Below are 71,729 nucleotides of genomic sequence, written 5' to 3'. Positions count from 1 at the left end.
ATTGTTTATTTTCTCATTTTTATTTTCTCCTTTTTTGAGGAAGTATTTGAGAATCTTATCAATATTGGTCTCCCCCCCACTGTTCTTCATTTAGGAAAATCTAAAATGACCCAAAGAGAAAGGTTGAGAAGCAAGGCCCAACTTTGTGGTTCACAGAACAGGCAGGGGACAGAATAAGATAGGGAAGTGACAGTTTGAACCCCTGTCCCTCGCCTACCTTTTAAATAAGGGAGTGAAAGCATGAGATGTTTATAATTTAGTATCTTGCTTTACATCAGCCAAAGTGACCCTGGTCTCGGCCAGGGGTGTCAGACATCTCAGTTGACATATGTGTTGCTGGACTTAAGAGCCCCTGGAAAGATAAAAATGAACCACATTTAAAGGACACATAATCACTAGACCCCCTCCTTCACACACACTCATCTTGAGGTACCCTTCCTCTCACAGCGGCCCAAACCATCCATATGTCGAGACTTCAAGCCCTTCTAGAAATAGAGAAAGTTAGGCTACTATTATGGTCACTGCAGCCTTCCTTGGCAAATAGTTTAGGAGAATAAACAAAAACAAAAAAAAAACAACTGCTAAATCCATCCTTCCCATCGCCCCCCCCCCCATCTCCCCGGTAAACACTGTAGGTCTGACTGTCTCCCAAAACATAACTGGAGGTTGTTTCTAGAGAGGGAGAGCTGGAACATGAAGACTCTGGACTCAAGACAGACATCTCAAAGGAGACCCATTTCAACCCAACCCCAGAGAAGTCTACAGCATGCTCTCCTCCAAGATCAAGTGGCTAGAGATGCCACCAGCTTAAATCCAATCTCCCAAAACAAAAGAGATGAGCCTCAAAACCTAACCATGAGTTGGAGACTTCAAAAGAGACACCAGCTCTTTGAGAAAGGGGTATGTATGGGTCCCCATCGACCTCATGCAACACACCCCAACCCAGGATTCAGTTGGCAGGTGGAACCTGAAACCTCAGGGCTCATTGACCCTAGCATCAAGTATTTGGTCTCTTTCTAAAGCAGCTTCAAGTCGATTTTACAAGTAGTAATAGGAGGGGATCCCCACAGCTGAGTGTGGAAGAAAGAGATCAAAGGGGGAGATGAAAGAGCAAGAAAGCCTTGTTCCACATTTAATGTAGAACAGTTCAGGGGGGGGGAGTGGGGAGGGATTCCAACTCTGCTCTAGGGATATAGTTTGGCACACCCCAAATTCAGCATGAGAATAGCCCGCAGCTTGTCTATTTCTGGCTTCCCTCTTCCTGGAAAAGGGCACTGTATAAAATCCCCGTCGATACAGGCAACATTCTCCTTGGCCATCATGCGCTCCTTGGGCAGCAGGCTGAAGGTCAAAATGAAGGATGGTGGGTCATTTTCACCTTGGTGTGTTACGCTTGTCACATCTCCAGGGCTTTGGCAAGGAAGGCCGAGGCAAAACATGAAGGCACTTGCTGAGTAAAAGGAGGCCTTGGGAAGTACTTTGGCTGTGATGAGAGGCATGGGGCAAGCTGCAAATAAACCACACGTCATAGAAGCTCAAGAGAAAAAGGCCCTCTGTATCTTTGGCCTGAGACGCCAACAGTGGGAGAGAATGGTGCATAGAAAAGGAGGCGGAGTGAGAAGAAGCTCTCTTTAAGATTCTGGTGTCATTCCAGACATGCCCCTGTGAGAGCAGAAAAAGCACATACCCCAGTCCTCCATCAAGCGGCAACCAGGGAAGGCAAGCATGGCAGGATTTCTTGTTGCATATTTTCTAGTGAGGTGACTTCTTGCTGAAGAGTCTGGGAGCCTGTTAGGTCAAAAGGAATTATGTAGGACCAACTAGCCAGGGGGCAGGGCCTTTGAAAGGGGTCTGCTCTGGAAACTGCTGACGTCATGAGATGACCCTGACACACAGCATCCAGATTTCATAGACTCCAGGGAACATTATGGGAAAAGTTGTCAAAGGAAGCCAGGAGATGCCATCAACAACAAAGGGGACAAGTTCCACAGAAGATGGGACCAGGACCTGAAATTTGGTAGCGATATGTTTTTATTAAATTTTGCTAATGAGCTCTGTTTGCATTCTTTAATTCTCTGACTAGACACTAATGCTGGAGAGGTGGAGGCGGCACCTGGACATGTATGAAGACATGGCTTCTGGCCCAACAATCCCAAAACCTCCAGCTTATACTTGTGGTCAAGTCACAGATTTCCCAAGGGTCTGAATATTTAGCCACTACTATCTACCTCTCTAGACTCTTAAAATAGCCCCTAGAAAAGTCTCAGCCAACAGCCAGCTGCCGACCCACATGTGGGGTGACTGACATCAATCATTCTGTGATATGGGTGTAGACAGATGTCAACACAACTGCAGGTGCATTGTTGGGATCCCCACCACATGGACGACACCCTCAGAGTTACAATTCTGCAAAATTATTTTTTTTATTTATTTTTTCATTGAGAAAAGACAGAAAATAAAAACAAGTTTCCACCTCCTCCCAGCCTCCCATTTCCCTCCCCCTCCTCCCACCCTACTCCCCCTCCTCCCACTCTTCTCCCCCTCCTCCCACTCTTCTCCCCCTCCTCCCATTCCTCTCCCCCTCCTTTTCCAGTCCAAAGAGCAGTCAGGGTTTTCTGCCCTGTGGTAAGTCCTAGGTCCTCCCCCCTCTGTCCATATCTAGGAAGGTGAACACCCAAATTGGCTAGGCTCCCACAAAGCCAGCACATTTCGTAGGATCAAAATCCCGTGCCATTGTCCTTGGCTTCTCATCAGCCCTCACTGTTCGCCATGTTCAGAGAGTCCAGTTTTAACCCATGCTTTTTCAGTCACAGTCCAGCTGGCCTTGGTGAGCTCCCAGTAGATCAGCTCCACTGTCTCAGTGGGTGGGTGCACCCCTCATGGTCCCGACTTCTTTGCTCATGTTCTCCCTCCTTCTGCTCCTCATTGGGACCTTGGGAGCTCAGTCCAGTGCTCCAGTGTGGGTCTCTGTCTCTATCTCCATCCATCACCAGATGAAGGTTCTATGATGATATCTGCAAAATTCTTAAGCCGGAGACTTCAGAGCAGGGAGCGAGGCTCATTCCCTCCTTTGTTTTTGGCCTCGCTCACTGCAGAGTCGGGCCCTTAATGTTTGCTGATTGAGCATTAAAACAGAAGGGTGTTGAGGGCAGGGCCAAGGAGTAGAAGGAGAAATAGAGGCAAGACCAGTTCCTCTGTTGAAGGGCATTTCCTGACCCTGCTGTTACCATCTCTTTATTCTTGCTTTTGCCCTTCTTTCAGCCACCACTTTGCTCTTTGTTCTCAGTATCACTTCATCTCATCCTGAAGTCTTGTTTTTCCCATTTGTTTCTTGCCCCATTTGCTGGCTACACATTCGTAACAGTCTCTTCCTTTTTCTTTGCATATCTCATCTATTTCTCCCATGTTTTCTGGTTTGTCAGTTTTTCTGTATCTTATTTTTGAGGGGGTTGTTTTCTTAATAAGAGAGGCAGGACCTCTGGGAAGCTAGGGGATGAAAACAAAGCACCTCCTTAGTGTTCCCACGGAGCAGGACCCATTCACTCCCTTTCCCCGTGCACTGTCCCAGAGGTGACCCTATGCAGGTGTGGGGAGAGGATGACTCAGCTGGCCAAGTGCCTGTGGTGCCAGCAAGAGGGACTTGAGTGCCCACCCTCAGCACCCACATAAAAAACTGGATGCAGCGGTGTGTGTCTATAGTACCAGCATTGTGAAGCCAAGGAAGAAAGATCCTCAGATTTGCTGGTCAGTCATTGTGGCCAGTGGGTACACTCTGGATTCAATTTCAAAAGAGAAAGGGGAGGCCATGCGGTGGTGGGGCACACCTTTAATCCCAGCACTTTGGAGGCAGAGGCAGACGGATCTCTGTGAGTTCAAGGCCAACCTGGTCTACAAGAGCTAGTCCCAGGACAGGCTCCAAAGCTGCAGAGAAACCCTGTCTCGAAAAACCAAAAAACAAACAAAAAACCATTAAAAACCCAGGCAAAGCAACAATTGAGGGAGACAGCCAATATTAACTTCTGATCTCCGTATGCACACCACCCTGCCACCTCCGCCCCCTCAACAACTGATATTCTTCCCCAGATCCCTCTAGGATCTTTCTTATTGCTCTTCAAATCTACCAGATACTGGAAGAAAATCTAACCTTGTTTGTCCACCCAACTTCCTGTCCCCTTCAGCCCCACACATTTAAGAGAAGCATCCCCAGGCCCCATTTTTGAGCAACAGAAAGGACTCTTTCCTCCAGAGCCCAGAGATTCCCTTTTACAGGCTCTTCCCTAGAAGCTGGTAGCTGAGAACACCAAAAACCCCGAGCTAGCCTTCATTGGGAGGCTACTGAGCAACTCCCTAAAGTCCAGCCTCAGCCTGATAGCAGTTACATTACATCCAAAGAGGCTCACCTGGCAGGGGCCACGTCTCCCACTTCTTTGATCCCAGCCTCAGGAAGTACGTGGCCACCGTAGGTTCTAATTGTTGAAAGGACACAATCCTTCCCCTAAAGACATTCTAGTAGGAGGCCATTTTCTAAAGCACTGCGAAGTGTTAGGCAAGGGCCATTTGCTTTTGGTACAGGACAAGGGGTAGGGGCAAGGGCAGGGGCAGGGGCAGGGGCAGGGGCAGGTAGACACCTGGTCTTAGATGGTGAGGGTCTGTGGTGTGCCTGAGGCTCAGAGCATGTGAGAAGGGAGGGCGGGGGTCTGAGAAGAGCACAAAAAAAGGCCTTTCCTCTCTTTAGAACCCTAAAGTTAACTGGGAAGAGGCTCTAAGCCGTTGACGAGAGTGTCACCGGAAATCATTTGGCTGGTGGTTTCTGCCATTCCGGTTTAGCCCCTTGCAGGGAACTGAGGCAGTGGATTACTGACAGATTCGCCAAACTCAGATGAAGCTTTTAGGGGTTTGGTTCCTCGAAGAAATTCTTGTCATGGTTTGAATGAGAAATGCTTCCCATGGACTCCGTTATTTGTATACTTGGTTCCCAGTTGGTGACTGGGAAGGTTTAGGAGGTGCAGCCTTGCTTGGAAGAAATTAGGTCACTTGGAGCCGGCCTTGAGAATTCACAGGCTCACGCCCCTTCCAGTTTACCCTCTCTCTCCCTGCCTCATGCTCGCTAGTGAAGCTTTCCACGCCCGCCACCTTGCCTGCCACCTGCTGCCTTGCCTCCCTGCCATGATCGACTCTTATCCCTATGGAACTGGAAACTCAAATAAGTCCCCCACCCCCACCCCGCCATAAGTGGCCTTGTTTGCGGTACTTTTATCACAGCAACGGAACTAATACATGTTGTTTGCATTGTTATTTGCATTTTGGTTTGATGAACTGATTCCTGCGTTCTCTCTGAAGAGGAACTGCTTTGGTGTGTTCTATGGTTCCCCATGGATGTAGAAAGAAATTCAGTAACTTTCTCCACAGCCTCAACTCTCTGGCCCTTGTGGTCCAGCCCTCATCGTTACTATGGGCATTGAGGTAGCATTTGCATCTCCACCATTCCATGTGTGCTTCAAAAGACACTGATAATCTTGGTGTGGCCCCGCTCCCCAGGCTGGAGAGAAGCTGAATCTGGACGTACTGGAACTGTTGGCAGTCACTGCTTTTTTTCTCTGTGAAGTTTAAAACCCTTTCAGACCTGTTTGTAGACTTGGGCGACTCAGAGCCTATTTGGTTTGGGGACGGAATGGGATGAGAAAGTGCCTCAACAACTATCAGGAGGATCAACCAAATGAAGGGTGGCGCTTCGGGTCAATTACGTCATTGCTCCTGACATTTTATTCTCAGGAATCTACTCTCCCAGGAGTAAGTATTTAGCCTTGAGTTGAAAACAAACAAAAGAATCTAATTTCAGGAGGGAGTGGGTTTGAAGTTGGGGTTTGCGGTAGAAAACAAAAACAAAAACAAAAAGAGCAAGAGACATTCCATTTTCCTTGCTGTGCTAACACAGGCAGAAGGCTCAGCCAATCCTGCCCTTACGCTCTTCGTCTTAGCCTTCCATCTGAAACTCTTGCCCAGGGTGCACCTCTCCTCCTCCTCTTTCTTCCCTGACGCTTCCTTCTCTGCTTCTCTTGCTTAGTCTTTCTCTCTGCCTCTGAAATTGTGATGAACTCAGAGATGATCTAAGAACCAAAGTGGGGAGAAAAACAAATGTCGTTGGAAATTTCCCTTTTGAGCTGGGCATGATACTCAGGAGACACTCTGTCGTTTCAAACTGGCCTCAAGATCCATTGCTTTATGCCTAATCCAAATCTCACCACATCTGATTAGAGTCAAGAAGGACCTTGAATTACCACAAGACTTCTGAAGGGCTGGCTTCTCCTGCTTACAGTAATTCTACTTCCTCTCGGTTCCCACATGACCTTCTTTAGTTCTGGTTTTAGGGCCTCTCTCCCACCACACACACACACACACACACATCCCGTCAACAGGTTGGCATCTCTGCTCACACCAAATCTATAGCAAAATAATTCCAAGCGCCAACATGAAGGGCATGTCAGACATAATGAGATAATCCTCAGAGATTCATGTAGATCTTAAAACCATTGAAATCCAAAGTCACAATCCCTTATTTTATTTGAAAGCAAAATCATTTGTACCATTGGGCAAGGAACTGAGGTAAGAAGCCACCATCAGTCGTGCTAGCCCTGACTGAGCCACACGGAAAGACCTGTGGTAGTGGCATTGTTTTCTCTAAAGCACAGAATGCTTCAGCTGGACAGTGGGAGGACAGAAAGGAATTGAGACCGAAGACACCCATGGCGCTTGTTTGGGCAGTGGGAGGACCGGAGCGAGGGAACAGAAGACCTCCCAGACTGGTTTTCCTAGGCAGCTGTCTTCTGCTAGCCCCTGCCTGCATTGGGAAACAGTCAATCTGTATCCTGAAGACTGGGAGCGCCCCAAAGACACAAGAAGTATCTTCCTGGGAAGCGTTACTCAGCGTGAAATAAACTAGAAGTCTCATCCACTTCCCGTGGTCTTTGCCTCTCTGAATTCTGATTCCCTCGCATGGCCTACCCACTCCACAGTCAGCAAGTCTTTTCAGCCACATCACCTACAGGACAACGTGGGCCCATTTCAAATTCTCAGCTAGCAAGGTTCCTGAGCTGCCAATCTTTTCGCCACTATTTTCTAAAGGGTCTCCTTTCAGGTAGGAGGCCCTTTGAGAACTTAATTTTCTGAGCTGGCCCCTTTGAACCAACTGTAATTAATACAATAGATACTTCTAGAAAAGACTACTATTGAGTCTGGGTCTGAGAGATTGTCGGAGGTAAGGACTTATAACCTACTTAACATGCTTTCAGACACTGCTGGTGAAAGCCACAAAATTCCCTCGGGGTCTCAGGGCTTCTGGACAGTGATGCTGGGTATGGCCACCCACGCATCAAGGACAGGCTGACGACAGCTCATTCTTTCGTTTTTGAAGCTGGTTCCTATCAAAGTACCCCCACTTGCTTCTTTTTCTTATGGAGCCCAACCCTCATGGACAGGAGGAGACTGAAGAGCCTCAAGGGTTTTCAACCAAGTGCAGGACTTGCTGCCCTCCAAAATCGTGCCATGAACTATGGCCTTTTGTGTCTATCTTCTGTAACGCTTGCGAGTTTCAACCGTATTGTCGCTGTTCGTCAACGTGCAAATACCATTCTGTGTGGCGAGGGTCCAGAGAGCTTGGGTTTTGTTTACCTGCTGATTGACTAATGAACAGCAAACCTGCTTATGCCGGTTGACTAGCGCAGACACTGCCGCAGCGCTAAACATTTGCACGTGCATTTCTCTTTGAATGCCTGCCTGCTTCAGCTTTGAAGTGCAGAGATCATCACATAGGTGTCATGCTATGCTCAGTGTATCGACACACGTCCCAGCCTTTTGTTACAGTTCCTAGACTTTTGCCTTTATCCTGTCCTGGGCAAGAAGCCCGGTTTCTCCACATCCTCGCCAGCAGCAGTCCTTCGCTGTTTTGGCTGTAGCTGCCTTAGCAGGTGTGAAGTGACAATCCCCACGTTCTTCCTTTGAATTTTCACAAAGACTAAAGACTGGGAACACATTTCCATGTGGTTTTAGCCCCTTGTGAGTCATCTTTTGAGAAGTGCTTGAGGTTTCTTCTCTTGAGTTATAGTTCTTTAGGCCTTCAGGAACCAAACTTCTCCGCCCTATGACGAGAAGGCAGATTTCACGGGATGCCTGGAGACATAGAAAGTTCAAACTTCAATTCTACTCTATGTTTTCCATTCTTCAGTGTCATGTCTAAGAAACCACTGCTAAATCCAAGCTTGTAAAGATTTCCTGGAAACTTCCGGTTTGAGTTCTCGTATCCACAGCATTAATGTCCGCTAATACTCCATTTCACCTTGATACATATGACTGCCCAGCTGAGTTGTTCCAACACCACTGGTGAAAAAGACAATTAATTTTTTATCAAGAGGTCCTGTCAGCTGTATTGGATATCAACTGCTTTTATGTGAATTTTCTTTCTAGATTTCTCTAACTTGATCTACAGGTCCATCTGGTGAGAGTAACACACAATTAGATAAGTTTCACAGAGCATTTTTGAAATAGTAAGAGCTAGTCTTTCAAGGTTATTTCTCAAAATTCTTGATTATTCACTATTTGACAGCAGTTTGGAGAAATAACTCCATGTTGCTCAGCGCTAATCCTACCAATAACCATGGAATTCAAAGAAGCCCTGGGAAAAGGAGCAAGCACTAGAAATAAAAAAGAGTAGCAACAGAAATGCAGTGCTGTACCTTTGGATCAACAGGATAGCTGTGATGACATTGCCTGCGGAGAGGCCTAGGACACAGGAAATCCTAATTCTTCCCTGAAACACAGTAACTGTGAGGGGCCACTGAGCATCATCATGTCAGGACACCATTTTCTGCTTTCACTTGGCATCAGCATCTGAAATCACAGGAGCCCTTTGCTGATTCTAGGAAACTGGGCTACTGACAGCCTGGACTAGGGGAGACTTCAGTCAGAAACACCATGAAGGCTTGACTCTGCCCAACCCCATTGGACAGATAAATGAAGGCCTGGGCCTCCAGGTCAGAGAGAGACAGAGACAGAGAGAGGGAGGGAATGAAGAAATTGCAGGAAGCCGAGGTGTACCTAACATGGTCTGAGAGGAATCGAAGTGGAGGGGGCAGTTCTGGCTTTTCCAGACCTCACCATGGGGGAGTCAGTCATGAGAGAGGAGCCTCTGAAACAAAATCCACACAGCTAGTTCCACCTCAGCATGAGCCTAGATCCTCTCAGAGGATCGACAGTGGAGACGTGGAGGGAGCAATAGCTCTGAAAACTCAACAAGCTTAGGAAGAGTAGGGGACTCAGATGTCTCCTTTCAGACTGGCCTCCTGTCAGGCTGGCAGGTAGGCCTGAGCCAACCTTAGCAGGAATGTCTTGAGCTGCTTCAAAGGGAGGGGAATTCCCAGAGACAGCAAGTTTCCAAAGTCATGGCAAGGCTGGGGTATGTTAGCGAGGAGGGGTGTCAGTTTCCAAACAGATACCAGGACTTTTCTCCATATTAGTCCTCAGTGGGAAGCTTTCGGAACCTTTCCTAAGGCAGAACTACTTATCAGCAGCCCAAGCTTTCCAGTCCTGGGACTGGGCTGAGGGCTAGGGTGCCAGGGCAGCACATTAGCTGGACTGGAAGAAGGCTGGTGGGGACCACAGAAGGCAGCACTCCCTGGAACATCTGGTTCAGAAAAGAGGTCATCCACAAGCCCTAGAGTGTTCAGTTTCAAAACTCAGCCTGGCTGAGGTTGGCCCTTCTAGGACAGTGGGAGGCCAACTCAGACCACCGAGGTTCCACCTATGTGTGTGCCCACAATGGGATTGCTGTCAGTGTTTTCCCTGTACGTCTGAGAACTTATCGCCAAGGAGGTGCGGTTCATCTGTGGGACCAGCTTCCAGTGGAATCTCCGGGCGCAGGATCTGCAGTGAACTCCCTCTGTTGAGAATCCTCTCACAGATATTACTGTTCCTGGATGGCAGAGGACTTTGTGTACCCTGGAGACTCCCTTGGGAAGGAGACTGGCCATTGTGCCTGAGCCCTGACCTTTGATTTAGCTCTGAATTCTGGAGAGAACCCACAGTTGTGACTGCAACCCCATGCTGAGTCCTGAGAGTCCTGCTAGACATTTTTCAAGGTATGGTGGCCTCTGGAAGCCCCCAACTCCTCATCCAGGTCTTTCTTCCCCTCCCTCTCTTTGTATATCTGAAAGCACCATTAGGGAGGTGGTCTGGCAAAGAATAGGAAAAACCAATATCCTATTCTTTAGAGCTGACTCCTCTGTTCATTCCCATTTCCACTCCATTCAGACAGTAAACTTCTCTCTCTTATGCCTAGTTCCTCCCTCTTCTTCTTCAGAGGGTCTTTGCCAAGACTCTTGCTGATCCTGCCTGTACTGTCTGGGTGTGTGGTTTGTTCTGTGGACCATAATATAGTGGCCAACAGCTCGCATGCTGGTTGCTATGTGGACAGTGTCAGTCTTGGCTCCCCAGGCCTTGCTGGGTTCAGTCTCTTCACCATACCTTTGGCAAGTGTGTTTCTTTCTTTCCTCCCTCCTCTGTTGGGTGAACACACACACTGCCCTGTTTGCTTTGAGGTTGGTGCTGAATGTGTTTCTGAGTCTACCCTTAGCATACATCAGTACTGTTGATTTCCTCTTTCAACCAAATTCTCTCCAAGAAGTTTGTACCAGGCTGGCCTAGGGAAAGAATCCATTGATCATGGGGATAGGACTACAGCTTCCTCTTTTGCCCTGCTGGTCAGCATCTAGCCTGTCCTCATGCATGTCAAACGCATGCCCCAGCCTGCTTCCCAAATCTTTCTAAGACTCTGTCGTTGTTGGCATGACATCAGTCTCAGAGTTGTGTCTTTCAGCTATCACACACAGAGGTGCAGTCAGCCCCACGTGTGACCCCAGATGCAGGTCATTGTCACAGAGCTGGCATCGTGATCACAGACTGAAAAACTCAAAGGAGCATCAGGTTTGCCTAACACCAGGCCAGAGGTCGAGGTAGTAACCCAAAGTCATAGCTACATCCCTCCCCATCTGTCCTTCTTAAATGACTATTGCCAGCCCCCATGGTCCCAGGTGTCAGTGTGTAGCCTCTGTTCGTCGTCTATCCTGTCCTCCAGATTGGCCTCCCATCATCCCTCTGGGATGGTTATCAGGGATTTCACTTGAGTTCTTTGAAATTACTTCTCAGGGTTTGGAGGATTTAACTCCAATGTTTCAAGGTTTCCCACAGGGACCTGTGTACCTCCTCAGCATTTCCAAAGCTGCCACTCAGAAGGCACTCCTCCTTCTTCTGCAACCTTAAAGGTCTGGAGGTAATTTGCTCCCAGTGACTACTGAGGGGCTTTAGCAAGTTTCTCTAACCTAGAGTGTGGGACATTGAATATGCCCTTTTCCAAGTGCTTTTATTCTCTTCCTATTTTCATTCATTCAATCATTCCTTCATTGGTCCACAACAAAATATCTCTTGTGCTGTGGCCATCAAGCAGAGTGAGCCATGCGGACCTTGGCAGGCAACTCATAGTCCAGAACACACAGAGGTAAAGGCTCCTTGGAGCTTCTATATCAAAAATTGGTCACTATCTAAACAATTTCCAGACCTCAGTCCTCAAGCTGGTTTTGCTGGACGCTTATTAGGCCTTTGACTAACTCTGTTCTTCATGAACGGTCTCCTCATAGATTTATACAGCCATTGACCACATAGAAAAAAACCTGGAGTTGAAATAAGAGCAAAAAGAGTAAAACAATGCAATCTGCAGAGTGGGAAAGTTCCTAGGTTCAATAGCCAGTGAGGAATGTTCCTTCAAATCACCACATCCAAGGGGTCTGCAGAAGACCTGGGCCTCGGAAATCACCCACTGATGCCCATCCAAAGCTAGAGGACTAAAGCATTGGAATTAGACAGGCTCAACAGAGACTCGGTTCTTTACAATCAGCAGTGACGGACTTGGGAACAACTGACAAGGATTGCTGAGATGGGCTTACCTAGCAAAGATCAGCAGGACACATGGGGTTTGGGTTGAGAGAGGTCAGTGACTTATTTGTTGGTCTGACAGTTACCCTGGCAGGTGAGGGTGCCAACCCAATCTTCTACAACAACCTTAGTGGAGACTTAGAAATAGAACTTGGTAATGAGAATTTCTTTCTACACATAGCTGAAATAGAATAGGAAAAAAAACCCCTTCTCTCCAAACACCAAAAATGTTGACTTTCTTGTTCACTACAGAAATGGAGACCTGTCCAGCCATACCGAGCAGGCCTGTCTCTCTCAGCAGCACAGTTCATGGCTATTGGTCAAGAGCATTGGGAGTCATGGAGGTTGTGTGGTTCCGAGTGCCCCGAGAGGCTCAGTGTGAGAATCTCTAAGCCTGCTGTTGATACAGGCTTTCAGAGGTACACATGGGATGCCCATCCATTGTGCCTGGCTAGTTTAAAAAGTGAGGGTTGAGAGTGTTTTGCCTGCAGAAGTAGGCTCATTGAAGCAAGTTCTTGGTCAACGAGTCCCTGAAGTCTGTGTCTTATCTTGCCTCATCACCAGGTTTGGATGCTGTGGTTTTAGGCGGTTTTGAAATCAGGAAGCATAAATCCCTCTTTATAATTTCTTCCCAATAGTTTTTTATTTATGGCATGCTCCAGATCCGCATGAAGTACGACATTTGTGCAAAAAGGTCCTGCGCGGATTTGACTGGGGATCTTGCTCAATTTATACTTCTCTCTGGGTATAATTGTTATGATTGTAACGTGTTGTGCTCTCAAAGGAGCCTTTGATATGTCTCCATGTCTAGATGCCTTTCTCATTTCTTCTGGCAGCATTTTGTAGCTTTCTGTATACAAGTACTCTCTACACCTTGCTAAATGTCCTTTTGGGGTTGCTTATTGCTAGGAGACAGAAATACCACTGATTTCTATTTTATACCCAGAAACTCTGAGGACTTTTCAGATTTCTGTGATATCAAGTAGAGATGAACTCCTCCAGGAATACAAAGTTACCTGATTTTCAACTTTACATGAACTCTGTGAGTATGTGTGCATGTATGTTTACACACTTATGATATGTCTGGCTAAAACTTCCATTACAATATTCAATAGCATTGCTGAAAGTAGAAGTAGGAAACTATGTGTTTCCATCTTAGAATAAAGATTTCAGTACTTGAGTTTTTTCACAAATGCCTTCATCAGGCTGGGGACAATTTCTTATCATCACTTTGCATCTTTTAGTAATTCCTTCATTTATAGTGAACGTGTATTCACTTTGCAGAAGTCAGTTGAGATAACCACGGTTTCTCCTTTTTCATTCTCTACACAGCATGTAATACACTGATTTTTTTTTTTTTTGGGTGAGGGCTTCGTGCCACTGTTAAATTCTTGGAATCCATCTCAGTGCTCTTTTATTTTTCTTTAGGGTTCCATCTTTTATGTGTATTTTCCTCCCAAAATATTTAGTTAACCCATGTAGAGAACCCCTTCGTGGGTCTTTCCTGCATTTAGTCCTCTCTGCGATTTTCTGACTCTAATGGAGTGTTTTCTCATCTTTTTGCTAGTGACACCAATAAGCGCCTCATATTTTGGCACAGGAAACAACAAAACATTATCAATGAAGGGCAGCTAGGACTGAGGAGGTGGGTACCTGATAGCCAGCTACACAAGCAGAGCTGGCAACCCAAGGGTAAGATGAGAACACTGTGTTCCCATTCTCACTTCTCATTCAGTGCCAAAGCCCTAGGAAGCTTCCAAGACTGTGGCCTAGAAGAACAGACTAAACCCATCTGGAGCGACTTCATAGAACTCATGAACTGAGTGGTCCTCGACCAATAGATAAAAGGTCTATGTGACAGCACTGCAGGACTTTGAAGAGTGAAGCCAAGGTCTCTGTTGAAGAGCTAAACTAACTCTTTCTATGAGTGCATCTGAACATGCCACCAGAGCTCCACTTCCTGAGGCTCAAGAATTGACCTAAGAAGCATCCAGCTAACTGGGCAAGTTACCAATTTTTTTGTGAAAATACCCAAGAGAGTACTGAGAAGGGCAGAGAAAACAGGATGATCAGATGGGAGGAGGAGTTCATAGGGAAGAGAGGCAATGTTCACAAACCAGGATCTTGCAAGACACCATGAACAAGGCAAGCTCTACCATCGTACTGATGGCCAAAGTCAATTGCGAGACAAGAAGTAAAGCACTGGGGTAGACTCTGGCAGAAAACTGAGGGTTCCCCGACCCCAGGAAAAAGCTGAGCAGTGAAATCCACCTCAGAGAACTCATACAACGATGATTTATTATAGCAGAGACAACAGGTAAAAGAAACTCTCACCAGAAAGGTGAAATTCTCAGTTTCTGGAAATGGCTATTCTAAAGCCATCCCTCTGTGTATCATTATGGTGGGAAGGATAATGGAGTTGTTAGGGATGTGCTGTCTGCATGGGATACCGCCATCTCTACCCCTAGCAACAAGACTTATTCAGGAGCCTCAGTGAGCCACAAAGGCCTGTGCCCAAGGCTACACTACTTTGGGCAGACATGGTTCCCCATTTAATTTTTGTTTGTTTGTTTCCCCTAAAACATGACTCTGTACTCATAAACTCTTCCCCCTTTCTGAGAGGCCCGTTACAGAAGAAATCTTAATTATGCCCTCTAACACAGTAACTGTGAGGCGCCACTGAGAATCATCAGGTCAAGACGCCATTTTCCTGCTTTCACTTGGCATCAGCATCTGAATCACAAGAGCCCTTTGCTGATTTTAGGAAACTGGGCTACTGACAGTCTGGCCTAGGGAAACTTCAGTCAGAAACACCATGAAGGCTTGACTCTGCCCAACCCATTGCCAACAGATGAATGAAGGCTTGGGCCTCCACCTCCAGAGAAAGAGAGAGGGGGTGGGGGCAGGTGGGTAATGCAGGGAACTGAGGTCTACCTGAGATGGTCTGGGAGGAATCGAAGTGGAGGGGGCAGTTCTGGCTTCTCCAGACCTCACCATGAACGAGTCAGTCTTGAGAGAGGAGCCTCTGAAACAGAATCCACACTGCTGGTTCCAACTCAGCATGAGCCTAGACTCTCTCAGAAGATCAACAGTGGGGACATGGAAGGAGCAATAGCTCTGTAAACTCAGCAAGCTTAGGAAGAGTAGAGGACTTGGATGTCGGGCTAGCAGGAAAGCCTGAGCCAGCCTTGGCAGTAATGTCTTGAGCTACTTCGAAGGAAGGGGAATTCCCAGAGGCAACCAAGTTTCCAAGGTCATGGCAAGGATGGGATAGAGCACCAAGGAGGGGTTTCAGTTTCCAAACAGACACCAGCATTTTTCTCCAAAAGAGTCTTCAGTTGGAAGACTCCAGAACCTTTACTAAGACAGAACTACTTATCAGCAGCCTGAGCTTTCCAGTCCTGGGAGTGGGCTGAGGGCTAAGGTGCTAGAGCAGCTCATTAGCTGGACTGGAAGAAGGCTGGTGGGGACCACAGAAGGCAGCACTCCCTGGAACATCTGGTTCAGAAAAGAGGTCATCCACAAGCCCTAGAGTGTTCAGTTTCAAAACTCAGCCTGGCTGAGGTTGGCCCTTCTAGGACAGTGGGAGGCCAACTCAGACCACCGAGGTTCCACCTATGTGTGTGCCCACAATGGGATTGCTGTCAGTGTTTTCCCTGTATGTCTGAGAACTTATCGCCAAGAAGGTGCGGTTCATCTGTGGGACCAGCTTCCAGTGGAATCTCCGGGCGCAGGATCTGCAGTGAACTCCCTCTGTTGAGAATCCTCTCACAGATATTACTGTTCCTGGATGGCAGAGGACTTTGTGTACCCTGGAGACTCCCTTGGGAAGGAGACTGGCCATTGTGCCTGAGCCCTGACCTTTGATTTAGCTCTGAATTCTGGAGAGAACCCACAGTTGTGACTGCAACCCCATGCTGAGTCCTGAGAGTCCTGCTAGACATTTTTCAAGGTATGGTGGCCTCTGGAAGCCCCCAACTCCTCATCCAGGTCTTTCTTCCCCTCCCTCTCTTTGTATATCTGAAAGCACCATTAGGGAGGTGGTCTGGCAAAGGAATAGGAAAAACCAATATCCTATTATTTAGAGCTGACTCCTCTATTCATTCCCATTTCCACTCCATTCAGACAGTAAACTTCTCTCTCTTATGCCTAGTTCCTCCCTCTTCTTCTTCAGAGGGTCTTTGCCAAGACTCTTGCCGATCCTGCCTGTACTGTCTGGGTGTGTGGTTTGTTCTGTGGACCATAATATAGTGGCCAACAGCTCGCATGCTGGTTGCTATGTGGACAGTGTCAGTCTTGGCTCCCCAGGCCTTGCTGGGTTCAGTCTCTTCACCATACATTTGGCAAGTGTGTTTCTTTCTTTCGTCCCCCCTCTGCTGGGCGAACACACACACTGCCCTGTTTGCTTTGAGGTTGGTGCTGAATGTGTTTCTGAGTCTACCCTTAGCATACATCAGTACTGTTTATTTCCTCTTTTAACCAAATTCTCTCCAAGAAGTTTGTACCAGGCTGGCCTAGGGAAAGAATCCATTGATCATGGGGATAGGACTACAGCTCCCTCTTTTGCCCTGCTGGTCAGCATCTAGCCTGTCCTCATGCATGTCAAACGCATGCCCCAGCCTGCTTCCCAAATCTTTCTAAGACTCTGTCGTTGTTGGCATGACATCAGTCTCAGAGTTGTGTCTTTCAGCTATCACACACAGAGGTGCAGTCAGCCCCACGTGTGACCCCAGATGCAGGTCATTGTCACAGAGCTGGCATCGTGATCACAGACTGAAAAACTCAAAGGAGCATCAGGTTTGCCTGGTACCACCGGGTCTTGGTATTCGCGCGTGTGCACGAGTCTGTGCTTACACGCTTTTGTCTGGCTTGAACTTCTATTATAATGTTCAATAGCATTTTTGAAAGTGAGAAACCTTGTGTTTACAACTTAGGAAAAAGATTTCAGTCTTTTACCACTGAGCGTCACGTTGTCCTTGAGTTCCTTCATAAATGCCTTTATCATTCTAGGGACAATTTCTTGTCACAGTTTTGCATCTTTCAGAGTTTCAATCGTTGAAAGACTTCGTGTATTCACTTGCAGAAGTCAGTTGGAATAAGCATGTTTTTTTCTTCTTCATTATATACTTAGCGTGTAATATACTGATAATTTTTTCTTTGGTCGGGGCTCTAGGCCACTGTTACGTTCCCGGACTCCATCTCTGTGCTCTTTTATTTTTCTTTAGAGTTCCATCTTTTATGTGTATTTCCCTTCCAATATATTTAATCAACCCATGTAGAGAACCCCTTTGTGGGTCTTCCCTGTATTTGGTCCTCTCTGTGATTTTCTTACTCTCATGAAATGTTTTCTTATCTTTCTGCTAGTGACACCAATAAGCGCCTCATATTTTGGCACTGGAAACAACAAAACATTATCAATGAAGGGCAGCTAGGACTGAGGAGGTGGGTACCTGATAGCCAGCTACACAAGCAGAGCTGGCAACCCAAGGGTAAGATGAGAACACTGTGTTCCCATTCTCACTTCTCATTCACTGCCAAAGCCCTAGGAAGCTTCCAAGTCTGTGGCCTAGAAGAACATACTAAACCCATCTGGAGCGACTTTTTAGAACTTATGAACTGAGTGGTCCTTGACCAATAGATAAAAGGTCTATGTGACAGCACTGCAGGACTTTGAAGAATGAAGCCAAGGACTCTGTTGAAGAGCTAAATTAACTCTTCTTATGGGTGCTTCTGAACATGCCACCAGAGCTCCTCTTCCTGAGACTCAAGCCTTGGACCTAAGAAGCAGCCAGCTACTTGGGCAAGTTACCTGTTCTTTTGTAAACATACCCAAGTGAGTACTGAGAAGGGCAGAGAAAACAGGATGATCAGATGGGAGGAGGAGTTCATAGGGAAGAGAGGCAATGTTCACAAACCAGGATCTTGCAAGACACCATGAACAAGACAAGCTCCCCATTGTACTGATGGCCAAAGTCAATTGCGAGACAAGAATTAAAGCACCAGGGTTAGACTCTGGCAGAAGACTGGGGGTTCCCCCAAACCTCAGGAAAAAGCTGAGCAGTGAAATCCACCTCAGAGAACTCATACAATGATGTTTTATCATAGCAGAGACAACAGGTAGAAAAGACTCTCATCAGAAAGGTGAAATTCTCAGTTTCTGGAAATGGCTATTCTAAAGCCATCCCTCTGTGTATCATTATGGTGGGAAAGGAGTTGTTAGGGATGTGCTGTCTGCATGGGGTACCGCCATCTCTACCCCTAGCAACAAGACTCATCCAGGAGCCTCCATGAGCCACAAAGGCCTGGGCCTAAGGCTACACTTCTTTGGGCAGACATGGTCCCCTGTTTCATTTTTTGTTTGTTTGTTTCCTCTAAACACGACTCTGGACTCAAACTCTTCCCCCTTCCTGAGAGGCCCGTGCTGGAGAAAATCTTAATTCTGCCCTGAAACACAGTAACTGTGAGGCTCCGTGAGCATCATCATATCAGGACACCATTTTCTGCTTTCATTTGGCATCAGCATTTGAATCACAGGAGCCCTTTGCTGATTCTAGGAAACTGGGCTACTGACAGCCTGGACTAGGGGAGACTTCAGTCAGAAACACCATGAAGGCTTGACTCTACCCAACCCCATTGGACAGATGAATGAAGGCTTGGGCCTCCAGGTCAGAGAGAGACAGAGACAGAGAGAGGGAGGGAATGAAGAAATTGCAGGAAGCCGAGGTCTACCTAACATGGTCTGAGAAGAATCAAAGTGGAGGGGGCAGTTCTGGCTTCTCCAGACCTCACCATGGGGGAGTCAGTCATGAGAGAGGAGCCTCTGAAACAAAATCCACACAGCTAGTTCCACCTCAGCATGAGCCTAGATCCTCTCAGAGGATCGACAGTGGAGACGTGGAGGGAGCAATAGCTCTGAAAACTCAACAAGCTTAGGAAGAGTAGGGGACTTGTATGTCTCCTTTCAGACTGGCCTCCTGTCAGGCAGGCAGGGAGGCCTGAGCCAACCTTAGCAGGAATGTCTTGAGCTGCTTCAAAGGGAGGGGAATTCCCAGAGACAGCAAGTTTCCAAAGTCATGGCAATGCTGGGGTATGTTAGCGAGGAGGGGTGTCAGTTTCCAAACAGATACCAGCATTTTTCTCCATATTAGTCCTCAGTGGGAAGACTCCAGAACCTTTCTTAAGACAGAACTACTTATCAGCAGCCTGAGCTTTCCAGTCCTGGGAGTGGGCTGAGGGCTAGGATGTCAGGGCAGCACATTAGCTGGACTGGAAGAAGGCTGGTGGGGACCACAGAAGGCAGCACTCCCTGGAACATCTGGTTCAGAAAAGAGGTCATCTACAAGCCCTAGAGTGTTCAGTTTCAAAACTCAGCCTGGCTGAGGTTGGCCCTTCTAGGACAGTGGGAGGCCAACTCAGACCACCGAGGTTCCACCTATGTGTGTGCCCACAATGGGATTGCTGTCAGTGTTTTCCCTGTACGTCTGAGAACTTATCGCCAAGGAGGTGCGGTTCATCTGTGGGACCAGCTTCCAGTGGAATCTCCGGGCGCAGGATCTGCAGTGAACTCCCTCTGTTGAGAATCCTCTCACAGATATTACTGTTCCTGGATGGCAGAGGACTTTGTGTACCCTGGAGACTCCCTTGGGAAGGAGACTGGCCATTGTGCCTGAGCCCTGACCTTTGATTTAGCTCTGAATTCTGGAGAGAACCCACAGTTGTGACTGCAACCCCATGCTGAGTCCTGAGAGTCCTGCTAGACATTTTTCAAGGTATGGTGGCCTCTGGAAGCCCCCAACTCCTCATCCAGGTCTTTCTTCCCCTCCCTCTCTTTGTATATCTGAAAGCACCATTAGGGAGGTGGTCTGGCAAAGGAATAGGAAAAACCAATATCCTATTCTTTAGAGCTGACTCCTCTGTTCATTCCCATTTCCACTCCATTCAGACAGTAAACTTCTCTCTCTTATGCCTCGTTCCTCCCTCTTCTTCTTCAGAGGGTCTTTGCCAAGACTCTTGCCGATCCTGCCTGTACTGTCTGGGTGTGTGGTTTGTTCTGTGGACCATAATATAGTGGCCAACAGCTCGCATGCTGGTTGCTATGTGGACAGTGTCAGTCTTGGCTCCCCAGGCCTTGCTGGGTTCAGTCTCTTCACCATACCCTCTGCAAGTGTCTTTCTTTCCTCCTTCTCTACTGGGTGAACACACACACTGCCCTGTTTGCTTTGATGTTGGCACTGTGTGTTTCTGCATCTACCCTTGGCATACATCAGTACTGTTTGGTTCCTCTCTCAACCAAATTCTCTCCAACAAGTTTGTACCAGGCTGTCCTAGGGAAAGGACCCATCTATGACAGGGGTAGGGCTACAACTTCCTTCTTTTGTCCCACTGGCCAGCATCTAGCCTGTCCTCATCCATGTCAAATCCATGCCCCAGCCTGCTTCCCAAATCTTCCTAAGACTCTGTCGTTATTGACATGACATCAGTCTCAGAGCTGCGTCTTTCAGCTATCACACACAGAAGTGCAATCATCCCCACGTGTGACCCCAGATCATGTTTGACTTGTAACGCTGGGTATTATGACCAACCATCAGCCAGATGTCGAAGTAGTAACCCAAAGTCATAGCTGCCTCCCTTCCCTTCTGTCCTCCTTGATTGACCTTTGCCAGTTGCCATGGTCACAGGAGTCAGTGTGTAGTCTGATTGGCCTCCCTTCATCCTGCTGGCATGGTCATCTGTGATTTTCTTCGGTTCTTTGAAATTTCTTTTCAGAGTTTGCCTAATATTTTACAAAAACTTTCTTCGTCTTCTTTTACTAACCATAAATAAAAAATATTTAATCTTAATGAAAAACATAAAGCAAGAATTAGCAAATAGATTTGCAATAAAAGTTGGTGGTCATTATTTTCACTTTTATTTTCCGTTTTATTAAAGCACCGCTCTGCCAGGCTTGGAAACCTGACACTGATTGGTCGGCCTGTTTTCCCATCAGTCTCTCTGGCTCAGCTTTGATAATAGCTGGCGTGTATTCTCCCGTAAGTTTATGGTCATTACATTTGCAGCTCTTCCGCTTAGGAAGACTTCACCTTCTGCTTGGCCAGTGTTTTTTGGTAGTAATTATCCCAAGAGACTAGTCCGTTGATGCTTCCAGGGGAGGTTAGAATTTCCCCTCTAGTATTTCAAGCAGGAATGGCAACAATGAGAGGGCATTGGCAGGTAATAATGGGTGTGAACATGAACTGGGAGGGAAATGGAAAGCGCAGGCATATGGGGTGAGGAGACCATGTAGGAATCAGCACGATCCCCTGCTTTTTGGTAGCATCAGCAATAGTCCCTGTGATCCAGGCAGAGCAGGGCTGTCAACAGATTGGCTGCCTCAAACCTCCCTCCTCCCTCACAGCAGAAGCATCTAAAGGACCCAGACATTCAGCTTTGAAGGAGAGTACTGTGCAAACACAGGTTGCTTTCTCCACAGTACCAGGAGTAAAATTGATGACTGTATGCTCAACACATATGAGGAGACACTAGGGGTTGAAAGCAGTAGATAACCCTGGAGTGTGGTAGGCCTGTGGATCTCCAAACCTTCTCAAGGTTTCCGAATCTGCCAAGTTGGGAAGGCTGAATGCTGGCTTAATCTGGGGGCTTTCGAAGTTTCTTGTTGGGGGTAGCAGGTGGGTGCCTGTGGAGAGTTCATTCCATTGCCCTTTCTGGGCTCCATAGAGGAGCCCTTTATTATTAAATGAGGGACATTGCATTGGGCAGGTTTTGAGAAACTTCGTTAGCCACCCTCTTTCATCCATCCATCCATCTATCCATCCATCCACCCATTCATTCATTCATTCATTCAGTCAGTCAGTCAGTCAGTCAGTCAGTCAGTCAGTCAACACTTAAAAGAATATGTTGTCCAGGCATTGAGCTACATGAGACTCAGGACACTTGGCACCAACCTCAAAGAGCTCCTAGGTCTCCATTTTTGTAATTACAACTGCCTAGCCTACATGCTCCTCACTTGACCTCTTGCATGACACAGCTTTAGGGATTTCTCCCTTACTGCTCTTCCTTACGTGGAGCAGTTTCTCATGTAGACACTTAAGTCTCCTCTGAAATGCCTGTATTGGATCCAATCTGTGTCACCCACCAAGGACACATCCCAGGCCCTCTCCCAGTTCTTCACACATATTCTTGAGGGCTACATAGGTTTTCTCAAGAATAAGAACTGACAGAAACCTGTGAACTCAAGTACATTCTACCCAGGCCCTTCTCTTTGGCCCAGTAGCCAGACTCTCTAGTTTCGTCCTTGGAAAAGACAGCACGAGCAACTGACAAACTGTATTGTGTCTCATTGCATTTGCCTGAAGTGATCTTGCGACCAGTCCTTTTCATCTTCAAAAGTCTTCCCCAGCAAGTGAAACTTGTCATTCAGGGCTCTCTTTAAGGAGAAGGCAAAAGGATCCCTACTAGTGAAAATGCCAGGACATCTTCAAGCTCAGATAATTTCCTATCCTTCACACAAGCCATCTGAGCCCTGCAGAGAAAGCAGGAGTGCATGATTTTTGCATTCAGAAGGCAGAGGAGGGCCCAAGTTTTAGTCATCACCCGTAAGCTAGGAAGGGGCGCCGGGTGGGGGGAGCTAGCTAATTGACAATGAAAGACCCCAAATAGACTTCCCTATTGCATAGCTGGCCTTTAGGACAGCCTTTTAATGGAGGTCCAAGTTAGTCCTAAAGGTGGCACCAACCACTCCGGTACACTATAACTCAGAGAAGCTATAGGGTAGAGCTGGCAAGGTGAGCTTCCACAGCAGCAGGGGGCTCTCCATCTGAGTACTGACCACAAACACCTCCAAGCCCCACTGACACTTGTCCTTAGGCCCTTTCCTCACAGCCACCTTCCCTCCAAGAAGTAAGAAAAGCTGCAGTGGGGTCTTTGAAAGTATATGACATCACAATGGGTACCAGGATTGTGGTTGGGAAAGGCAGTGCCTGATCTGAGGAAGGAACAGTGATGTTATGAACATTGAGAACCAGGGATCAGTTAACTCTTGCAGTCTTCATCTATGGATCTTATTTTACCTGTCCAACATCCCTAGGGACTTGGCATTGCTACTTCATCTTCATTTTACAGTTGAGGAAAATGGGACACAGGTTTTTTAAGTATCTCACTCAATGTCATCTAGCTGCTCCGGAAGCAAAATGTCCTCTGTCGCTTTTCCACCCCTGGCTCTTTAGTCAGACTCTTGGAACATGGCCTTAACCCTGCCTTCACTTCCCAGGTTTGTCTTGGTTGGAGAAGCTCCAGGGTCAGTGAAGTCTGAGCCTGCCCAGATCCGGCATGCTGGCAGCCTGCTAAGACATTACGTCTGCCTTCTCTCCCTCCCCACACTCTGTAGTGTGCCTCCTTTATTCCTTCTACCTGGTAGGCACACATCTCCAGAAGCCCCGTCCCATTTTATTGCTTTGAGATTCTGCTTTCAGCCTCCCACCTGCTTTCCCTGCACCAACTCCTCACCTATCTTTCGGGCAATCTCATTTCCATACCTCCATGCTGTTGTGCTTGTTTGTCCCAACTTCCTCTGTTTTGACTCTATGGTAACCTTCGGGATATATATTCTCAGCTTATGAGCCTTTCTGTGTATCCTGATGAATATGTGTGTTCTCCCCTCCTCTGCCCTTCCAATGCTCGATAGCAAACTCAGTGCCTTTGCTTATACTGTCATTAAGCTACAATGTTTATCTTCCCTCTTCCTTTCTGGGGTTCAAGAGATAAGGTTATTCAAATGATAAGGCTATTATTTTTTATATTTTATGTATATGAGTGCTTTGTTTTTCTCCATACCAGAAAAGGTAATCAGATCCTATTACAGATGGTTGTGAGTTGAGCTACCACATGGTTGCTGGGAATTGAACTCAGGACCTCTAGGAGACTAGCCAGTGCTCCTAACTGCTTTGTCATTTCTCTAGCCCCCTATTTCCCCCCCTTTTCTATTTTTTTTAAAAGAATGAGCTAAAAGATTTTACATATGCCTCCAACTTAAGTCAACAAACTCAATGCTACCTCCATAAGAAATCTGCATTTCACTGAAAGTGCCCTTCCCTATCCTCCCTAGGTACCATTCCCAGGGACAGGAAGACGTGACCACCCCAAAGCCACTTTGACTTTCGCTCATTAAGCCTCACACAGACTCCTTATGGAAGACACTCTGAACTTTCTCTCACTTGATTCCACCCCATAATTCTGCAGTTAGAACCACAATCTTGTGTACTGTGTTGCCTCAATGTCTTCTTCACACATCCTGCCTTTCCAGGGAATATAGCCCAAGACTTGATTCCTGACTAATGGTTTCTATCCTTCACCGTCATCTCTGAGATATGGATCCTTCCTACCTAACTTGGAAGTTTTGTGGACTTCAATAGGCATCAAGCCCTTGGTAGTGTTTCTTCTGGGACTTCCAGGGTCATGAAGTTGGGTAGGGCATCTTTCTAGGGACCATTGTGGTGGCTCCAATTACAGGCAAGAAACTTCAATAAAGCCAGTCTTATATCGGTAAGTTCTCACTATTTCATAATAACATATGCGTTCTTCAAAGGAGAGCAACAATCTTCCATTATTTAACTTACTCTTTCAAAGTCTGTATAATTTTTGCTGAGCTGTCTTAGTGTATACATGTATCTGTGTGTGGGCATATGGGGCTGTATGCACATGGGCTTGTTATCAAGGAACAGACACAGGTGCAACATAGGTTTATCTAACTAATATACACCAGAAAAATGAGGGACGGGAAATGGAGCCTGGGTGATGGGCAATACCCCCACTCTAACTCTCCAGGGATTTTTCAGCTTGAGCCAGAAACACTGAGAGGAGTTGGGGCCTAATCAGTTCCAAGTGCTCTAAAATTCAAGGACTTCACTAAAAGGCTCCTCTAATAACTGCTGCTGGCAAAAATGACATCTTTCAGCAGAAGTGGTACCTTCAATAGTTGAACCTGCTTATCAAATATTGAACATCACTCAGCCCGTTCCTTTCACCGTGTCTCTGTGCATGTTTCCTCTCCTTAGGAGAGCAAAGGAACCCTCCATAGTTCCTTGCTTCTGTTGCTGGATGCTAACCAGAGCTTGCAGCCGTGCCTCTCATCCTGCTCTCTTTCCTGCCAGAGGCAGCTTCCCTGAAGCCCATCTGACATACCAGCTCTTGTATAGTCTGAGGACTGAATTCCCAGAATCCCATCTTTGTGTGCCTACTACAGGACCCTGGTCCTTGTTCCCAGAATGGTCCTGATGGAGCTCTCAGCTCCATCATATGTTGCTTCCCGGTAGGGGAAGTTAGACATTATCCTGTGAGGGCAGAGTGATATTCTTAGCTGGGTGAGATGCTGGCTTTCATATGTGAATGTGAAGATTTTGTCTGATTTTGAGACCTCCCCAGAAGATTTATGAGGTGGTATTTTTGAATCACCCATTAAATTCTATTTTAAAAGTCAAGTTCTCTTTGAATTTTGAACAGAGTTTTTGTGTAATATAGACAGCTGCTATGTTGTGTGTGTACATTTGGGGCATAGTTTCTACATCCTGGGCTAATATTATTCCATCTTCTTGTATATGTATGTGCACATATAGGTACTTGCTCTTGTTCATATGTTTCAGGAACATTTTATTTGAAGTGTAGCTCTTTGTAAGCAACATATTATTAAATGTATAAAGAAAAAAATGTTACCTATTCCCAGTATCTTTTGAAAGGAAAACCCAGCCACTTACAATGTGGGGAAATCAATGCATGGCTCTCAGTGCGTTCTGCCTGCTTGATCTTTACCATTTGACAGCTATCCCTTGAAAGTTTGTCTTTCTCCTCTCTGTGTTCCCTCTCCTTTCCACGTCATATTTTTTCATTCTCATTCATAATGCTCTTCAAGTTCCTGATACTCGAGGCTGAATCTGTGTTTTACTAGTAACCAAAAGGCTGAAAGATTCTCCAGCCCATGGGTTGTCCCTTCTTTCCCCACTAATAGCCATGTGTTCACATAGCTATCCAGCTACTCAGCACACGTGGCTGGCGCAAACAGATTGATCCTCCAAGACAGTGGGCCTCTAAGGCTCCACCAAAGACTGTTTCCCATGGACTGTTTGGATCTGACGAGTCCCAGGTACTGACCCGTGAAACTTCATTTGGCAAGCTAAGCTGGAAGTGCCTCTCTCAGACTGTTAACACCTGTCATCAGGACCCCTTAGAGGACACGAGGGGACAGATTGGACTTGAGAGGTTAAAGAAGCTGTCCCTGGGGGCACCAGGGGTGGAGGGATATAATAAGTGGAGAAACAGGCCCCCAAGATGTTGGAGAGTGGCACCCGACTGTGAGCAGCCTTGCTGGGAAGGGGACCCCTTGGCCGCAGATGAGCTTCACGGTGCCAAAGTTTGTTGCGGCTCTGAGTTTGTGAAAATCAAGGAAATGTCATGGCAGGAAAGGTACCCCTTGGGATCACAGCCAAGGACAGAGGAGAGGATGGGGTATTTAAAAGTGGTCTTGGAGGTGGGTGATGGGACCCTGTTGGGGGAAACGGGACTTCAGGCAGAGGCCCCTACCAAAATAGGCTTCCCCACTAGTGCCTTCTCGCCATGGAAGGGCGAGATTTTTGACTGGGGATAAGGAAGGCTGCAGGGTGTAGGAGCAGTCAGATCAGCCTGAGTTTGGGGCTACAGTTCCATAGACAGGGGTGGAGGAGGTAGAAATGTTGTGGTAGATGTTAATTTTCACACGTTCTTGTTATGTGGTGGGTGCAGACGCAGAGGCTCTGCTTTTCCAGAATTTGCCCAGGATCACACCCTTAGCAGGTGTGTGACTCGGAGGAAAGCCAGTCCTTTCTGATTTCCAAGTCTGTAGACACTTCCAAACATTCCACACGCTCTAGTGAACTTGGAGTTTAGGTCTTAGATCCACAAATAAAATTAAGGAAAGTAGCCTAAAGACCAAACACAAGCAGGGACTGACCAGCCTGTAGATGAACCCTTAATGACATAATGCCATCTGCTCCCAATTCACTTCCTATTGCTTGGCTTAGGAGTACGAGTGAGTGAGCAAGGTGGACTAGCTGGCCTCTCGGTTAGGAACCTCTAAGGAAACAAATTTCCCTGCCTCCCAAAACCATCATCAGAAACACTGCTAAGCCTGCCCACTGCCTAGCCTCTCCATCAGCTTCCATGGCCTCCTTTCCAATTCTTGCTGAGACCACAGTAAAGGAAGGTTGGAAGGCAGGCTGGGTTCTCTTAAATCATCAGTTGGCTCTAATCTTGCCTGATCCCATAGTTTCTCACTTGAAACTGAAATTATCTTTAACGTACTTACACTATGGAAATCACATCGTAAAAAGAAAAAGAAAATGAAAACTGTTTCTCATCATAATCAAATTCTTGCTGTCTGGCCACTGCTCTCTCTGTCTAGGAAATCGTAACTAAGTGTAAGAAACCCAAAACAATTGTCTTGGAGGGTGTGACGTAATCAGCGTTTGCAAAAAAGGAGCTTCGATCTTGCAGGATGTATGTTGTGAGACCGGTGTTCAAAGAACTCAACCATGCTGTTGTTGTAAGCTAAATAGCAAAGAGAATGTTTATTAAGACTGCAGCCAACAAATATGCAAGTAAAAACGCGTTTAGAAAGATGAAGCTTATTAAACATATGCGTTTAGGAGATAGCGTTACACAAAACTCTGCACGTAGCAGCAGGTATATAGCTCTATCTAGTTCACAAAAGGCATTTGCGCTTAAAAGAATGACCGACCGACCGTCAACGTCAAAGATACAGTAAATGTGGTTTGGAGAGGTCTGGGAAAGAACACCATAGAACATGTTAGGAGAGATGGAAGAGGACCTGAAACACGGTGGCAAGATGCCCCTGCTGCCTCAGAACAAGCAAGACCCAGCAGAACCTCTGAGCTAGGGAAGGGCAGGCTGGCAAGAGGCTCCCCACAACAGGGCATAGGAGATTCTGTGGTGAGACTTGGGCATCCCCTATCCCCGATGCCTTGATCCAGAAGTGTCCCAGATGGCCCAACTCAGTCAAAGAGTACGAGGCTCTAAGAAGGGGGTGGGGCCAATCTCACAGCTTGGGTATAGTGTGCTCAAGCTCAGGCCCTGATTTCAAAACCCACCCTCTTGAGGTCTCTGAGCCCGTGAGAGGTTCCCGAAGGCCTCATGAAGCACCGGCCACCAACTTGCCCTGAACTCGCTGATCAACTGCACTGATAAAACAGACAGGAATGCACATGCGCGTACTTGGAGTCTACTGGAAAGCCTAGCCATTGGCTCCACCGTCGGCAGGCGGCACCGGAAGTCCCAGCCAGTCCCAGGCATCCTAGTAATTGGAACGGAAAACCCTCCAGGGGCGGTTGGAAGGCGTTGGCCATTCCAGTCCAGTGCCTTTCAGTTAGGCTGGCCCCACCAAGGATGCAGCCGCTAGCCTCCAAAAGGCTCTGGTGGGCAGTGGGGGGCAGGGTGGGGAAGCCCATCTTCCCAAACCCTAAACTGTTACCAAGACCTTGAACGGTTGCAGAGCTATATATTCTTGTGGTGACAGTGGCCTTAGGGCAATATTAGGTAGGCACTGTGCGAATTCTGTTAAATAATGTTAGTGACTTGCTTGGTGGCCTTTTGGAGCGATGTTTGGAAACATTTCAAAGCCATCCCAGAAAAGGGATATGGGACTGGGATGCGTGGTGTTCTTCTGTGGGCTCTTGACTGCACTGACAGCTCCACAGATGCCTTCTCTGAAGCACAAGGGTGAAGATGTTGAGCCAGGTTTTTCTGACAAGAGAGCTGGAACGCCTCCCGCCTTTTGAGTTATCTCACTCAAATGAAGCCCAGAAGGAACTTTCCAAGGGTCTGTCGTTTTACCCTACACCGCTCAGCTCCTGTCCCTAGTTCTTAGGGCTCGGCCAAGCCCTAGGAGCCCAGGGGTTTCTGCCTAACCCACTTCTCCTTTGTTCTTGACCTCGTTTGAGAGAGGCATTCTTTCTAGACAGGAAGAAAAAAAAAAGTGTCTAAGTCACTTTGATGTCATTTGAAGTCACTTTGACAAGAACATTACAAGGATGAAAGGATGAAAATAAAGAATATTGTCCTCCAGAACTTATGCCCCTGGAGGCATAAGTTGCCTTTAGGTTGGCTGTATGGCTTGCATGAAGCTCTGAAGCTTGAGAGAGTCATTTATGAAAATCTAAAGTTGAAATCCTGGAATGATTTTAGACTTCAGTCTGGGTGCAGAAACCCCAGAGTTGACAGGAACTGTGGAACAGAAAAGGGAGAGGTGTCCTTTCCGAAGCCACAAACTGGAAAAATGAAATGGTGTTCCCAGGAAAAGGCAGCAGGGGTGTTAAGAAACGCTATCTTTATCCTTCGGTGTGGTCATTCTTAAATCTCATTTTAAAATAGCGTAGGCCTATCTATGAATAGTCACATGTGTAGTGGTATTGATCAGAGAAGACTGACCATGTATGTTGTTGGGTGTCCTGACCTCAAGGGATGGGGACCAAAATTCTTCTTTTTGTAGATTTATGTTTTTCATTCCAAGTAATCCCGAAAAAAAAAAAGAAACAATACTGCAGAGAAGATGAAACAGCAGTTTAGGTATAATTCTAAGGACTCTTAAGAATTTGAGATTTAACCTTGCGGGAACTGAATACCCTCTAACTGTTGTGGTCCAACATGTAGCACCAAGCTGTGGGAGTTGGGTGCAGCTGATGCACAAGAGTCTTTGTTAGGTCCATGGTTTACAAGTACCACACCCCTGGCTTTCCTAGATCTTCTTCTAATGTCTGGGCACTGTATTTCTGTCAGTTATCCACCTTCCAGAATTAGAAAGCCTTCTTTCATTTTTGATGGTTTCTTTTCTCTCTGGTATCCTTTAACATCACCAAAAATGCCTGAGGTTAGCAGGTATGAGGTTCCCTGCCTCATCTGGAACTCTGTCCTCTGGGTTCAGTGATGGAGTGTCACAGACAGGTGGGAAGCTGGGGTCATGTTCTTCCACAGCATATGCCAAGTCCCCTCTAGCGGAGACCATAAATGGAAAGCAATAAGCTTCAGAGCCCAGATGAGATCTAAGAAGGATCTCCAAATGGTACCTAGCTCTGTTGGAGATGAGATGATATGATGAGAGAATGGGATGATAGCCCAATGTGGGTGTTAGTTTCAAGGTTGATGGTAACTGGAAGAGCTTCTGAGTGATGCCCATGTCACAGAAGAGAGTAAGTCACTTGTGGACCGATGGACACTGCCTCTCCGACTGCTTAGATGAAGCCCTTCGTCGCTATTCTTCCCTTTCACATAAACTTAAGTCGGTCTGATCCTTGCCTTAAAGAAAAACTGTATTGAGACAAATTGAAAAAAAACCTAAGTATCAAAGCAGAAACCCAGATAAGAATATAGATAGGCAATTAAAAATGGCAGAGAAGTTAGGCTCCAGCAGCAGAGATGATGGGGTCAGGAGAAGATGAAATAATCAAGAAAAAGAACAAAGGGAAGGAAGGCCAGAATGCTCTATGAAACCAGAGACAGAAACCTTTTCCTCTTCCTCTACTTTGTTCCTGTCCTCCTCCTCCTTCCCTTCAAACCCTTGCCAAGTTCTGAGGAGGCACAGGGGTAGCTGTGCCAGTCTCCTGTTACCTGGTGGAAGGAGTGCCTTTTGTAGAAAGCATGGAACCATGTCTCCACTGCCTGCCTTTCCTGAGCATAGAGGAGGAGAGGGGCAAAGATACCCAAAGTCCCCCAAATGAAGGAGGTGCTATCTCAGCAGCTCTTGGCCTGAGCTTAGAGAGCAGCTGATTTGGGTCAGCCAAGGGACTCACAGCGTCATTGTTGGTTGCCTTTGGCCAGACTGTTACAAGCACAGAACAGGCAACTGGAGTGAGCCGGGTGGGAGGAACCCTGGGTCATGGTTGTGCCCACCGTCATTGACAAAGTCATGCATCTCTTTTCTCGAAGTGCCCTCCATGTTGCTGTGGGTTGCCTAGTAGCAGCGCCATTTGTCTTTTTTTGTGGTCGTCATGAAGAGGGGAGGGGAGACACGTGTAAGCCTTATAGGAGGTGTGGGGGAAACGCCACCTTGTCTCCCAAAACTAACAAAACCAGAAAGCAAAGGCAAAGAATTTGGCATCTAATGCCTGGGCTCCTGAAGGTTGGGAAACCTGAGTCACACAACAAAACCTTACTCTTGTAGGAGAAGATATTGTTGAGAGGTGGAGGGGGTCCTTGCTGAGGCTGGGGACATGACGGACAAAAGCTGCTAGGTTTTACCCCTAGGGTCTTTTTTTGGGGGTGGTGTACGTGTGCTATTTTATGAGCTCTGAAGACCTATACACACAGCACACACAGGATATGAGGGAGCCCAAGGATCATGGTCCATCTACTTTGGAAATGTAAAGTAGGCCCTGAGAAATGACTTGCGAGCTTCCGGAGTTTCGGTAACCTAGTGGTTGATTTGGTCTGGGAAAGTCCTTCTGCCACGGTCTCGCAATGGACAGGTTTCCTGGCCAGAGTTCAAAATCAGTGGAAACCAAAGCACAGACAGGCACTACCGTTAGTGGTATCACCGTCATTTTACCCCAGGGCTTAAGGAATGTTTATTATTTGTGGTTCTGTAATGAGGGATGGTGTTCTAGAGGGGTAGCTACCCATGTGGCAGCATCACCATGTTTTTTTCTACTTGGCCATGGGCCTTTGAAACGTTCAGATTGTCACTGTTCTTGGACAGCATCTAAGTTGCCAAGGACCCAACCCGGGTACACAAGCTTAGTGATGGTGTCAAACTGTACACCCACCCTATCTTTGTCTCTTCAAGCAGATGTCATAAGAAGAGCTGAACCCCATAAGGGTGGTCTGGTACATGACTAGCTTATGGGTTCCTCCCTTGATTTCTCTGGATGGTTATGGATACAGGCAGTGTGCAAATTTCCCGACATCTGAATCCTTCACGAAGTTCGGGAGTTTGTTTTCCAGTTCTTGTATTTTCCCCTGGGTGAATAACTCTTTTCCTTCACCTCTGCGCCCAACACTCTGCTGTCTTCTAAGAACTATTTCACAGCTATTGTGAAAAAGGAAGTCTCAAACCCCTAACAACAAACCTGGGTGACTTGCTGCTGCTGATTTCAGGTTGGGTTGGGTTTGAAATGGAGTTTAAATTCTCTATTTCAAAGTCAGCAATGTCAAATGATAAGCTTGTTGCTGGCAGTCCTCGGAGAATGGCCTGTAACTTTACAGAGTCCTGTGGGGGCTTTCGCTTCCATGGCCTTATTGAAAGGGTTTAACACCGAGTTTCCCCTTGGGGGCGGATAGCAGAAGCCCTGACCCCTACCCTAAACACTCTGCACTTGAACTGAATACACAAGTCAGTGTCCTTGTTCTGGGCCACGTACATGCTGGAAAATCTCCTGATATCTTTGGGCTTTGGTTTCCTCACGGGTAAAGTTGGGATAATGATACCTACCTCACAGGGTTGTTGTGAGGATTGCTCTATAATCTTCATGTTAGTAAACTACAATTGAAAAGCTAGCTTTAAACATGCATTGGCCACATAGAGAGCATGTGTGCAGACATTACTGACACCATATGTGCCGTTGCATGCTGCCTGGGCTAATCTCTGGACTAAAAAAATGCCTATATGTAAATGTGGATATATAGAAAGGTTTGTAGCATTCATCAGTTTCCGAAAGGGGGCCCCAGACCCTCAAAATCTGGAAGCCAGTGCTTCAGTCTTGAAGAAGCTGGATTCAAAAATAGTGATTACTTCTAGAAGTTTCCTTTGAACATGACCACAGAACGGATTGCAATAATTTTAGAGGCAGATCATTGTTGACATGTCCTGATTTTGCAGTATTTTGTTTGTGTGCTTTGTGATGTGAAGGGTTGAACCCAAGATTTTATGCATGCTAGATACGGTCTAGACTTGGCCACACCCCAGCTCATTGTGTGGCCTGATGACAGAGAATTTGAGACTGAAAATGCCAGATATGCCCATGGATTGCCATCAGATTATCCAATTGTCCTTCATTCGAAGCTGGGCATAAAGCAAAATTATTCAGTACTTGGCCCAAAGAAATTTGATGTGACTCAGTCTGTTGACTCATTTGAGAAGAATGTGATCTGGATAATTGCCAGAGACTCTTATTTTGATCCACCAGGAGAAACCAAAATAAAACTTAGAAGGATTATCAGGGCTGAACTAAATGAGCTTCAAAACGAGAAGGCAATCAGACTAGCCAACATGGGCCTGTCGGGTCTGGGGACAACAACATTGGAGCTGGAAGAAAGCTACCAGGCTACTATTTAATGCTGAAGGCTCTGACTCCGAGAGACACTCACGCTCCGCATTCCATTTTGGGAGCAACATTTTGGAGCAGGCAGTCCTTCCGGGAGTGAGCTTTCTCACAGGAGGGAGCGCTGTGTGCTGTCTCTCTGTGCACTGATGATGTGGCTGGTCCGGCTTCTTTGGGAAACAGCCATGCAGATGCCTCAAGATTCAAGTAAGTACTAGAAAGGGGGACACTGGAAAAATTAGGGGAACTTCTTTCTTCCCTGTCCTTTAAGGGGATTCCCACACCAGAAAATTTTTTGCATAAGAACTCTTTGTATCACAGGTGTGCCCAACACACAAGTCTCCATCAGGGTGCCCAACCCTGTTATGTAGATTCTCCTTAGCCCCATCGATGGCATTATTTCAATAGTTAAAACCTCTGCTACCAGGTTGAAATAAAGAGAGAGTGTGTGCGCATGTTTCCTTCTTTCTGGACTTTAGAAGATATTTGGCCTTAAAAAGGTTCAGGCTGTAGTTTCTTAGTAGACATGGATGTCTTTAATACAGACGAAGAAACTTTTTATCATACCAGTTTGCTGCCTGCTTTTAATTAGGAACTGATGTTGAGTTTTGTCAAGTGACTTTTTTTCCATCCTGGAAAATGATTGGTGTTATTTTGAGAAAGTAAACCAGATTTGTATGTACTGAGGAAAATGGGAGAAGATACTTTTTTTTTTCTTCTGACACCCTGTGAGTCTGGAAAACTGGACATTTTAAGAACTTTTCTACAGTCAATTTTTTCTCTAATAAACATTTCAAATATTTCAACATCTTTTTAACTATTCATTTTTAGTTTTAATTAGCTGTAAGTGGGTATCTATAAGACTATGTGCCAACGTGAACGCAATTGCCCCATGGAGGCCAGAAGATGAAGTCTGAGCCCCTGGAGCTGGACTTACAGCTGTTGTGAGCCACCCAATGTAGGTGCTGGGAACTAAACTTGGGTCCTCTGCAAAAGTGTGACATGTTTTTGACTATCCCATATCTCCAGCCCCTTTGGATTTTATAGGCCATGAAAAATAATCTGTCATTTATTGTTTCTTAGGTTTGTTTCTGAACATGTTGTTAAATTTTTAAAACATATACTCTTCGCTCACATGAAACAATTTCGGCCTGCCTACCTGACTCTTAGCTGGTTTTACGGTTTACCATCCCCCAACAGCAGTGAAGCGTACACGGCCAGCAAGGTTAACTACTGTCTTACCCTTTACAGAACACAAACTCTTTGCCCTAGAATATTATCATGAAGCATTTTTTGAAGGTCATGTTAATTTTTTTGAACACTGCATTTGTGAGTTAGGTAAAGGCAGATAACAGTAGTTCTTAGGGCATCAAACTAGGAATTATTTTATTCAAAGAGTGTGGGATGGAGGAGCCCCTGTAGCTCTGTTGCGAGCCTGGATGTAAATGGTTGGTGATTGATTTCCCTGACACTGGAAGACTTGGCTCCTTGGCTTGAGAGAGACACCAGCAGAGATGTGACTCTTTAGAAGTTGACAAGCTGTTGATGAACTGGTTGCCAAGCCTTTAAGCCTTCTTCTTGGAGCACATTTAACAGACATTCAGGAAGGATTACACCTCAGGTATTGTTCTAAGGAACTGAACTTGGTTCTGTCTGCTTTGCTATACATTGGGGGGTGAGAGTGACCGCAGGCATAGTTGCCTTGCAGGGAACTACGTGTTGCCAATTTGACATGTGGGGACAGAATCTGGCTCTTAATGTTGTACAATCGTCTCTCCACTACACTACATGGAGTAGTTTCTCAGATTTCTCCCTTTACACCCTGCTTGTGTTTCACAACCCTGAAAAGTTTGTGTGTGTGTGTGTGTGTGTGTGTGTGTGTGTATACAAGTGACAAGATTTACAACTTTAGCTGTAAAAAATGGAATATCTTTACTCTATGTGTTGTGTGTGTGTGTGTATGTTTATTGTGTCTGTCTCTGCCTCTGAAGGTGAATTGGAAGTTCTATACCCCTCATGGCCAGTGTATGCTAAGTTAAGTGACTGTGACCACCTATTCCACCTAGGATAGGCACCCAGGCAATTGCCTGACAGGGTGGGCAGCTTCCATCGGCACTTCAGAGATTTTCCCATGGATATACTCCTCTGTCCCCTACTACAAATGGAGGCATGAGAGCCTGGCACAGCACGTAGGCAGATTCTATCCAGGTGAGGAAGATGGAGAAGGTGATGGCAGCTGACTGGAAGTCCAACAGTTTCACCCCAGAGCATCCTGTGTGCCAGAACAGATTCTCCCGCTCCAGGCGAGCCAATGGAAGAAAGCTGATGGCATCTTAAGCACTGTACAATCCTGATATGTTCTTTTAAATCAAATCTTTACTTAAATACCAATTTAATATCTCAAGAATCCAAACATTGGAGTGAAGAGAGCTGGTATATTTGTGAGAAAAAAGGGCAGAAATAAGAAGTTTGAATGTTTGGGGCAAGAGCAATGGCTCAGCAGGTAAGAGCACTTGTTGCTCGTGCAGAGCACCCAGGTTCAGTTCATGCTCTTACATGGCAGCTTGCAATTTTAACTCCAGTTTCAGGTGTTCTGGTGCCCTCTTCTGGCCTTTGTGGGCACCAGACATGCGCAGGGTACACAGATAAGCATGTAAACAAAACACCTTGTCTATAAAAATCATTTAACAATAGGAGTGTAAAAAGAATGAGGACATGAAGAGGAAGGTGTCCATCCAGGCTTTGCTTTTCCTCTGACTGCAACACAGAATTCTGTATTCACAGGTAGCTGAAGACTCTTTGTCAAGTTTCCTTCATGGATCAGTTGGATTAATTGTACCAAGTGTGTGTGCAAGTGTGTGTGTCTCTCTCTGTGTGTGTGGTGTTTAACCTCTCTGGTATAACCACTGCTGTGGTAATATTTGTGTTTTACCAAATAAAGCTCGCCTGAAGATCAGAGTGCAGAGCTTGCCACACTAGTTAGCCATAGAGGCTGGGCAGTGGAGGCACACACCTTTAATCCCAGCACTCGGGAGACAGAGGCAGGCAGATCTCTGTGAGTTCAAGGCCATCCTGGGCTACACAAGATTGAATCAGTCTAAAAGAGAAAGAGAGCCAAGTGGTGGTGGCTCACACCTTTATCCCAGCACTAGGGAAGTAGAGGTGGGAAGTGATATGGCTGGGCAGAGAGAGGAATATAAGGTGGGAGGGGTCAGGATCTCAGGATTCAGTCTGAGGTTTCATAGAGACAGCATTCAGTCTGAGGACTGGGAGAGACAGGATACCCCATTCGGTCTGAGGACTTTGTAGAGGTAAGAACTAGTGGCTGGCTGCTCTGCTTCTCTGATCTTCAGACAAGCTTTGTTAAAGCACAAACAAAATATCACCACATTTCCTTTTCTGTCTAAAATAAAAAAGGTTATAACTAATATAAAAAACTATATATAAAAATATATACAATAAATACAGTAACTATTTACACTCTATACAGGCAATGAATACATCAACAATATGTCTAGTCTATTTGCATTTGACAAATTCACAGAAAATACTCCATTATCTATCCTATCTTGGTGAGTCCAAAGCGTTGCGCCTAATTCACCTTTTATTTTAACTTGCATTACCAACCCAAAGTTATCTTTAGATGTCTCTCAGTCTTATACTTTCTCCAGGCAGGCTTTATTTGTTAAAGCACAAACAAAATCCCACCATACGCTTCCCTCTCGGACACTAACTGCTCTATAGGTCCAGAAACAAGTTCCAAATAGCAGGTCCTCTTGTCCTCCCTCCTCGATAACTCTCCTTAAGGTACACATCCCCAAGGACTAGGATGTCCACCTCATGTCCAATGCTCAGCTGGACTGCTGAGCCGCTCCTGTGGACTGCGCTGAACCAAGCCAGGTTAAGTGGGCCCAGAGGTTCCTACAGAAACACTTAGGTGCCCGCTTAGATCAAGTTAGGGCACCGAGGGAAGGCACACTGTCCCCAGGATGCTCCATCGGTAGCTGTGTTCTAGCTTGTGACACTGTCCTCTACAAAGTTCACACTTCAGAACTGTTCAATTGAATCAACAGATGTAAAGACAAAACAAACAAGAAAACAACAGAAAAACTTCCGAACATTTGATTTGGTGTTGAGTCACTTTCATAGCTGGCCTTGACTGCAGGCGGTTCATGGGCCACACACTGGACTTCGTATAGCCCCTTCTCACTGTGTTTTGTGCTTTCAAGGAACTCATGTATTCATTCTATCACACGCAGTTTTTCCTTACGTTTGCCTCCTTAACGTCTGCCTTTCCTTAACATCTGCCTCTCCTTAACATCTGCCTTTCCTTAACGTCTGCCTCTCATTAACATCTGCCTTTCCTTAACATCTGCCTTTCCTTAACATCTGCCTCTCCTTAACGTCTGCCTCTCCTTAACATCTGCCTTTCCTTAACATCTGCCTCTCCTTAACATCTGCCTCTCCTTAACATCTGCCTCTCCTTAACGTCGGCCTTTCCTTAACATCTGCCTCTCCTTAACATCTGCCTCTCCTTAACGTCTGCCTTTCCTTAACATCTGCCTCTCCTTAACGTCTGCCTTTCCTTACATGTGCCTCTCCTTACGTCTACCTCTCCTTACTTCTGCCTCTCCTTACGTCTGCCTTTCTTTACGTCTGCCTCTCTCCTTATGTCTGCCTTTCCTTACGTCTGCCTTTCCTTACGTTTGCTGGAGCTGAAATGGCAACTCGGGTTGCAGGCACCCACTCAAAAGCCTGCCTACCTGAATCCTCCAGCTGTGACCATTACTTGTTTTCTGCGTGAAGAAGCTTTGCTGTGTCTCTCCAGAAGGATCACCTTCTCTAGGCAGGAGTTCATCTGCACATTTAATTCATCTACATTTGAACAAATTCGGGCAAGCAAATGTATAGATGCATCTCCAGTTGTCTGGAGTCAGCTTGCTGGTGTCATTTTTCTTGCATATCCTGTAACTTTGTAATTTCCGTGCACCTTCTTCTAACTCTGTGTCTACCCGGTATGTGTTTTAAACAGCTGGATCTACTTATACTATCTTGTAGCTTTTTAGGTTTTCTGAGCTTATTGTGCCCTAAAGCGCCACGTTGACAATAACGCTTTGACATGTGCTTGATTTCATCATTCTACTTTTGCCCACAGGTCCCATGGCAGAAGATGAGTGGTCGCCAGCCAGAGATCCAGACAAGAGCCTCAGGATGTGATATCTGGAAGTTTTTCTGGCATGGGAAGGGGTGTGGGGGAGGGCAGGTATCACTCTGCACAGCAGCGCGGGATTGGCAGATTCTATGACATGGTTGCTTCTTGGGAATGATGGGTCACTGCTTGTAGATCTCTATGCTGCCACCTATCCAGCTTGGAGGTGCATACACGTCGCACCTTCTGGAGGGATCTGCAACTCACAATGTACTTCAAAATGATATTAAAACACTATTCTGTGTACTGTGATGACAGACAAGCCAAAGAAAATGTGTATAAAACATCTTCCAAACATAAAATGTTTGGTTCTATATGTAATAAATGATGGTATCTTCATATTGTTTGGGTGCAAAGACGTTATATTTGAGTCTTTAACTTAAAAAGAACAGTGATAGCTGTTCTATATTAACCATTGTAGGCTTCTTAGTTGCTGGTTGTGCCAGAGTCCATCTATCTGGGGAAAAAAACTAATGGAGCATGGAGACCTTTATCTCTGGCCCGTTGGGTTGTGTTGTACCTTACTTTCTGCTCTATTGCTGCGATGAAACATCATGACCAAGGCAACTATAAAAGGAAGCATTTAATTGAGGTCTTGTCTATGGTTTCAGAGGGTTAGTCTGTGACTATTATGGTGGGAAGCTTGGCAGCAGGCGGGTAAGCATGGAACAGCAGCAGTAGTTGGAAGTTTACATCTGATGCAAAAGATGAAGGGAGGGAGGGAAGGAGAGAGAGAGGGAGGGAGGGAGAGAAAGAGAGAGAGAGGGGAGAGGGAGAGAGAGCAAGCACAAGGAAGTAAAAGTAGGCCTACATGTCTTTTTAATGTCAAAGCCAATCCCCAGTGTCACACCTCCAAGAAGGCCACATCCAATCCAACAATGCCATACCTCTAATCCTTCCCAAACAGTTCCACTAGCTGAGAACAACACATTTACCACCATGGGTTGCTTTGTAGCTGCTCCTGTCCAAGATTCATGGCTTCAGATCCAGGCAACTCCCCTGTACTGCCAACCAGCATAGTGGACTCACTTTGCTGTGGGTCTTGTTAGTTCTAGGCCTAGCACACAGCTTCCCTTCCCCATGGGGGCCACTGCCTCAGCAATGCCAGATGTAAACAGAGTGCCAGTGTTAGTTGCCCTCCTGGTTTGGGTCTTCAATGTCCCACCAAACCTCCGAGTGCACCATGTAGCAATGTTTAGAGCTGCATGGCTGTGAGATGTTGTCATCCTGAGGGCTCTGATATTGACATGTATTAATTTATTCATGGCCTCCGAGTCTTATGGCCTATGGGGGAGATAATAGAAACTCTTGGAAGTGAGGGGGCATTGGAAATGCAGCATCGAGGGGGAGGTTTTTGTCCAGTTCCTTCCCTGCTCTCTCTGCTTCTAGTTGCCATGAAATAAACAGCTTCCTGGCCCCCTCACACACACAACACACACATATACACCCTCAACATGATATTCCGCCTCCTTGGGGCCCAAAGTGACAGAACAATTCATTGACTATGGATGAAAACCTCTGAAACCATGAGCCAAAAAACTTCTTACTTTCATTCTCACGGTATTTTATCACTGGCTGAAAAGCTATCACAGCTACTGTCAGAACGGGAAGTCCCAGCTGGCAATCTAAGTTGGACACCTTATTTTTAGAGCCTTGCTGTGTTTTAGTCAGGCCCGACAAAGTTTAATGACCTTAATATTCCCTGGAATTAAAGGTTAGAGATGGGTATAAGCTGCCATGTGGGTGCTAAGAATAGAACCCAAATCCTTTGGAGGAGTAGCCAGGGCTCTTAACCACTGAGCCATCTCTCCAGCCCTAAGATAAAATATGGTTGAGAGTCACAAGCAGGCCTTAGCAATGGTTCAGCCATATATTCTTATATTGTGAATGACAAAGTTCCATTTCCTCAGCTGTAGCTTGAGTATTAGATTTCCATTATCTCAAGGATTAAGTAAGTACCATGTTTGCAAAAATGATTAAGGGTTCTGTGTACATTGTACCTACGTGAAGGAAACAAATGTCTGACATCAAAGGAGAAAGCCTAATGATTGTTTAAAAGGTAACCACAGGTTAGTCTAGATAGTTACCTTTAAATATCTTTTAAAAAATGATAGGAGAAAGCCTGTCGCTCTTCAAGGAGGAAGAAAAGCGACTGATTTGATTAGCCGTTCCCACCATTATTCACTGAATACACAATTTACTACATAGCTCTCCCAGTCTATCTCAGGACACAGTTTAAATGTGCTCTGCCTTAGAGAGGAAGAATCCTTTGCCAGTGACTCTGGACAACTGACCTGATGAATCAGAGGGAATAAGATGGTCAGGGATCCCCAAAAGCACCTCTGCCTGAATTTGGCTTTACCTAAATGGTTACTTCTCCCTGACCCTGGTGGGTTCATATGGATCAATAGTTGACTAATAACAAAAAGAATCTACAAGAGAAATGTGATTCTCTTGTAGGGGAGGGGGGAAGAAGAAACAAAGAATTTGGTATTTACACAGAGTGAAGTTCACTTTTCCTCATATTTAAGGATTCGGACATAATGAGTTATTCCAAAGAAAGGATAGTAGGAAATAAACAAGAATAGACTCAAGTGTTTAAAGAAGGGACATTTTAGTCAGGCAATGGTAGAACATGCCTTTAATCCCAGCAAACCTGGAGGCAGAGGCAGGCAGATCTCTGAGTTTGAGGCCAGTCTAATCTACAAAGTGAGTTCCAGGACAGCCAGGATTGTTACACAGAGAAAACTTGTCTTGAAAAAAACAAAAAAACCAACCAACCAACCAAACAAACAAAAAACATTTTCTCAAAGCTTGTTGGTACAAGTCTCTAATTCCAGCATTAAGGAAACTAAGGCAGGAGGATCACCACAAATTTAAGCCAGCCAGTGCTATCATGTGAGACCCTGTCTCAAACAAGCAAGCAAAATTTTGGGCAACAATAAGTCACACAACACTCTCAAGACCAGAGTGAATGGGGAAGAAGGAAGGGAATAATCAGGAATTAGCAAGAAAGCTGGAACTCAGTAGGTATGGCCAGGTTCAGGCAAATGACCCTAAACAAGGTCTTGAGTGTGCACCTCAGTTTTCCATCTGGCAAACAGAAACATCTGCTTGCTGGTTTATTACAAGAAAGAAATCAAATAACGTAGCTAGTTAGTAAGATAAGTAGTTGGAAGCATCTGACAGTCATGAGAACTGAATGGTAGATTACTATCAATTTAATGCAATATAACTCATCAAATATTGACTGAACCCTTACTACTTGCCTAGGACTGTATCCCTGGTGCTGGAATTGAAAGGGACTGAGTAAGATGTCAGGTTAACAACTTGGACCAGGGTAACTGGAAAGAAGGCAGTTTGGGGCTCTGTAGCAGAAGGACTATGCATATATATTATAAATATATTCATAGGTGCCCAGCCATTCATTACTTTGTGTTGCTCCAATTTACCTCATTTCTTCCTTCTCTCCAACTATTCATGTTGGTTCCTATAATTCATGACATATATGGTGTTGGCTTAGTTAGGGTTTCTATTGCTGTGAATGAAAACCATGACCACAGCAACTCTTATAAAGGAAAAACAATTAATTGTGGTAGCTTACATTTTCAGAGATTCAGTCCATTATCATCAGGGCAGGACATGGTGGCATGAAGGCAGACATGGTGCTGGATTCATCTTGATCAGAAGGCAACAGAAAGTAGACTGAGACACTGGGCATGGGTTGAGCATATATAAGACCTCAAAGACCACCCCCAAGTGACATACTTCCTCCAATAAGGCCACACCTACCCTAACAAAGCCACATCTCCTAAAAGTACCCTTCCCTTTGGGGGTCATTTTCATTCAAACCACCATATTCTACCCCATGGCCCCTAAAGGCTTGTTGCTATGTCATAATGTAAAAATGCATTCAGTCCAACTTCAAAAGTCCCCATGGACTAAAATAGTCTCAAACTTTAAAAGTTTAAACTTTTAAAGTCTAAAGTTCAAAGTCTCTTCTGAGAGCCATACAATCTCCTAACTGTAATACCCTATAAAATCAAAAAAAGTGAAATACATATTTCTGATTGATTGAAAGCTTCACCCAGCCCCTAGCATTCATCCTTGGGGTACCAATGGGGCAGAAAACTCTTATCTCAAGCCCCCTCCCCCTGGGAGTTGCCTTGGTCCGGACTCCACCTCTTGAAAAGCCCGTAAGGACTACTCCCACAGGCTTTTTAGGCTGTTGACAAGAAAAAAAAATAAATGTGGTCTTTGGGTTTTGCATGTCACCCCCCCCCCTTGGTCTCTCTCTTTCCCCACCATGCTTTTCCAGCTACCCAGGAGCGCTGCAGTAAACATGGGCATTGATCCGGTCTAATTCGGTCTAATTGGAATTATTTGCATTGGTGGAGAGGCTCCTCTTAAGAATATTCCTAACATTATGGAGGTTTCCCACTGAGGCTCAGCACCACATGATGGTAAATGCCCTTAGTGCACTCTCCAATAGGTAAGGTTTGGTTCAACTGGGTGAGTTCCCCTTTTGGAGTAGGGTGGGGACCCATTCGATTTTCAGGCTTTCTGTTGAAGTCTTGGCCATGCTGGAAGTCTGACCCACGTGGTGAGCCATACCTTGCTGAAATGAGACTTGGGTGTGTTTGGAGACATCCCCATTCATTTCTCATGCACCCCTGTTTTGATTCAAGCATTTTGTCCAGTGGATGCATTGCAACAGGCTTGAGTTCCAATAGGCATGGACTTCTAAAAGGTCCTTGTGATTCCATGCTGATTATTCAAACACCCTTGGGCAGCCTTTTACAAAAATCCTTCTAAATTGGGGTTATCTAACATCTAAAGCAAAAAAGGCTCCCATGCCCATAGTTTCTAAATGTGTGCTCCACCCCTGCTTCTATGTCCTGCTCCTCTAGCTGTTCTCTCACTCTGAGATTCGCTAAAATGGATCCGTCCCCTCCCCCCACCCCGTCCTTCAACTCTCCTGGCTTCTGCCACCTAACTGCTAGGATTTTAAGTTGGTCAACTGACACAGGATTCTAGAAGTGTTTTGTCTGTCTGTTAGAATGATGTGGCCACAGTATGTCTGTGTAAGTATGTTGAGTTATGTTTCTGTGTGCATGTGTACTTGTTTTAAGACAATTCCAAACTAAAACAGCTCTGAAAAAATACAAACAAGTGAGTAACCGCCATTTTGACCCCACCACCATCTTGGGTAAGAGTACCCACATGTGCTAATGTTCTTTGGCTTATTAAAATATTCCTTTTAATCTTCTTTTTTTTAAAAAAATATTTATTTATTATGTATACAGTATTTTATCTGTGTGTATGCCTGCAGGCCAGAAGAGGGCACCAGACCTCATTACAGATGGTTGTGAGCCACCATGTGGTTGCTGGGAATTGAACTCGGGAACTCGGGACCTTTGGAAGAGCAGGCAATGCTCTTAACCACTGAGCCATCTCTCCAGCCCTCCTTTTAATCTTCTTACATTTACTAGAACTGGTAAACTGTAACTAATTGGGTAAAATACAGGTCTAAATTTAGCTTATATGCCCAGTTTAAATAATAGGTAATGATACCCAATTCTCAAGTGCCTTTACAGATCTGAGGGTATGGCGTTTAACAAAAGAGCCTCTAACACAGAGACATGCCAGGTCCCACAGCACCCTTTAGCTCCTCCAAGAAGATATGTGGTTGCAAAGGACATTTCATCTCCAGGCTTGCCTCTGGGTTTGGCAAAGCCACCCACACAGCAAAAAGTGGCCTTTCACCTCTTCAACTTCCTGGATGCCTTCTGGGGAATCGATCTTCTCATCCTGCAAGACAGGGAGACTAAATCTTCCCCGTTCACAGGAAAATCTTCGGGCCTCTTGTACTCCGCAGCTAATGGCAAGCACTGCTTCTAGGCTAATGTTCTCCAAGGACTAAGGGAAAATTTGGTATTGCCTACATAGCTAAAAAAAAATGCTATCTCATTTTTGCTCATTTATCCCTTCCAGATCTGTCTAATGGCATTTGATGACTTAAGGCACTGGTAGCTCATTACCTCATTTGTTAAGACTCCTGAAAAAATAGATAGGTGTGCCTCTTTCACAGGCTTCATAGTCCAGGACTAACAGGTTTCAGGTACATCTTTAAAAAAATCCAGAGTTCCCAATTCCCTTTAAAGCAAAAGCCTTTTGCTATGCCCATTTTAACCCCAGCCAGTTTCAAGCATATTTTACAGGTCACTCCTGCTGCCTGGGACAAATCTGACTCACAAAGCGCTCTCTAGACAACACCAAACACCTGCACCAGCTCCTGGGACTTTGACATCGGCACCTTGATCGCCTCTTGTAGATCAAGGACACCTACCAACTAAAATTTGGTTTTATATGCTATTGTGCCCCATTATACACCTGAGCCTCACCTGAACAACCGAGGCACTTTCCCGTCACATTCTTTCTGGCAGTTAATGACTTCCCATGGCTAGCCCCATTTTATGGTGCCAATAATAACAATTTTTTCTCCTAGCCACCTGCCTTCTCATCTCCCTCAAAAAGCAGCTGCCTAAGGACCCCGGGATGAGAGTAAACCAAATGTTGTTCCAGTCACTCCTCTCACTGAGTGTGAGCCCACCTCCCGGTTCTCTCCCCTCCCATGTTGCTCCATGCCTGCAGGAAGTAGCCAGACTTGAGTTGACGCCCCTTATATCCAGGGACTCTGGGATATTTTATTAAAAGTGACACCCCAGCCCTCTAACACACCCATATCCAAGGAGTCTGGAATGATTGATTGAAAGTGTCACCCCAGCCCCTGGCACCCATTCTTGGAGCAGAAAGCTCCATCTCAAGCCCCCTCCCCCTGGGAGTTGCCTTGGTCCAGACTCTACCTCTGGAAAAGTCCATCAAGCGCTGACCCCCTCCCCAGGGAGGGTCAGGACCACTCCCACAGGCTATTTAGGACAGGTGGTCTTTGGGTTTTGTGTGCCCCCCTTTCCATGCCATGCTTTCCTGGCCACCCGGGAGGGCTCTCTTTAGCCTTTGCAGAGTTTCCTCAAGTCCCTCAGATTTCAGCTTTCACACCCCTGCAAATAAAAGTTAGGCCTTGCCAAGAGTGTCCTTCGGTTTTGTGGAAGATTTTGTTTCCCACATAGGTCCATATTAGGGCAGAAAGAAAATTGTAGCTTTGGAAAATTAAGTATTTTTAGGAATCTGAGCAGAACTTCCATCTTTTGCAGTAGCTTATAATCATCCAGAAATTTTTGCATATTATTAATTCACGCAGGTCACCAATGCCCAAGGCTTAGGGTAGCCCAGATCGTGTGATATCAGGGAGAGTCCGGCAGAGGGAGACAGAGGCTGAATAAGGACTTGCACAGCTTTTGAGTAAACGAGGTACAGAACTACTTCATCCAACCTTTCAGCCCGCCCAGTGTTGAATACAAGTCGTCCGAATATGTTAAGGGTAAACTGACTAATGCATTTCCAACTTCTCAAAAACTGTCTGCATATAACCCCATTCTAAACGGACATGCCAAGTTTAGTCTGTCCTTGGAAACAGGTGTACACCACCTGCACACGGTGATGAATGGGGGCAGAAAAACAGAAGCCAGTGGAACGTGAGTGTAGATCACGCGCCTAGTGGGGGGCCGGATTTACTGTTGCCAAATTCAACTGTCCGTTTCTTCCTAGCCTTCTCTGAGAGGCCACAAACACTTTGAACTGCCAAATCCTCTTTGGCAGGGTGAGAGGGTGGCCTCTAGTCACCTGCAACATTTCCCAGGCCTGTATGTGGCGCTCAAGCGCAGGGACAGCCAAGGTAGGTCCCAGAGCCAGCTCCTGCGACACCCACATAGCCGCTTGAGATGTAAAAGGAGGAGGTGGCTGCAAGGCGGGCTGTCCGTTGTCCCTTGGGATTGGGCACTTGAAAGCTGGGCGGGACTCCGGTTATGGTATAAAAGAGGCACGCCACTGTCCCAGCTGCAGTGCTGAAGGTGATCTTGCAATCAGACCCAGCGAGACTGAAAAAGAAAAGGTCTGATTTCTATATATTCGTGTATTTAGTTTTGATAACTGGAAGGCAGAATGGGCATGAGGATGCACCAAAGGCTCGTGCTGATCTGGAACCTTAGATGTGTGGAAATTCTAGGATTTCAGAGGATCTAGGGAGGGATCCACTGGACTCCAGGAGCCCAAACTCAACTGTTTTTCTCTATGTTGCAGGCACGCTTCTGTTCGCTCTCTGAACCCCAGACTAGGAGGATGCGCCTCCTCGGTCGACTCCGCTCATCGACTCCTGAGCCCGCCTTCTCCAACGTGCTTACCCCGGGCCGCATCCCAGAGTTTTGCATCCCTCCGCGGCTGCCTGTCCCTTGCGTTCCCGAATCGCCGCAACCGGCCGCAGCACTACCTTGGCGCTGCGCGGCAGAACCCGACCTGTGGCTGCGCACCCCTACCGACTGCGACGATAATGACTTTGACCACACGGGTCGCACCGACTGGGACCCGCGCTCACAGGCAGCGCTCTCGCTGCCGCACCTGCCCCGCGCGCGCACCGCCTACGGCTTCTGCGCGCTGCTCGAGAGCCCGCACACGCGCCGAAAGGAGTCGCTCTTCCTCGGCCACCCAGGCGTTCCCCGGCCCGGACTTCGCCACCGCGCGCACACCTACGCGGGCACGCGCCGAGCCTCGGACCCTGCGCGCGCCGCCCCGACTGATCTGAACACTGCCCCGCCACCTGCTCCTGCGCCCCGCGTGCGCCGCCTCCTGCGCGCCCCCGATGGGCTGCTGAGCCGCGCACTGCGGGCCCCTCGGGGTCGGGCGAGCGCGCGCCCCGCGCCCAGTGGAGCCGAGCGCGAGCGCGCTGCCTCCTGCGCGCCCCCAACCCCAACCCCAACCAGCCCGGATCATGAACGCCTGCAAGCCGAGGCCAGCGTGGCTCTGGGCCGCGGGGATTGCACGCTACGTCTGGCCGCCGAGTACTGTCCGCGCAGCGCGTGTCTCCGCCTCCGCCTGTTGCGCGCAGAGGGCCCGGCCGCCGCGTTCGAACCCCGCTCCTTGGGCTGCCGCCTCAGCCTGGTGCTGCGGCCGTCGGGCCAGCAGCGCGCCAGCGTTCTCCGGCGCAGCCGTAAGGCCGCCCTGGACCAGGACTGCTGCTTTGATGGGCTCTCGGAGGAGCAGCTGCGCCGCCTGGCCGTGCGCATCAAGGCTGAGAGCAAGGGCCGCGGGCTGGAGCGTGGACGACCGCTGGGCCAGGGCGAGCTGCTGCTGGGCTCGCTACTGCTGCTCTGAGCCCAGATTCCGTGGGAGCAAGGACACTGACATTCATTTGGCCTTGAGATGCATATACTCTTGGCCCTAGGACATTCAGAGTCTCTTGGACGCTGACAGTGGCCTGGCCCTGGGACACACACACGTAGCCTCTTGTCTTAAGTATACTTTCCCTTTTGTACAAAATAAAAGTTATTTATTTTTCTACTTATAATCTTGCAGTGTTGATGTTTGCTTCGTTGGCCTCCACTTCTCTCGTCTTTTTGGTGATCCTCTTTCAGACTATAAAAACAAAAACAGGTTCTCCCTGAAGTGGAAGAGTGTGAAAGAAGGGAAGCACTCTCACGTGCTTGCTTTTACTGTCGCCCTGCTTTGTGTGAACACTGAGAGGTTCATGTAGCAGAGAGAGAGAGAGAGAGAGAGAGAGAGAGAGAGAGAGAGAGAGAGAGAGAGAGAGAGAGATGTCATTCATTGGTAAAGTGCTTGCCGTGCAGACATGACGTTTTGAATTCTGTTCCTGGAACCCATCTTTTAAAAAGTTGAGATTGTTGGCACATAATTGATAATTCCAGTGCGGCAGAGGCAGAGTCAGGCAGATAGATCCCCGAGGTTTGCTGACTTGCCTAGCCTCCTTGGTGATCTCCAGATCAGTGGGAGACCCTGTTGCAGAGAGCTGGGTGGATGGCAATGAAGATCACCAAAGTTTCTAAAGTGGGCTCTCCAGGCAACTGTGCACACACGATTGGTTATTCTTTCAAAATCATTCCAGACAGGACCCGTTCCAGTGTTTTACATGGTTAGGCGGTGGTCTTCACAACCTCAGTTGCACATATGATCTGGACAAAGACCCTCCTCCATCACAAGGACATGTTGGTGAGGAGAGAATCCTCTCTGAGAAAAAAAGTGTCCTTTTTGTAAGAGAATTCTTCATAGGCTGCAGGAACAGAGGGAAGGGAAGGAAGTAGGACCTGGAGGGGATGGTGGAGATGGGCATTCCTTTTGTTTCTTTCTGGCTGCTGTAAACAAATTGTCTTTGTGGCTTTCTTCTCATGATGCTGAGTTTTGCAATAGAACTTCCTAGATGAGTTAAGATCAGTTCTCAAATTTGTACTGTGGCTTCTAAGTGTGTGTGTGTGTGTGTGTGTGTGTGTGTGTGTGTGTGTGTGTGTGTATGGTTTATTTTTATTATGTTTGAAATTACGTGCAGGTATGTGTATCTGTGGACATGTGCACCTGAGTGCAGGTGCCAGTGAGACCGGAAGTATTGGATGCCCTGGAGCTGCAGTTCCAGGAGGTTGCGAGCCATCTGACTTGGGTGAAGAGAATGGAACTTAGATCTTGGGCCAGAGTGGCAAATGCTCTTAATCACTGAGCTATCTCCATAGCCCACCAAGAATTTCTTAATATGGTTCATTTTCTTCTGTTCATTCTTCAAATAATCTCACTGGAAACTAATTACACCCAAAGGTTTGCCGTTGGTTTGCCCACAGTTTAGTAGAAAGTCAGTCAGACATAGAAACAGATGAGGTCTAGTCTTTTGTTTTCTTCCTGCCCATTTCTGCTTGTCCACGTGTCCTCTGCTTCATCAGTAAAATATCTGTCTCTGGGGGCTTTGCAAAGAAATGCTTGGATACCAGTCAACTCTTGAATACAGTAACTTATGGTACCGTAGCAGGACAGGGTGGCTTGCATGGTAGAAGAGGTGCTACATCAGTCCAGAAGGCAGATTCCTTTGCTTCCTTCCCAGTGATTTTCCTGGATAGAGCTGAGCATAGGGCAGCTAATACTAAACACTCAAGTGATCCCACAGCAGGAATGTAGAATGCCTTAGGTTTCCCATGGCCACTTTATCCATACTCAGTAGTAGGTGTAGCAGCAATGATTCACACTTATTCTGTATCAGAAAGCCTCTTCCCATTGTTGTAGTCAGATGAAGTTCTGAGTACCAACACAAATCCTGCATTAAATATAATTCTAAGGCAGGCATATCAATACTTTAAAATCATGTAATTTAAAACTGAGTTGCCATCACAGAGACATTTTTCACAAAGCCATGTAGCTAGTGTACAAGGTTGACCTAGACATGAACCAAAGCATCCAGACTTCTTCAGATGACTGGTCTACCCTGTGTTGTCTCACCCAAGTCTTTTAACCCCTTTCTCTGCAAAGGTGTCACACTGAGCACAGAGGGTAAGCTGTGAACAAGACAGGCAGGTGGATAGCAAAAAATAAAAAGGAAGACAAAGAAGGAAGAGGAGGAGGAAAAACCAAAAAGCAAGTTTTATTACTGCAGATTACAGTAGCTATCATAAAAACAAGATAAGGAGGGTGGCAGAGGCCACTGGGTCTGGACAGCAGCAAATGCTTTTAGAGACGAAGTAGCCAGGAATAGTTCCCTGAGGTTGAAAAGGGAATGAATCTAAGGAGGAATTGAGTTCAGCATAGTTAAATAGCCTCTTACCAGGACATTATAATCCCTTAGCAGGTTGTACTCCCAGTTCTCCCTTAGCAGGTTGTATTCCCAGTTCCAAGCCAGAACTCTTGACTCTCTCCCAACATCATCTGTCCTAATAAATGAGATCATTACTTTTCTTCTTCTCTTTAAATCTGTGTGCACATGTGTGCATACATGTGTATATGTTCGTATGTGTGCACTTACCAGTGAGTCGTAGGGGTCAGCCGTTACCTCCCACCTTATTTGAGACAGGTTCTCTTTGTTTGCCCCTGCACACCCGGGGACGGGTGACCTTCAGGCTTCTAGGGTTCCACCTTTCTCTGCATCCCATCTCCACACAGAAGCACTAGGGTTACAGACCTGCGTTACCATATGCAGCTGTGTGCGGGTCCTGGTGATCTGAACTCAAGGACTCGGGCTTACACAGTGGGTGAGCATTTTACCTATTGAGACATCTCTCAAGCCCACTATCTTTCTTTCTGTCACTCAAGTCAAGTGGAGTTGTCCCTGACTCCTCTGCCTCCCATTTTGCTTCACTCTGATGACGATGTCACCTCTTTACAAAGTCCTAGCTGGTGCCACTGTCTTCATGTGCTAACACCGAGTTTTCCTTTTCTCCCCTCCTTCTGTGTGGCACTGTTGCTACTAGATGTTACGCTGCTGTCTGTGTTGTTTGAACATTTTCCTTTTTCATGACAAGATATGCTTTATTAAATGTAGGGACTTGGTTTACATATTCCTTGCTCTGTCTCAGATGCTTAAAGCCAAGTACAGCATATAGTAGATATTCAAGAAAGAGTGCCCAAACAGAGTGTGGGAAGACAGAATAAACAGAAACAGTAACTCTAAGTCAGGCAACATTCAGGAATTTGATAAAGGAGACGCCCAGGGTATAGAAGACAGCAAACCGGCAGCCGGTATTAGCGCGAATCTCAGACCAGAAAAGAATGGGATGCCCATGTGGTTGAGAACGGAGGTTGGAAGCTTGGACAAGGACTCCAAATGACTGTTGAGGCCAAGCAAAGTGTGTCGGAGTCAGGCATCCCCCAGAGGGGCCACGAGAGGTCACTGTGTAAAGATGTGAAGGTGACGCTGAAGTTGCAATGAGACCCCAGGATGCTGGAGATGTCTTAACGATGAGATGTCCACCGAGGGAAGCTACACGCAGAGAATGGATCAAGTCCAAGAGAGCACCTTTGTGTGCTGCAGGGGACAAGAGCTGGAGGGGTGGGGCCACCTAAGCCTTTTTAGGGTGCAAAGGATTCCATCTCGTGAGCCCCAGATACCTGACATGGACCTTTGGGACTCCATGTTTGCCCCCTGGGTTTCTGCTATGCTGAGTCTGACCTTTCCTTTCTGGGCCTATATTCCCACCTTTTGTAACAGAACCTATGTGCTCTGTCCTATTACATCTTGGAAACAAGTGATTAAAAATGCTTTATTAGATTTAAACATTTTTATTTTGTGTTCAAGTATGTGGGTATATATATATATGTGTGTGTGTGTGTGTGTGTGTGCGTGCGTACGTGTGTGTACAGGAAGTCACAGCATGTTTGTGGAGATGAGAGGATAACTTAAAGGAGTCTGTTCTCTCCTTCCATGATGTTGTTTCTAGGGATCGAACTTGGGTCATCAGGCTTGGCAGTAGGCACCTTTACCACTGGGCCAGCTCTCTGATCCCTATAATTTGATTTTTGATGTTGTAGGGGCTCACAGTTAAGAGATTATCTGACTCTCAGAAGTGATTACACTTGTACTTTTCTTTTTTTGGGAACAAAGTTTCTCTGTAGCTTTAGTGCCTGTCCTGGAACTAGCTCTTGTAGACAAGGCTGGCCTCGAACTCCCAGAGATTTGTCTGCCTCTGCCTCCTGAGTGCTGGGATTAAAAGTATGTGCCACCACCACCACGCATACTTGTACTTTTTTTTTTAAAAATAGTGTTGGCATGGTTAAAGATGATGGAGACTCTTAAAGTTGGACTGAACGCTCTGCTCCTCCCTGTTCTGGAGACAGCCGCTTCTTTTTGTGCAGTGCCAGCCTCGTTCCAGAGACACGATGGTGAAAGTCGGAGTGAACGGATTTGGCCGTATTGGACGCCTGGTTACCAGGGCTGCCTTCACTTCTGGCAAAGTGGACGTTATTGCCATCAATGACCCTTTCATCGACCTCAACTACATGGTCTACATGTTCCAGTATGACTCCACCCATGGCAAGTTCAAAGGCACAGTTAAGGCTGAGAATGGGAAGCTTGTCATCAACGGGAAGGCCATCACCATCTTCCAGGAGCGAGATCCCGCCAACATCAAATGGGGGGATGCCGGCGCCGAGTATGTTGTGGAGTCTACCGGTGTCTTCACCACCATGGAGAAGGCTGGGGCCCACTTGAAGGGTGGGGCCAAGAGGGTCATCATCTCCGCCCCTTCTGCCGATGCCCCCATGTTTGTGATGGGTGTGAACCATGACAAGTATGACAATTCCCTCAAGATTGTCAGCAACGCTTCCTGCACCACCAACTGCTTAGCCCCCTTGGCCAAGGTCATCCGTTACAACTTTGGCATTGTGGAAGGACTCATGACAACAGTCCATGCCATCACAGCCACCCAGAAGACTGTGGATGGCCCCTCTGGGAAGCTGTGGCGAGATGGCCGTGGTGCTGCCCAGAACATCATCCCTGCGTCCACTGGCGCTGCCAAGGCTGTGGGAAAAGTCATCCCAGAGCTGAACGGGAAGCTCACGGGCATGGCCTTCTGCGTTCCTACCCCCAATGTGTCCGTCGTGGATCTGACATGCCGCCTGGAGAAAGCTGCCAAGTATGATGACATCAAGAAGGTGGTGAAGCAGGCATCCGAGGGCCCACTAAAGGGCATCCTGGGCTACACTGAGGACCAGGTTGTCTCCTGTGACTTTAACAGTGACTCCCACTCTTCCACCTTCGATGCTGGGGCTGGCATTGCTCTCAATGACAACTTTGTAAAGCTCATTTCCTGGTACGACAATGAATTCGGCTACAGCAACAGAGTGGTGGACCTCATGGCCTACATGGCCTCCAAGGAGTAAGAAGCCCGCCCTGGACCACCCATCCCAGCAAGGACACAGCAAGAGAGAGGTCCTCGGCTACTGAGCAGTCCCTGTCCTAACCCTTAACACTGAGCATCTCCTTCACAGTTTCCATCCCAGACCCCCAGAATAGCAGGAGGGGGCTTAGGGAGCCCTACTCTCTTGAATACCATCAATAAAGTTCATTGCACCCCTCAAAAAAAAAAGTTGGACTGAACGAATTTGCAGTATGAGATGACCATGAGCCAAGGCAAGGTATGGAAAATTAAGACTTGAAAGCAATATGTTTAGACGATCAAGTTGATAATGGGTGGACTTATTTATTTTGTTTTCTGGTTTTTGTTTTGCTTGTTTTTTGAAATAGGACTTCTCTGTGTAACCCTGGCTGTCCTAGGACTCGCTCTGTAGAACAGGCTGGCCTCAGACTCAGATCTGCTTGCTTCTGCCTCCTGAGTGCTGGGATTAAAGGTGTGCACCACTGCTGCCTGGCAAGGGGTGGACATAGATGGTTAATACTGATTGCCAATTTGACAAAATCTAGAATCACCTGGGAGACTACACTCTGGGCATGTCTGTGAGGAAATATCTAGATTACATTGAGGTATAAAAAAGACCTACCCTAACTGTAAGAAAACAGTATTTCATGGGCTAGGCTCCCAAAGTGAATAAAAAGCAGAAAGCAAATAAAACACTAGTATCCACTTCTCTCTGATTCCTGACCACTGATGCAGCGTGACCTGTGGGCTTCCACTCTGCCGCCCTGTCTTCTCCACCACAGTGGGCTGTCTCAGGAGACTGTGAGCTCCTCTTTCCTTCCTTCAGAGGCTGCTGCCAGTTCTTTTTTCACAGCAAGGAGGATAGAAACTACCAACCCAGCACACACGGCATTTCCTGCAAATGAGCTACAATTTTATAGAATAGCTTCATGAACATCTGTGATTCTAGCCTCAAGTCTGTACAAAGGGCAGCCCACTGGGGACGTGTCTGGGTGACTGCACTAAATGACATAATCACAAAGAATTGTATCTTTCCACTCGACTGGTAGCAAACCTGCCATGTTCCAAGCAAAAGAACAGCTCAGCTGATGTGTGCTTCCCAAATGCAACCATCAGCACCAAGAGCTGGTATCTCCCACACACAGCCTCGCTCTGAGACCACATCTCCACGGGCCAGATGCCAGCGGAGGGAAGCCACATTTTATTGTGCAAAGATGGAGTAGGATTTATTTTACAAATTCGTAGCAGTTTCCCATCTCAAAAAGAAGCAATGCTGTCTATTTCTATCTGTCAGGAGATGGAGCCTGTGATTGTCAGAACTGTCCATGCAAAACCCTGAGCCTCCATCTTCTTCTCTTTGCTACCTGGACTACAGGCCCCACGCCTTCCTTTTACCCAATCAGCACCAGTTGCGTTCTTCACTATTGCCATTTTGTCTTGTGTGTGTGTGTGTGTGTGTGATATCTGTGCACATATTGATGTGTATGTATACATGGACGTGAAGTCATGCATGTGCACGCAGTGACCAGAGTACACCTGGTGTCTTTTCCACTCTCCCTCTTATCTTAATTCTATTTTTAGATGGGCCAGGATTTCAGGACATTTGTTGAACAGAACAAAGACTTCCTGTATACCTGTCTCCCTGACTTTCCGAATGGAAACCCTTTCGACATCTGTTTCTACCATCGCCATGATCTATATCTAATCTAGCATTTAAAAAGAGCTGGAATTGAGCAATCCCCAGACTCCCTGGTCTGCCTAACCTGAGATGTGCTCTGGCCCAGTTTAACCCTCCAGATGTGAAGGTTGTGGAATTGGCTGCAGCAGGAACAGGCGGAGGCGGGTTGTGGAGGAAGAGTGGGGTGGTAGACAAGAGAGGATAATAAATAAAGAACTTTGCTTATATCACTGTTTCCTCAGGTAACCTGAAGTAGTACAGTTCTGACCGGTCAAGTGGCTGACAGCTTACTCTGAGATATGAGCGCTATAACCTACAAGGAATCAAATCCTACTCCCTGTCTTCCAAATGGGAAATAGTGTCTGGCATTGTTTGTTAACCCATGCTTACTTAGAAAGGGACAGACACAGATGACAGATGACAGGAATGAGGGTGACTTTAAGAGCTCTGACTAGAACACGAAATGTGACTGGTTTCTGTGTAAACTGTGTCAGGAAACCCCAAACAGTGTAATCAGTTCTAATCTTTGTGTTTCCATCCACCATGCCAAGGCCATGGTCACAGTGTTATTTCATTTCCAATGGAGGGAAATGAAGGGAAAGAAATAGGCGCAAGAAGCAATGGGGACACAATAGGACAAGAGGGATTCCTGAGGGTCTCCTGCCCCGTGTGGGGCTGTGCTTGTCCCTGTGTGATGACCACTGTCTGCTTCTTCTGCTTCTGAAATGGAGAGAAAGTTTATGGACAGATGACAGAGAGGGTAATGGGAGGCCAGGAGGATGACTCAATACAAGCATGGGATCTAAGTTCAGATTCCCAGCACCCACATAAAAATACAGGTATGCTGACCCGCTCCTGTAATCCCAACACAGCGGAGGTGGAGAGAGGAGGATCTCTGGAGCTCACTGCCCAGGCAACCTAGTTGAATTGATGAGCCTGTCTCAAAAAACAAGGCAGATAGCAACAGAAGAAGACACCTGACATTGACCTCATACAGAGGCATGAGTGCACACGCCCACACACATGCACGCGCACACACACACACACACACACACACACACATAGTGGAAGGCTTATGGGACATAAGTTCATGTAGCCTTCATAAAACATAAAGTCCTAGGATGAAAAAGCAGTGTCCACAGGACCAGAGAATCGGAACAATGACTACAGGGGCTGATGCAGCAATGGCCGTAACTGGAACTGATACTCAGGGCTCCTCACCCCACCCTACTCCCATCCATCCTCCTGCCTTTGTTCCTGGTGGGTCCCATGGAACCTTTCCCCAGAGATTAGCTCTGCCTAAGGGATACTTTCCTGTGGCACATTTGAAGAGCACTGTGAGGAAGGATGACACAGGTGGTGGACTTGTCATGGGGCGGGGGAAGGGGAGCACGAATCCAGGAACCTAGATCAGCTGAGCACATGGGCAGGATGGACAGAGAGGTGTGGCGGTCCCTTGCTTATGTTTTGCTTTGAAAGTCACAGAAAAGATTCTGGAGGCGTAACTGGGCTAGCTTCCCAATGCATCACACACACACACACACACACACACACACACACACACACAGAGCTGTTTCCATAAGCAAACAGAGAACTGAATATACACAAATGACTCTATTCATATGCCTTCCTGACAGGCTATGCCATTTCTCTTTTGTTGTCAATCATCAATGTTTGCACAAACTTTAGCTTTAACTGACTTGCCCTACTTCCTTCCATTCCCTAAGCCAATAATGCTCCCTAATTCCTTGACTTACACAAGCAAGGTCTAAGATTCAAGGGTTTAAAGCAGTGCCCAGTAGTTCCAAACTCTGTGTTTGAATTCTTTAGTGATCTCCTATTTACAGGCAGACAGAGAACCGTCGGACTCTCTGGACTCAACTGAGCCCTGCTCACCTGAGACCCATGCGACTTCACCTAGTTTCCCTTAAGTTGTACCTCCGGGCTAGTAACAACAATAGACTACTCAGAGTGGCATTAAGAATCGGGTATAATCCTCACAAACAACACGGGACACCTATGCCGTCTACCTTTGCTCTTTCTTTACCTGTGTCAAAGATGCCATTGCCATATTTTACAGCACCCCGAAAAGCAACCCGAGTCTGATCCTAAGAATTTGTTAGCGTGTATATCATGAGAATCACCTTAAGACACATTGGCCTTCAGGGATGGCCTGTTTGGAGGGGAAGTTTGATATTTCGTGGGTTGTTTGAAGGTAATGAAAGTTACCTTAGTTTCTGTTGTGAAATGCAATGCACTTTGTTGGTCTGTCTCCACCCATTAGAGCTGATTTCCATGTCTTGCCTGGCTGGTCATGGCACTGCCAGCACTCAGAATAGAGCCTGGCTCTCAGCCAGCAAACACTTCCTCGTGAAGACCTGTGTCACCAGATCCTTTCCCTTCAGCCACCTGCCTCCTCTGAGGAGGTGGGGAAACAGAAGCAACATATGCAGATCTGAATATCTTTGCTTTTAAAGTCACTAAAAATAACAACATAAAACTGCCCCTAGTCCACATGATGTAGAAGAAACTTGAAGGAATAGCATTGATGTTATAGATGATTTACTGATAGCTTCGCTTAGGAGGCATTCAGTCACACAAAGTAGCAGTTAGCTGAAGGAGCGCTGCCTCCACAAAACCCTATGATAGGTAATGTGCTACCCAGGCTTGTTAGAGACAAGCACAGTTTAGGATGCTAAGATGTAAGTGTTTGTTCACCAGGATTGATGAAACATTAGATTTCATTCCCATAATGAAGGAGGCAACCCCAATTTACAACCAGCTGTTAAGCCCCCTTTTCTCTCAGAGAACATGCCTCTAAGGCAGTGATTCTCAACCTTCTCAATGTTGCAATCCTGTAATACAGTTCCAGGTACTTTTATATGGGCGTATCTGTGTGTGGGCGGACCCTCCGGGAGATGGATAGAAAAACAGTGTCTCAGTTCCTAAGACCATCAGAAATATGCTCTTGGGTGATCCCTTTGTGGGCCGTGATCCACAGGTTGAGAATCTCTGCTGTAAGGGGCTTAAAGGGGGCAGGGTAGGGTGACAATCATTGTTCATTTCTGTTCTGCTATAAAACCTCCTGGTCCTCTTCTTAAGAAAAGCAAGTGGGCAAGATGACCCTGGGTAACAACTATCCAAAAAGAACATCCTTGGTGTGCTTAAAATAATTCTGGCAAGCTTCAGTATCTACACTGTATAAATCTCCCATCTGCCTGTGTGGCCAGACTGACAGTCTCCAGTCTTTGTTTAAATTACTCAAAGTGTAGCTTGGACCAGGCCCTGAAAGAGATTTAAGTTGACAGTGTATGTGGAATGTGTAAGCCTGAGATGTATATAAGTTGGTCAAATCTTTTGTCCTTGACAGCTCCTCTTCGGGCATTAGCCAGAGCGGAACTTGGTGCTGTTATTATTGATGGTTTTCCACTATTTGACTTAAGTGTATGGAGTGAATTCTCACCATGGGAGAATATTTATGCATCATAGGTGCATGTGATATTTCAATAAATATATACACTGGATGGTATTTAAATCAGAGCAAATAGATTTGTCTCCTTAAACATTTGCCATTTCCTTGTGGTGAAAAATGCCTAGAATAATTTTTCTTCCTTTTAAAAACACACTGTGCCCAGAACTAGTGAGATGACTCAGCGGGCAAAGGCAATTTTGCCAGGTTCGATGATCTGAGTTTGAACCCCAGAGCATGGTCGAAGGAAGGAACTGACACCTTCAAACTATCCTGGACTTTCATATCTGTGCTTGGATATACATGCGTTTTAATAAATACACCCAGTACCTAATAGCTGTGTGTAGTCACCCAAGTATGCATAACATCTCCAATCTTATTCCTCTCTAACTATAACTTAGTATCCAGTGATTGACCTTTCCTGTCCTTCATCTCTCCAGTATCTGGTAGTCACCATTCTATCCTCAAATTCTATTGGGTCATTTTTCTAGATTCCACAAATGAGTGAGACATTACATTAATGGTCTTGCTGCGTTTGGCTTGTTTCCCTTAAAGCAGCAATTCTCAAACTGTGGTTGTAACCCCCAAAAGGATTACCTTAGACCATTGGAAAACACATATTTCCAGTAGTCTTAGGAACTGAGACATCACTCCTATCTCTCTCCAGGCAGGTCTACCCAGATTCAGAGATGCCCACATCTGACTACCCGGAACTGTATTAAAGGGTCACAGCATTAGCAAGGCTGGGAACCACTGACTTCAAGTAGTGATCACCATATTTCCACCCAAATTGTCACAAATAACCAGACTTCCTCCATTTTTATAGCTGAGTAGTATTAAATGAGATTACAGCATATTTTCTTTATCCATTCATGGGTTGATAGGCAGACATTAAGGTCGATTCCAGTTCTTGGCAATCGTGGACAGTCATAATTCCCTCTGGATTTCTGGTTACATTGACAGTCACACCTAATACAAATAAATGAAAGTTCTTCTTGGGATCAAAGAAGGAAAGGAAAGCAATAGTTGAAGAACGGTCGCCAGCCTGTGGACTTCAGAGTATTGCATGCCCGGTACACCGGCAGACACAAGGAAGCCGTGTAAAGTCCTCTATGCTAGACTGAGAGGGCCTCAAAGGTGCTTGAGCAGGAGTTAGTTTATCCATCTGGGTCTAGCATCGGAACAATGAAGAACCACAAGAGAGCATCCTCAGAGGCTGCTACAGGGCATGAGCATCAACAGTGGGACAAGTTCATGTGGATAGGGATGGAGACCACTGGGTTACTGCTCAGAAAAGCCTAGCTTTGACCATGGTGCTTGGTCCAGACATGGCTCCTGGAAAGAGGCATGGAAAATACTGAACAGACAGAGTTTAAATCCTGATCTCTCAGGCTAGGAATGTGGTTCAGTTGGTAGAGCGCTTGCCTAACATGCACAAGGCTCTGGGTTCAAGCGGAGCACTAGTTCAGTTGGTAGAGCGCTTGCCTAACATGCACAAGGCTCTGGGTTCAAGCGGAGCACTGCACACGCAGGAGTGGTGGTGCACACCTGTCATCACAGCACTTGTAGGTGAAAAGGACAGACAGCAGGAGTTCAAGGCCAGCCAGGGCTCCATGCCACCCTGTTTCAAAAGTGAAGAAATTCTGAACTCTCTTTGTTTACATATGAGATTACTGAGTTACCCCAAACACAAATGCACACTTTGTCCAGGAATCCTCCTAGACAAGATGGCTTTTGTGTTTTTTAAAATCAAGTACCCAAGACCGCAAGATGTTGAGAATGATAAAGGTATACAATGAAGTTAAAACATCTGCTCTGAAAACCCCTTGTGACTTGATGTGGTCTGGCAGGTGCCAACTCTCAGTCAGTTCAATGCAGATTATCAGAAATGCAGCTGCTTGTTGGAACGACAGCTGGCTTGAACTTGGATCAAAGTTGTCAGAGTTTTGAGAAGCAGGGGCTGATGGGGAATGTGCAGGGCCAGGTTGCACAGGCCACGATCTGGCTTAGTTTCTGATGGTGTATTATGACTCTGAAAGAAAAAGACTTTCACGTTCAAGTTTAAGCATATCTGTGATGCTCGCTTTGAGTCTTAATGGCTGCTGATTTTCCTTGGTTCTCCAAAACACAATAAGACATGGTTTAGCTGTATACAGATCATACCAACTGGGAATCTGGGTTGAGGGGAATGGAAATTTAGGAAAACAAGTTAGTGTTTTAACTTGAATACTTTTAACTTAAATAAGTCAGTAAGATAATAGGGATAAATTCTAGGTCTTAGAGTGGATAAACAAAATTTAAGAAATGAGACTTAAGAAATAACCTGGGTGCTCCTGAGAGAAACTAGGGACCGCTGATACAAACTGAATCATCAGGGATGGGGAGATGGCTCAGTTGGTAAACTGATTAGCACACAAATGTGAGAGCTTGAGTTTGGTCCTCAGAACCCATGTAAAAAGCTAAACATGGTGTGGTATATGAATATAATCCCAGTGTTGTTCAGGCAGAGACAGGAGCCTCCCTACAGCTTACTGGCCAGCCAACCTAACCGAGTTGCTTAACACCAGATTCAATGAGAGATGCTGCCTCAAAACAAAACAAAGAAGGACAAAGAATGACCAAGTAAATTACCACAGTGTTGATCTCTGGCGTTTCCATGTTTGTGCAGTGCACGCGTGCACACACACACACACACAGAGAGAGAGAAAGAGAGAGAGAGAGAGAGAGAGAGAGAGAGAGAGAGAGAGAGAGAGAGAGACCATAGACACACACACGCACAGACAAACAGACACATGGACACAGAGGATTGGTCATCATCCCTGAGGCTAACTTAGTTGCTATGTAGACTTGATTCTAAATGACATGACAGAGGGCAGACCTGAAATTCTTCGCTTCTGGTCAGGGTGCGACTTTAGAACTAGGAGCCAGGCTGAGCCTGCTGGAGCACCTCCACACCTCCACAGCTTAGGTTGGGAAGCAGGCTTAGCCTATGAGATTTGTTAGTACCTGCTGACTTTAATTGCATTGTAACTATGGTAAGAGTCCCCCCCCCCCATGTCTTTCTGCCTATCACCCCATGAGATTGAAGGGCAGAGCTCATGCAATTTATTATTATTCAGCAAGAATACCAATTCATCCTTTAGTATAGCATGGATTGGTTCTCTCAAATTCCAAATAAATAAATAAATAAAAGATTAGAAAAAGTTCTTTCGAGTTAGTTTGCTACACAAGAAGTTACTTTTCTGGTTTCCTGCACGGCAAATGTTGAGGGAATCATCAGAGAGCTAGAAGTAGGGTCTGGACCCCATTAGGGAGGGGAAATGCCCAGGATGGGCTATGCGGTCAAGTCAAGAGGGCGGAAGGAAAGTTTCAGAATTGTCTCTGCTCTTCCCTGCCATGGACCCTCACAGAAGGATGGAAAGATAGAGTCATCCTCCAGGCTCTGCATGCTGCTCAGACCACTGACATTTATAACGCCTTCATTTCAAGTCATCCTCAACAGTGATTCCTCTTTCCTGTTTCTAGAAACCCTGCACTCAAGGACACAAGCCCTTCCCTCCAGTCCATCTCATCAGCTCCGGAGTTCTTCCACTCTAAATGTCTATGGTAAGGCCTCAGGTCTCCTTTGTCACTATACGGGGAAGCTGTCATCTTGACTGGATGCAAAGATTCAGAGAGCCTAGGGAACTGGAGTACTTCCCTTTGTGCTTGGGAAGGTGGGAGTATGTGGAGCTGGTCTCCCCTCTGAAACGCAGCTAGAGCCATGCCAGCTGGAGGAGATGGGGAGGCATCACTGGGCACCCGTGTGGTAGACAGATGCAGAAGGAAGGAGAAACGGGTGTGGGTCCGAAGGGAAGCCTGATGACTGTCCAGAATTGGGGTAAAGGCTTCAGCACTTTTCTATTGCTATGGCAAACAGCATGACCAAGGCAACTTAGAGGAGAAAACATTTTATTGGCTTGTGGTTTTAGAGGGTTAGAGTCCACAATGGTGACGGGAACAGCCGAGGGAACACATCTTGATCCACAAACAAGAGGCAAAGAGAGGGGTATATTGGGAATGGTATGAGCCTTGAAATCTCAAAGGCTTCCGCAGCCCAGCAACAAACCTTCTCCAACAAGGCCAAGCCTTCTAATCTTTCCAAAAAGTTCCTCCAACTGGGGGGCAAATACTCAAACATATGAGCCTATGGGGTCGTTCTCATTCTAACCGCCACACTCAGAAAGGAGTAGTGTTGGTTCCAAGGCGTGAGGTCCAGAGAGACACCCAAGCTCAGGAAGGCACTTGAAAGAGGTAGGTGGAGAAAATCCACCCTCCAGAGCAGAAATCAGAGTAGCCTAGTTTTGAACCTGCTCAGTTCTTCTTCTCTGGAGTCTCCATGATACTCCAGGGACATCATGGTGTGGCAATATGGAAAGGAGCCTAGCCAGGACTAAAGGGGCTTGGATCTTCACTAAGGGGCCATTGAACTCTCAGAGCCCAAGTCTGTTTATTTATAAAATAGACTAGTAACTACACCTGGATGAAGTGGATAAAATAGTGTTACTAAAGCTATTTTCTTTTTATTTCTTTTTACTATGTTGCCCACGCGGACCTTGAACTCCAGATGCTCCCGCCTCCATCTCCTCAGTGCTGGGATTACAGATGTGCGCAGCTGTGCTAAAAAAAAGGGGGGGCATTTTTAGAGAGACTCAAGGACCAGACCAACCATTTCAAAGAAAGTTTTAATTATTAATTTCCCTAATGATAGGAGAGCCCGCTACACATGGATATTATGTATAAAACATTATTTACTTTTTTTACGTTATTTAAGACAGAGTCACGTGTGTTTCAGGCTGACCTCAGATCCTGTTGCCGCCACCTGGGATAGATTACCGATGTTTTAAATGTATTTCGTGCGTTGTTTAGTTTTTCTCTCTTGTGGCAGATAACACTAGAGACCTCTCCGGGCAAGTCTAAAAAGCTCAGGAAAGTCATGGGTGAAATGGCTGAGGGACTGAGCAGCGCCCGGCTCTTGATAAGATATTTACATTTCCACTTGTTGCTGCTGAGAATAAACACTGATGCTGGTGTGGATCTGGGGAGGCACGGGTTCTAACAGGAAAGAGGCTGGCCAAAGCCTGATAACAGGTACGTAAAGCCACGTTTCTCCTTCTTCCGAGAAAGAGGGCTCTGTTGCTACAGGTTGCTATTGATTTTTTTTAAACAAGAACATTGATAACCCTATCAAAATTCCACCTCTTTTTAACTATTTTGAAAACAATATCTTTGTGCGTGTGGGTGTGTAGAGGTGAGAGTGTTGTCATGTGCCTACAGGTACAATGTGGGGGGGCATGAGTTTAGAGGTCAGAGGTCAATGTTGTTCTTATTTTATATGTATGTGTGTGTTGTCTGCGTGTATCCATGTGCACTGTGTGAGTAGAGGGCCTGCAGAGGACAGAAAAAGGTGTTGGCTCTCCTGGAACCGAGTTAGGGAAAATTGCAAGCCGTTGTGTGGGTGCTGAGAACTGAACCCCCTCTGGGAGAGATAACCACTGAACCATCTCTTCAGCCCTTGGTACCTGGAGTTCATGGATCAGGCTAGACTCTCTAGCCAGAGCTAGCTAGGGGGATGATCTGGTCAATGAAAGGCTTGCTGTGCATGCATTAGAGCCTGGGTTCAGTTCCCAGCAACTATTTGAAAAAGTCACATGTAGACATGTTTCTGTTGTCCCAGCACTCTGAAAATGAAGAAGGGGAATCTCTGGGACTGGCTGGGCAGCCAGTCTAGCCCAATCAGTGAGCTCCCAGTTCCAAGAGAAACTCTGTCTCAAAGAAGAAGGTAGAGAAACAACTGAAGATATCTGATGTTGACTTCTGGCCTACATACCCTACATACTCACACACACATACACATGCACACATGAACACACAATGCATTTACACACACACAAACACACACTTATACACAGAGATACAAATACACACAAACACACACTTTTACAGACTTTCAAAAAAGTAGCTTTGTGGTTCACTCACCTGTTGCTGCCACTATTGTAACGAAGGGGAAGGAAAAGTTCTCACACAAATGATAATTTAAGGGCTTATGAAGCAGACCTGGCATGTAGCTCAGCTGGTGGAGTGCTTGTGTACATGAAGACTTGGGTTTCAGGCCCCAACAAGGCATTGTGGGATGCATGTGTATTCCCAGTACTCAGGAGTTAGAGGTGCGAAGGTCTAGAGTTCAAGGTCATCTTTGTCCACATAATGAGTTCAATACCAGCTTGGGCTGCAGAAGAAGTGTGTGTGTGTGTGTGTGTGTGTGTGTGTGTGTGAGAGAGAGAGAGAGAGAGAGAGAGAGAGAGAGAGAGAGAGAGAGAGAGAGAATTAAGAATCTCATGTCCTTCGTCTCCATCCTTGTTCAGACTAAAAACCTCATGGTTTCCATTGCATAAACACTGTTTTTAAAGCTGTATCAAGAAGGAACAGAGTATGTCTGGAATAATGCACTGTAAAAGGGGCCAAGAGGAGAGTCTATCCTCTGACTCACTGAAATCTAATGAATGGAGTTGGCCACCCAGTAGCACATTGCCTTCCAGACCAGGAGGATCACAGTACCATCTGCTTAGCATTGACTGTCAGCCCTAACTTTGTGCTCGTTTGAGTCTCCCCTCTGTTGTGAGATATTTGGACACTGTGAAGGTATATTGCTGTGATTGGTGTAATAAGACGCTGAATGGCCAACAGCGAGGCAGGCCTTCCAGGCAGAGAGAGGATGAGGAGGAGGGATCACTGAGGCGCACAGGAGATACCCCTGGGACCCAGAGGCCATTGGACATACAGAATGAAAGACAGGTAAAAGCCACATGGTCAAACATAGATTAATAGAAGCGGGTTAAGTTATAAGAGCCAGCAGGACAAGCCTAAACTAATGGTCAAGCTTTCATCATTAATAAGTTTCCATGTTGTTATTGGTGAGATGAAGGCCCAAAGAAAAGTCCGATTACACCCCCCCTCTTCACGCCAAGACATTGGTTGGACCTTCTCTCTCAAGATGACCTTCACACTGTGTCTTAGTGCCTGAGCCCCCTGTGGCTCTGGCAGGCCTTGCTGTGCCTCTGTCTGACCGCTTTCATGTACCCTGGTCCTACTGGGGCTGACCCAGGGAGCTGTGGAATGACTGAGATCAGCAGAACCCTCTGCCCCAGGTGCCCGAAATAGCACTTTATCTTCCTGTCTTTCCTACTCACTATTAAATGCAAACAAAAGATGTGTATAGAATCGATGGTGTGGTAGGAGCTCTTCAGAGAGGTCCCAGCATACTTCAGAGCTGGTGGGAGGAGTAGACACACAAACATGCCATTCTGTGTAATAAAGGCTGTCGAATTCATTCATAAAAAGGAGCGGTGGGCTGGAGTAGAGCTCAGAGGTAGAATGTGTGCTTTGCATAGATAAGGCCCCAGATGCATCTCTAGCACTTAAAACAGTGCAAAACTAGGGATATGGCTCAGTCAATATGATACTTGCTGTGCAAGCAAGGTCCTGAGTTTAGACGTCTGGCATTTGTGTAAAGAACCAGGCATGGTGGTATCGCCTCTAATCCTAGGGCTGGGGAGGTAGAGCTAAGTGGATCCCTAGAACTCACTGGCCAGCTAGCTCAGCCAAAGCAGAGAGTCTCAGGTTTAGTGGGGGACTGCCTCAAAATATAAAATGGAAAGCAACCAAGGAAGACGCCTTACATCAACTTCTGACCTCCACAAGCACGCACATGAAGTACAGCTATTCATGCCAAGCAGCTTCCTTTGTGAACTCTGAAGCATGGGCTTGCAAGGACCCCACCTAAGGTTTGAAGTGTTCATTTAGAGAAGACCACGGTCTTGTTCTCCAGGCCAGCCTCGTAAATGCCTCTGGCTCTTGGGCAGGAGTGGAGTCCTGCTATGCCCTCTTCTTGTGCCCTCCTACGCCTATGCTTTGAGGCTGGCATACACCTGGGCAACGCCTGTTCAGCTCTGCTACTCAAGTTGCAGGGGGTGTTGGCAGCTGCTAGGAAACCAAAAGCACACAATGAAGAAGAAACGGTAGCAGGCTAGGAAAAAATCGGAAGTTGGCGCAGTTGAATGACGATAGGGACTTTTCCTCCTTTTCTTTTTGGCTGGGAGACAAGCATGGTTTTTGTTAGCTTAAAGGGAGCGGGGGCTCATAGCAGTTATGTGGCTGGACCTAGTTTATGGATGGCTCCAGACTTTGAGTCCTGGCAAGCGCTGGCACTAGGCAATACTCAAGTGTTTTCAGCTCAGAGGAAAGTCCCCAAAGTCTCCTGGTGATTGCTACAGAGCTCAAGTCTACAGAGGGAACAAACACCTGGACCAGAACAGACCATTTGGGACGTCACAGTGGCCAGGTAGAGGTGTGGTCACTGATGTTCGGTTTTTGCTAAGACAAAATGAGGAGGGGCACTTGAGCCTGCTCCTCACTAGTCTTTTGTGATCCTGACTGGGTTGGCCAATGAGGGCAGTGGGAAGTGCTTCCTAACGCCCCAAGTGCTGGAGGGTAGATTGCTCAGTGCATACTCCACGGGGCCCTTGCCGACTAGCTCTTTGGCTCATGATCAAAGCTGACCTCCTACCAACCTCACACTTCTCTGTCACATGGCTTTTATCCTCTTTCATCCTCCTATTGTGTAGGCCCCCTTTTTATCCCTCCGTACATCTATGTCTTCCTGGCATACCCTCTTCCCTTGCTCATGTCTGTCGTGTCTCTGGTTTGTAACCCGGAACTTCTATGGAGCCTCTGTACTTTGGGCAAGGCTAATCTTTTCGACTGTGTTACCACAGCTATTTGTACAAGTCTACACTGTAATTTTGGCCTAAGAAAGTTGCACCGAGAGTCTGTGTACCTCATTTGTTCTTACATTCAACTCTGTGCACGGCACCGGGTAGAATTTCAAAAGACAAGTTTGGGAAGAACAATAATTGGATGAAAAACGACTGACTCCTGGCTGCTAGTCTCGAGGTAGCTGAGTCCTGAAGCCTCTTGTGCATCAATCTCCTCTAGGACCCTTCTTGGTTCAAAAAAGTGATATAGGTCAGCAAGAACAACTCTGGGCTCTAGAAATACTTGCCCTGGGAGAGACCCTAGAGTCACACGATGCAGAGATGAAGCAGGGGAGAGAGCCGGAGAGCCAGAGAGAGAAAGACAGAGAGACACAGAGAAAATGGTTTAACTAGGCAATGATGGGTTATGTTTGCTTGTGCTGCAGAATATCACCTTAACTGTGTAGAGGTGTGCTACTTTTATTTATGCTGCATTTGCTTGATTATATAAGGATGTGTTGTATTTGTTTCCCTTTGCTTGCCTAGGGCAACTGATTGATCTAATAAAAAAACTGAACAGCCAATGGTTAGGCAGAGAAAGGACAGGTGGGGCTGGCAGGCAGGGAGAACAAATAGGAGGAGAAATCCAGGCTCAAGAAGAGAAGGCTCTTCCTTCCTGTTCCCGCAGCCTGGGCAACCATGAGCAGCAAAGTCTCTCGCAACACCCTGTACAAGGCGGTGCGGGAGGTCCTGCACGGGAACCAGCGCAAGCGCCGCAAGTTTTTGGAAAGGGTGGAGCTGAAGATCGGCCTGAAGAACTACGACCCCCAGAAGGACAAGCGTTTCCCCGGCACCGTCAGGCTCAAGTCCACCCCTCGCCCCAAGTTCTTGGTGTGTGTCCTGGGGGACCAGCAGCACTGCGATGAGGCCAAGGCCGTGGATATCCCCCTCATGGACATCGAGGCGCTGAAGAAGCTCAATAAGAACAAGAAATTGGTTAGAAAGCTGGCCAAAAAGTATGACGCCTTTCTGGCCTCTGAGTCTCTGATCAAGCAGATCCCGCATATCCTGGGCCCAGGCCTGAACAAGGCTGGCAAGTTCCCTTCCCTGCTGACACACAATGAAAACATGGTGGCCAAAGTGGACGAGGTGAAGTCCACGATCAAGTTCCAGATAAAGAAGGTGCTATGTCTGGCTGTCGCTGTCGGCCACGTGAAGATGACTGACAACGAGCTGGTCTACAACATCCACTTGGCTGTCAATTTCTTGGTGTCCTTGCTCAAGAAGAACTGGCAAAATGTCCGGGCTTTGTATATCAAGAGCACCATGGGCAAGCCCCAGCGTCTTTACTAGGATGTCCCAATAAACCTTCGTGCTACCCCCCCCCCAAAACAAAAGGAAGAAGAAGAGAAGGAGGAGAGAACAAGGGAAATGCCTGGGGCCAGAAGCCAGGCAGCCACTACCCAGCCAGACATAGAGACAGCAAGAAAGAAAAGGTAAAAAAGCTGAGGCTAAGCTAGGCCAAGTGTTCAAAACTAAGTCTCTGTGTCATGATTTGGGAGCTGGTTGGTGGCACACACACACACACAAAAAGGCTGGTACAGAGAAAGACCACACACACACACACACACACACACACACACACACACACACACACACACAGAGAGAGAGAGAGAGAGAACTGGTTCAATGAATCACACAGAGGTCTACATTAATTATAAACTGTTTGGCACAGTATCTCAGGTTCTTCTTATTAACTAATTCTTATAACTTATATTATCCCATTATTCTTGTCTCTGTTAGCTTGGTGCCTTTTTTGGCGAGGCAGTCACATTTTGCTTCCACTGCGTCTGGGTTACAATTGTAGACTGAAACTTCCCTCTTCCCATAATTCTCATTGCCACACCTCTACTTCCTGCCTGGTCACCATCACCTCATCTATACTTCCTGCCTGGCTACTGGCCAATCAGCATTTTATTAAAAATAATACAAGTGACAGGATAAAAAATCCATTGTCCCACAGCAGAACTGAGGTTACTAAAGCCAAGAAGGGGCTAGACATCTAAAGAAGTTGTTTTAAAAAGAACGTAGTAGAGAATAAAGGGCAAGGAACAATGAAAAGCCGTTCTTGAAAGACTGAACAAGATCTAGCATTGTTTTGGTTACTCTTCATTTCTGTGCAGAAACACCATGATGACCAAGGCAACCTACCCAAGAAAGAGTTGAGTGAGGTTGAAAGCTTCAGATAGAGAGTCCCTAGCCACTGTGTTAGGGAGCATGGCAGGCAGACAGTCATGGCACCGGAGCAGTAGCTGAGAACTCACATCTTGACCCACAAGCAGAAGGCAGAGAGAGCTAACAGGAAATGGTGTGTGGGTTTTGAAACTTCAAAGCCTGCCCGCCATGATGACACACTTCCTCCAACACCTCTTAATTCTTTGCAAATCACCCACTGAGAACCAAGGCTCAAATATATGAGCCTAGGGGGCTGTCCTCATTCAAGTCACCACAGCATACAGGACAAAGGGGCTGAATTTTGTTGATTTTCTTAATAAAATAGATAGAGTTCTGATAACAAAGAAGGCACATTTGATAATGTAATTATATCTTGCTTAACATTAACAAGGCTTTGGTAAAAACCTTACAATCTGTATGAAAACACTATAACAAATCATTTATTCCTCTTTATTTTTTAAAAATAATCTTCATTATCTAAAAGCAAAGAAACCCTTGCTCTCCTGCTTGCTTTGACACTTTTTTTTTTTGCTCCTGATTTTCCCAAGGTTCCCTATTCCTGGGTTGACACCATCACTGTCCACTTCACAGCCAGTGCTTGGCTCCCAGAGGATCGACTCTCCAGGAGGGTGAGCTAGGGACTGCAAGTCTTCCTGGGCATACTCTGCACAGAATGAGGTAGGATCCATGCAGAAACGAGTCTTTCTGTGGAGTCACTACATACTAGGCAATGCGAGCTGTATCTTGGAGATCTGTCCCCAATCTCTCCAGGGCTGGGTATCTGCCACCATGCCAGGACTTCCTGGATGTTAGGCAATTGCTCTACCATTGAGCTACCTCTCCCTCTGGTGTTCCTCCATATCAACTAGTCGGTGACTGCCTTTGTATTGTTAGTCGATGATTGTGGTGTTTTGGGGAGATTGTGCCTAGCAAAAGTTTTAAGTTGTGTCTTTCTTATTATTATGCTTTATTTACTTTCTGTTTTTTATAGGACTGTATTCTTCCTTTATTTTTAGGACCACCTGTGTGTTTAGAGTAGCACCGACTTACTTGCCAATGTTTTCCCTTGGTATATCTTTTGTGGGTCCCTTTTTAATTGAAATTCTTTTTCATAAAGAGTCCGGGGAGACAGCTCAGTTGGTAAAGTGCTTGCTGCACAGACATGAGGACATGAACCCAAATAAAAGAACCATCCAAAGAGTGGGTGTGAGATGCACATCTATAACCCCAGCCCCAAGTAAGCTGAAACAGCTGGTTCCCTGGAGCTTGCTGCTTAGCCTGCCTAACCAAACTGATCAACTCCAGGTTGAGTGAGCGTCCCTGTCCCCAAAAGTAAGATGGAGAGAAACTACAGATGATACCCGATGTCTACCTGGCCTCCACAAAAGCCCATGCCCCCCAACCCCCACCCTATAGAATGACTCATACAGTCAGCCTTTTCAGTGTCTGGATATCAAGTTGAGGGGAGTTCTCATCTACTATATAATAGAGGAATCACCTCCAAAGGGCTTTCTTTAAGTACCTGTGTGGTTTGTATACCAGTTATCTCTTGTGTACACCGACAAAGTTTATGGGTTGTTTTTAATTTTCTTTTTGGTCTGACTATATCTTGGAATGTCATAAAGTCCAGCTCATTTTTACTGATTTGATCTTCCTTGATGCTGATTTTAAAAGGTGATCTAGGCTCGGTGGTCAAGAACACAGGTGGCTCTTGCCGAGAACCCAGGTTTAGTTCCCAGCACCAACATGGTAGCTCACAACTGCCTGCCACTCTAGTTCCAGGGAATCCGATGCTCCCTTTAGACCTCTGCAGGCACTGCATGCGCACATATAGTTTGAATACATACACACAGGCAAATAATCAAGACATTAAATACAACTAACTAACTAACTAAATAAATAGCTTAAAAGTGATCTGCTAGGGAAAAAAATCAGCTATAAAGTTCACATAAAAAATAAAAATGTGCCACCAAAATATTCTTAATCAAAAAGTAACAATAAAGGGACACTTCACCCTACCAAATATCAAGGCACAATGAAAATGTATGGTAGTTAAAACAGTGAGGCGTTAGCACTGAGCTAAAACTAAGTACCGAAGTTAAAAGCCAACCCTAAAACCATAGCGAAGACTATGGTAAGCTCGATAGTTTCCCTCTCCAGAGGATGGATGGTGCAGGCTGAATTCTATCCACCAGCCAGCACAGAGACGAAATGTGGGGCCTGCCTCTTCCATCTGGGGGCCTTATGGGGTTAATACCTCATCTAATTAGAGTCCTTTTGTAGGATCACCAGAGTGAGTAAATGAGACGGATCTTAGGCTTAAC

General features: G+C 46.4%; 1 protein-coding gene and 2 pseudogenes across 1 annotated transcript; all 3 read left to right on the top strand.

Moving 5' to 3' along the window:
- Window positions 1-46,452: 46,452 nt before the first annotated feature.
- C2cd4b (C2 calcium dependent domain containing 4B) lies at window positions 46,453-47,932 on the top strand. The gene is made up of 2 exons (XM_075965368.1): window positions 46,453-46,489; window positions 46,678-47,932. Exon 2 carries the CDS (start codon window positions 46,717-46,719, stop codon window positions 47,743-47,745), a length of 1,029 nt encoding a protein of 342 aa, XP_075821483.1. The 5' UTR covers window positions 46,453-46,489; window positions 46,678-46,716; the 3' UTR covers window positions 47,746-47,932.
- A 4,244-nt stretch (window positions 47,933-52,176) lies between these two features.
- On the top strand, window positions 52,177-53,251 carry LOC142845872 (glyceraldehyde-3-phosphate dehydrogenase pseudogene; annotated as a pseudogene).
- A 14,618-nt stretch (window positions 53,252-67,869) lies between these two features.
- On the top strand, window positions 67,870-68,526 carry LOC142847012 (large ribosomal subunit protein uL1 pseudogene; annotated as a pseudogene).
- The last annotated feature ends 3,203 nt before the right edge of the window (window positions 68,527-71,729 follow it).

This window comes from Microtus pennsylvanicus, chromosome 3 (assembly GCF_037038515.1).
Source record: "Microtus pennsylvanicus isolate mMicPen1 chromosome 3, mMicPen1.hap1, whole genome shotgun sequence".
In the NCBI taxonomy this organism is placed as follows: Eukaryota; Metazoa; Chordata; class Mammalia; order Rodentia; family Cricetidae; genus Microtus; species Microtus pennsylvanicus.
Note: the sequence above shows the minus strand (reverse complement) of the source record. Positions and strands in the feature narration are given on the sequence as shown.

Excerpts from the sequence above, each read along its gene's own strand:
- C2cd4b (XM_075965368.1), top strand. The coding sequence starts at position 46,717 with ATGCGCCTCCTCGGTCGACTCCGCTCATCGACTCCTGAGCCCGCCTTC.